This window comes from Vicia villosa, linkage group LG1, assembly GCF_029867415.1.
Source record: "Vicia villosa cultivar HV-30 ecotype Madison, WI linkage group LG1, Vvil1.0, whole genome shotgun sequence".
Taxonomy (NCBI): domain Eukaryota; kingdom Viridiplantae; phylum Streptophyta; class Magnoliopsida; order Fabales; family Fabaceae; genus Vicia; species Vicia villosa.
Window position 1 is genome coordinate 175307430 of NC_081180.1, and position 72089 is coordinate 175379518.

General features: G+C 37.2%; 3 protein-coding genes and 1 long non-coding RNA gene across 5 annotated transcripts; 2 read left to right on the forward strand and 2 right to left on the reverse strand.

The window, feature by feature from the left end:
• Positions 1–4513: 4513 nt before the first annotated feature.
• On the reverse strand, positions 4514–5701 carry LOC131659878 (F-box/kelch-repeat protein At3g23880-like). The gene has a single exon (XM_058929000.1). The coding sequence runs from the start codon at positions 5699–5701 to the stop codon at positions 4514–4516; it is 1188 nt and encodes a 395-aa protein (XP_058784983.1).
• A 1022-nt stretch (positions 5702–6723) lies between these two features.
• LOC131644682 (uncharacterized) lies at positions 6724–9835 on the forward strand. 2 transcript variants are annotated; one of them, XR_009296601.1, is made up of 3 exons: positions 6724–8934; positions 9068–9143; positions 9444–9835. It is a non-coding gene; the product is annotated as an uncharacterized LOC131644682 (long non-coding RNA). The 2 variants fall into 2 exon arrangements; XR_009296600.1 differs by having other exon boundaries at positions 9505–9835.
• A 2438-nt stretch (positions 9836–12273) lies between these two features.
• On the reverse strand, positions 12274–15729 carry LOC131659885 (protein FAR1-RELATED SEQUENCE 5-like). The gene is made up of 3 exons (XM_058929009.1): positions 15195–15729; positions 12717–13914; positions 12274–12277 (listed from the first exon to the last, which is right to left on the reverse strand). The coding sequence occupies exons 2-3, from the start codon at positions 13838–13840 to the stop codon at positions 12274–12276; spliced, it is 1128 nt and encodes a 375-aa protein (XP_058784992.1). The 5' UTR covers positions 13841–13914; positions 15195–15729.
• A 15902-nt stretch (positions 15730–31631) lies between these two features.
• Positions 31632–33092, forward strand: LOC131659895 (uncharacterized). The gene has a single exon (XM_058929018.1). The coding sequence runs from the start codon at positions 31632–31634 to the stop codon at positions 33090–33092; it is 1461 nt and encodes a 486-aa protein (XP_058785001.1).
• Positions 33093–72089: the final 38997 nt, after the last annotated feature.

Below are 72089 nucleotides of genomic sequence, written 5' to 3' on the forward strand. Positions count from 1 at the left end.
GGCACCGGAGACACGACGGACATATTCCAAGCTAACTCTAGTAGAGCTTATTTTTAAGTTCTCTGATAAATAATCTATATATAACAGAGGCTCTTTTGGTTGTGAATAACTTTAATTTTGGACTTTCTGTAATATATCTACAAACTATATTAAATGGAGATATTTATGGAATTCCTTTAAAGGGAGATTTGTTAATCAAGTAATTAGGTAATAGTAATTAGTTATGCTTAGTTAGAGAATATGCTTTATAATGCAATTTAAATAACATAGATATTATACCTTTCTATATAAATTATAGGTGAACACTCCAGTACCCTTGAGTTTAGATGGGTACCGGTACCCTCAACCAATCAAATGTTATAATTTTATGCCATGTCATTTATTTATTTTTATTTATTTTAAAATAAATTAATATTTAATAATAGTTTACACTAAAGGTACCAGTACCTAACTTGAATTCATGGGTACCAAAGAATTTACCTAAATTATAATGTACGTTGGCTCTAAATAATGAAGAACTTAGATTTTCTTGTATCATGGTATCATGAGCAATCTCATAGAGAGTTTTTTTTTTTCTTTCAATTTTTAAACTCACAGTTTTACTAATTTGATTGTTCTAGAATCTTCTTCATTTTTTCAACTCATTTTGATCCATATCCGCATCATCATCATCATCAATTACAATCAATTTTTTCTGCACTTGTTCTTTTTACTTTTAAATTTATTCATATTGACCTCATAATTTTTTTTGTCAACAATGGCGCCAAGAGCTGCTCAAATTCAAAATGTCTACCCACAAACCGATTTCATGTTCTACGTTCATCAAAGTGATGGTCCGAACTCTAAAATTGTCTCTCAAAATCTCAATGGAAATAATCATGCAACTTGGAGCAGGTCCATGCACATAACTCTTCAGTACACCAAAAAAAAGTCTTAATAACATTTTTAAAGCTTTTAAGAGCTATTAAAGCTCCTACTATTATAGTTTGACTATATTTAATTAGATGTGACAAATAGGCATGCTCGTTCCGTTTAGACGCGTCTCGCAAAAGTCCGCAAATAATTGGAGAGGGGCGGGACAAACATATTTGAAGGTGTGTGCCTAAAACCTAGGATTCTCCTGCAAAACGTGAGGGTGGGACTGGGTGGACCTGCAGACAATGCATAGTTTTATCCTAAAAATGTAAAAAAATTATGTTAATGCTCATAATGCATTTTTTATTGGGCTTTTTTATTAGTCTACCATCTTTTTTCTTTACACAAAGAAAAAGAAAATGACTCCATGTGCTCTGATATCTTATTTAGATCAAAATCTAAGAGCATTACCAAAAAATTTCAAAGAAGAAGGTTATCTTGACGTATAACTACTTTTGACCTGAATAAACTTAAGTTAAAGGAACTCTCTATCAACCTACTTTAATAAAAAAATATAAATATTGAAATTCTGGTTTTGAAATCTCAAATGTCCTAAGAGATGCGAGACACTGATCTCTGAATAAAACACAATGGCAAGGTAAAGACAGATAAACAATGATGAAAAATTAAAGAACACAAAGAATTGTTAACCCAGTTCTGTGTACAACAACACCTACTATGGGAGCTACCAAGTCAGGAACAAAATTAACTAAATAGTATCAATTTGTAGACCCACGACAAACTATCACCAGTTTACAATCTACTCATTTAATCCTTCTCAAATCCCTTTCAATCACTACACTGATGAAAACTCTCTTATTTAGAAAGATTCAGAAGTTATACTTCAAGAACACAGAATCACTCAATGCTTAAAAGCTTAAGAATGATTGACAACTCTTACAACTTAAAGAGAAAGTCTTACTCTTATATCAATATGATATTAGAGAGGCTCACAATTAACACTCACAAACCCTAACAAAAACACACGTAAAAACTAGGTTTGCAACAATCTATTTAAAGCATAAATCTGAATTGGATTGGTCTTCAAAAACGCAGCAAGGAGACTGCTGAAGAATTTGCAAGAAAATAAGTCTTCAATCTAGAGTTTCCTAAAATGTCTCAACATTTAGAAAACAAAATAAACCAACAAAGTCTTTGATTCATCAGTCTTAAACGCCACATAGGATCTATTAATATTTATAGAATATTCAATAATCTATAAATAAACAACTGCATCCAAACTGTAAACTCTAACAGACCAGATGTCCTATACTTCTGGTTAGGATATTGCATTCGACATGTTAAGTCTGCAAGTTGAAACATCTTTTTCAACTGTTGCTGCCAAGTTAGTTTTACCAAAATTCATGTCAATCATAATTTCAGAGAAATAACAAATATCAAATAGGAAATGAAACTTTTAATATAAATAAAAAATAAAAATATATATTGGCGGAGCTAGCGCCTGGAGAGGTAAGGCAATTGTCCAAGTTCCACCCCACCACGCTTCACCATCCAGCGTCGGAGATCTACCATGGCCATCCTCCGTCATACCATACCTCAAAACCGCGGCTTCACTCTTGTCGTTCCATTTTTTGTTCAATCAACTACCGCTGAGCCTCACCTTCCTTTATGTATTAGTTTCTTTTTCATTTTTTAGGTGTATTTGAGCCCCACTTCCCTTTGAGGCTCACCGATAAAATGCATCGGCCAATTCTTTCTTCTTTTTGTTTTTCTTTCAGTTCAATTCTCGCTACAACATTTTTCTTGTGTTGTTATTTATTGTTGTTGCAGGTTATGGTTGACGACCAAATGTTCGGTAAAAATTTTGAACTGAGATTCTTCTTCCTTAATTTTTTTTGTTTTGCTGGATTTTTTATAATTGACCCTTGATTTATCTTTTGTTTTAGAAGATTTTTAATACTCTATAGTTAGGTTCGTGTTTGTGTTGGTCTTCATCCAGTTGTTTATCGTTTGTCGATAGTGGATTTTGAAATTATGACATCTTAATGAGGCATTTTGGCAGGAAATGTCAGTATGATGTTATTTCAGATGGCACGTTCTTTATTTTATTTTATTTTTCCTCTTTTGAAAGAATTTATTTGCTTATATATTTGTATAGGCTCATTGAGTACTGCAAGTCATCCATTCAGAATTATTCAAGCATGTTTTCTCTTCTGGTTAGAATCTATGCATTCTGTGCATTGTCAATGCTTTAACCCGAAGTACTCTTGATTGTGGGAACATGTTCAAGATATAAAACCATTAGCAATTACCCTTAGCGTTTGAGCTGATTTAGTGCATGACAATGTGTAATCAGCCCCATCTGATTGCTCCAAAGCAAAGGAACAGAAGACTTATAGTGCAAAAAAACAAGTTACTAGTGGCGAGGAGGCCGTATCTTCTACTTCTAGGAAATATTCTGGGATGATGAAGACCTAAGGGGTTCTAATGAATGTTTTCTGGATCTCAGGTTTTTTTTCGAAGAATTCTCTTTATTTATCAATTTCTAATTGACCCTTCGTATATAAATCCATCTACTAATCAACCACTGTGTTCTTAAATGTCCATGGTTTAAAACATTCTTTTGTTGATTATCCGTTTTATTTTAGATGGAAATTTATCATGGTTGCTTTTCTCCATGATAATAACTTTGTTTTCATGGCAATAATTGGGCGGAGTTTAATGCTCTGATTTCCTTTTTATTGAAAAGTAAAACATTCATTATTGGTGAGATTGCTAATCCAATTAATGTAACATGGTTTTATGAACAACACTGTCTGTTTCCTCGTCATTTTACTGTAGTAAGTCCTCTGTCGTGAAAGCATTTCGGGTCACACATTTGTAGAATGGCCTCACTGTTCAAATAAGCAGCATTTGTCAAATGCAATCTCTACTGCCTGTTAATCATGGGATATATTGCAAATGTACTTGTGTGAAACAAAACCTCTGCTCTGCATAAGTAATCTCTGATCAAGTGGAAAGTAGTTGTTTTGTTGATTCAACCATTGTTTTCTCAAGGGGTGAGAGTGGTTATTTAGAGAGAGAACAAAATATTAACCATCTCTCTACTTTAAATCTTCACGCTCATCATTTACCATAAATATGTGAGAAATCAATATCATGACAATAAAAATAAGGTACATTTTAATATTAACCTTTTTTTAAATCATTTTTCTTATGTTATTTAACCTTGTGTTAAACATGATGTGGTAAATTTTTTTGCTAGAAACAATTGATTATTGAGAGTTCATACTATGGGATATTTCCAATGGTGTGGGACAAGTATCCTCCAAATAATAACCACATGCAAAGAGGGGGCACACAAGAGATTGTCTGGCAGTGTTGCAATTACTTTGCAGTAAAGATGCTCCGATATATCTCAAGAAGAACAGGAAATTCAGGTTAGTGTGTGTTGGTGTAATTGAGGTGGTTGTGATTAAAAATGAAAAATTAGACATAAGCCATCATAAAAAAAATCATCACACAGTGTATAATTATGAAATGGCAAGGATTTTAAAATAACATAAACTAACCAAAGTTAACAATAATAGACATTAACATGAATTTTAATACATAAATAATTGAAAAGGAACTTACTTTAATAAGGAGAAACCAAGCTTTCAACATAATTATAGGGAAAAATCCACTTTAAATTGCTCAATCTAGTTTTTTCTATTCTATTATCACTCAAGTTATATATAATCACTTCCAATCCACGACGACGATTTGATAGAATTAGTGCGATGCCACTCTCATAAACGCACAAAGGGGTCAAAAAATATCTATATTTAATACGAATATCCAAATCATGGTAGCTTATTTTAAGAAATTGAGTCCAAGCCTTTTCAATTCCTAATTCCTTCATCTTCCATATAATAAAATCGGTTTTTTGAGTATGGTGACAAAAACAAAGTGAGTCTTCCAACACAGAAATAGTTGGCAAATGAAGTCGAACTTCGACAAAATCTCTAGGAGGAAGCAACTCGTGATATGTCTCTGTTCCTAGATTCAACGAGATAATGACAATATGTTGAGCAATATCTCGGGCCAAGAAGTTAATAGTGTCATTCAAATACATATCTTGATTGTAAAACCGGCGTTTTTTGGGAGCAATATTCCAATGGTCTAAAGGAACCACATGAAAAAGTTGAATAAGTTTCCAAACATTACCCCCGTAACTAAATATTTCGAATTTGTTCGGACTCATATACAAAATCTTATAAGTATTCGTTGAATTATCATAACCAAATGAAAACTTAGAAAACCTGAGATAGTCATATATATGTGTATGAGAATTTGAATGTGGCCCAAAGTAGATAGAAAATGCTTTGGTGGCTGGGTTCCATAACTGAAACAAGGTGTTTTGAAAATCAGTAGGTGAAAAAACTTGGAAACATAGCAATCCATTGCAGGAACCAATGAATTGGTAGAGGAGATTGGAAACGAGGGGATTGGAACCGTGTGAGAAGAATATTTCGGTGTAATCTATCGTAGGAACGTCCATTGAAGGGGTGTTTAGTAAAGCATTGAGGGGATATGGTTGCATACAAGAATCCTTAAAGAAGCACAGGATTTGTGTAAGATTCCTCCTGTCTTTTGTGGAACGTTGAAGGTGCAGTTTGATGAATTTGGGATCGGAGATGATGGTGTTCCATGCTTTGTTCACGCATCTAAGTTGTGTCAAAGACTTAACCGGAAGGTATGATAGGACCTGTACGATGAGTTCTTCAGGTAAGAATATTAGATTGCCGTTGGATTTCCATAACTTGGCTGTAGAGGGATTCATCATTCATGAGAACTCGCGCAGTGTTGAAACTGAAACTGAAACTGAAATAGAAAGCTAAACCCTAATCAATATTAAAATCTATTTGTGTGTTTTAAATAGGTTTTTGTTTTTTTAAAATGTTTAGTAGTTTTTTTTACGTGTTTATTATATCCTAATCTTATGCCATCATGCAAACTCATCTTTTTTGGAATTTGTATAATTATTTTCGACGTGTTTGTTACGCATCAGTACTCATTTAAAAAAAAAATTTACTGTCTGTACCCGTCTTGAACTAACATGCAAACTTACTTTATGTGAGGGAGTTAGTTTCTTTTATTTTTTATTTTAATATTAAGATAATTAGTAAAATGGAAAAAAATAATTATTTACAATTTTTAGTCAAAAATTTAAGAAAACTAACCTAATGTGAAAGATGTTCATAATTGTTCTACGAAAACGCAAAATAAAAATCTGTAAGATAATTTGAGACGACGCATTGATATTTAAAAATGTTAACTCAGAATAGTTTTTTATGTATAGTAACAATACTGAAATAATTATTAGGTACGTAAAATAATTTTTTTTAGGTGCAAAGATGAGTTTTCTTCACCCGCTACCAAGTTTAGTCACATTGGTTATATATGAGTATGTTCATTAATAAAATTGATTAATTAATTAATTTGATTTGATTGAAAACAATCAAAGAGTTTAAATGTCCGTGATTTTATTTATATTATTCAAAATAATAATTTTGTAACTATCAATATGTGGATTTAAATGAAATAAATAAAAGATAATTTATTTGTCAAAAATAATTTTAAATTATAATGACAATTATTTGTCAAAAAAAAATTATATATACTAATTACTAATAATAATATTTAAAAGGCAAATTCTTAGGTACCCTGTTGTTTCAAATGGGTACTGGTACCCAATTGAGATGGACGAATAAAAAATGGCCATTTGTCTTACTTATATTTCATGATTATTTTAAACAAATTAAATAAAAAATTTATATAATTGCAGAGATAACCTCTGGTTTACTCTATTCTTATTTCCATCGAATCAATTTTGCATTTCAGAAAAATCAAATAGAGATAACCTAAACACCCATGATTGGACTGCTCCCAGCCACCGGCCAGCGTTTCCGGCCGGGAGTCCGACGCGATCTCCATCCATTCCGACGAAGCTCCGACTCTACCCTGCAGCCACCGCAATCGCTTCCGATTCCGACGCAGGCAGCCTAATACGCGGCCATCTCCCCCGATTCAACACCATGAACACCACGCCGTATCGAATCGCAAATAGCTCCGTCGCCGGAACCGCGAAATCAAATTCTAAGTCTATCCTGTAAGTTCTTTTTGCATCCACTTTACCGATTTTTAGTTTCAGAGAGTCTCCTACCAGACAAACTGAATGTAGTTCCACTTTACCTTCATTGCATAACAATCTCTCATCACAGCACAAATAAATACCCTTCAATTTTTGTCATTACTACTATTATTATTGATCTACAGTCATATTGATATTGAAGTAGAAGGAGAAAGCTTTCTAAAAAAAAACTATATACAGTTGTATTAGTAGTGTACCTTTTCTATACATTATGAAGTTCCATACACATTCTTATCTATTTTCCACTACATTTCTCCGTTTGAAAATATTTTTAGTTATTTTTTTGCAAAACAAAGGCTGTTTTGAAACTGCTGCCAAATGTTTCGATTACAGCGGTTTTTGTGTTTGGAGATTCATACATGTATACTGGAAATAACAACAATATGTCAACACCGTCTCGGTGCAATTACCTTCCTTATGGAAGAGATTTTAAAGGAGGAATTTCATATGGAAGATTTAGCTTCCGTCTGATTTTATAGGTAATATAAGTTTTGTATTACTCTCATTTTCTTTTAATTACGAATCGAAATGACAATAACTAAAATCTTAATATTGTATTGAGTGATTCGGTCACTTATAACACATGTCTATGTCTTATTATAAATTATTTCTATAAAAAAAAAGGTCAAATTATAAAATTTGTGATAAATCGTAGCCAAATAGAATGTCCTAATTAAATAGAATCTCACAAAATATTTGTTATTGTTAAATTGTAGTTAAATAGTGCATCTAATTAATTTGTCTTGGTTAAATTATAGATAAAAGTTTAATACGACTTTGACCATAGTTTGTGAAAATAAGCTGAAAATAGTTTATTAACATGTCATAAGAAGCTATTTTAAGCAGTGCTACTAATGCTTATATCTTATGATAAACCCAAAGTAAACAAAAGAAATACTAAATAATTTAATCTAAGATGTGAATTTTAATATAGTTGTTTTTTGTTTTTAATTTTAAATTGTACTATCAGTTTCAGAATTAGGAATAAAAGAGTATTTACCATCATATTTAGATCCAAATCTGCAGCCTAGTGAATTGCTTACAGGTGTGAACTTTGCATCTGGTGGTGCAGGATATGATCCTATGACATCAAAATTAGAGGCAAACATTTTTTTTCATCAGCCCCAAAAATATTACTAAAAAAAATTGGTATTTTCATTTATGAACTATTCTTCCTTACTCTGTTTAAGCAGGTAGCTATATCTATGTCTGGACAACTAGACTTGTTCAAAGATTACATTGTGAGACTTAAAATACTTGTTGGTGAAGATAGAACAAATTTCATCTTAGTCAATAGTCCCTCTTTTGTGGTATTAGGAAGCAATGGTATTTCTAACACATACTATTTGTCTCATATGAGACAAGTGGAATATGATTTTCCTACTTACTCTGATTTCTTAGTCAACTCAGCTTATAACTTCTACAAGGTAATTTTGAACTTTCATCCAAAATATTTCATCCACTTTTAATTTTTGCAACACATGTTATTAAGGCTGTTAAAAAAAACTATGAACTGAACTATACCGTCAAACCAAACTGTACTGAAGTTAAAATAACTGAACTGTTATTTTTGGTTAGTGAATCAAATCATAGTGTACAAACAATTTTAGAACCGAAGTAGATTGAATTCGTGGTCGGTTGGGTCAAAGTAACATTATGCAACTTTCAGATGTATGAGTATCTAGAAAATCGGGTATTAGGAAAGTTGAACTGCGATGTAACTAACAATGCAGGATGGATATGAGCTGGCATAAGAGCTACTACTAGAACGGGAAAGACTGCAACCTTTTGGTCAGATAGCATAAAATATTTTACTTCTCTACTATGCTTCATAAAGTACAAGATTAGAATGGTTTCTTCAGGTGCTATACTAAAGATCTATGTTCTGATTTGAACTTCTTTAAAGCATTTTTTTCTTTCTGCATTCATCTTTGATCTTTCAATGTTACTCCATGATGTGGTAATCAAATGGTGTATCTGCTGCTTTCTTTGCAGATGGGTGATGATCATCCTTATATTATTCCTCAGATGGTTCCTACTCTACATTTCAGGATTTGAATATATGCATAAGGTGATGAATTTTGATATTTGCTTGAAATTTGGATACAAAATTTATGCATAGATAATGACCTGAATATATGCATAGATAATGACCTGTATATATTCATATATATGTTGAAATGCGAAATTATGCATAGATACATTAATTTGTATGATATGAAAAATTGCAATTACGGGTTGAGTTGCCTAGACAATGACCGGTTATTGAAATAAATATAGTTTTACAATCCCCCACCTTACATTTATGACAGTAGATATATTTCCATTTATCATGCTAAATTTATCTTTTCTATTTTTATTGCAAGTGAAGTTTTTCGGTTCAAATCTGTCGTTTGTATTAGTCTGAGGCGTTTGCTTGGTGATCATTGCAGTATGGTGCCCTTCGGTTCAGGGCTGCGTTGGATCTTAGCTCCGCCGGTGTTCCGTTGTGCTGGTCTTTTTCTTGGTGGTAGCTCCATAATTTCAACTGTGTAACATCATTTGTTTTCGGTTTTAGGGTGATTTAGTATATTGTAGATGCTGAAGCAGGCATATGGTTTTTAGACTGGTTCTTGTTGTTTTAGCAGTAGTTTTTTGTATTTCTGTTATAAACTGGGTTGTTGTTTGGCCTCATGTGTGGCCTGGTGTGCTTTATCCTTGAAATTTGTTGCCACGGTAATTCTGAATGATATTTATTTCATTTACTAGTTTATTTTCATTCAATCACAGTCTATTGTCTTAACTTTTAGGTTAAGTTATAATGTCTTGCATCCATGGCTTTAAATGGACCAAATAAATGATACAATAAATTGAATAGTTATTTTCAGGTAATTAAAATTTAATGAATATTTTATTGAATCACTACCTTAATCTTATATATAATTGTTATGAATTGGAGCCAAAAATGTGAAATTATTTTGCAATTTTTTTCATATTTATATATTTATTATTTATTTAATTATTATTTAAAAACTAATGTTTCTTCTACTAACTATTATTATTTTTTTATTATTTTTAAAATTTTAAAATATGTAAACGATTATTTCACTAACAACTCTTTTTTTCTTCTTTTTTTTAATAACTTATTTTTGATAAAAGTTTGAGACTATTTAGTAATATTTCATATTCATTTATTTTCTACTAACATTCGTTTATTTTTATTTTTTATCTTATATTATATATAAAAGTTATTAAGTCTTTTGACAATCTTGTGCACCAATAATTGGTATTTTGAGATACGGTTCGATTCCCAGGGAAATACGAGTGTACGGGAGGCGTGTGTGATTAATTTTGTTTCTTGAATTCATGTTGAATTCACGATCGGAATCGTAACAAAATTATATTTCTTGATTTTGTAGGATTGGAAAACACAAGTGTTTGGTGAGATCTAAGTGAGTTTCATGCATAAGAACAAAGATGAACGGTAGAAATAACTTGAATACAAAGCTTCTCGTGTTTGATAGAAAAAATTAGAATAAGTGGATGATTCAGATGCGTGTGTTGTTTAGTCCTCAAGACGTTCTTGATCTTGTCACCGATGGTTGCGTTCCGTTTGCAGTAGATGCGACGAAGGAACAGAGAAACGTGCAAATATATATGAGGAAGAAAAATTAGAAGGCGTTGTTCTACACCCATCAGTGTGTGAATGCGAATGTATTTGAGAAAATCGCTAATTCAACGATGGCGAAGGCTGCGTGGGGCATACTGGCACGATGCTACAGCAGTAATGCAATTGATAATTCTAAAGATCTCAGCACCATGATAATTAAAGAGCTGCAGAGTTGACTAGAAGTACAAGAGCTGCATTTGACTAAGAGAACCTCTGAAAGAGAGGTAGAACAACCTCTAAAGACATCTTATGGTAAGAAGAGTCAGAAGAAGTCCTGGTCTGAAGCTAAGAAGGGACATGGTGGTGGTGTTCCGAAGTCAGAAGCCTCCAACTCTGATGAGAAGAAACATCAGAAGGGAAATGAGAAGCTTGACAAGAAAAAGGTCAGTGAATCTCTTCCATACAAGAGAGTTTCTTTGAAGTGGGCATGCAACTTACAGAACGCTCAAGATATTGTCAAGATATCAATCCACAACAAATTATGTACACCACCACTATATATCTTTCTTGTAAAAACATTTGCATGTGTTAAGCATATAGCTAGTGTTCCTTCTAAGCTAGGATCAAACTCTTTTTTTTAGTATGATTGGACCCTATAGTGGGAGAACACGGTGAGCCAAACTTACTATTTCATATCTTATCAATTTATGTCGAGCGTCTTTAAAACTTTTATGGACCTTGCTTCTCTTATTCTTTATTGATAGAATAGAACAATAGAAAGATAAGCATGTGCTCCTAAGTGACTTCTGTAGTATAGAGAGCCACTCCAATTGCATGATCAATATTCGCCTTTGTACTGATGCACTTCTTTTATGATTAATGGATTAGGGTTCACTTGCCTATTAATAAGACATCTCCACCCGAATGCCTTGATTTTGCAAGGTACTTTTGAACCCCAATTCAAAGCCAACACCTTATCGAATTCACCAACCGTACCAAAAGGAATGTAAACATAATCGTATCAATATTATTTGAAATTATTTTTATTAAACATATGGTATGAATAGTTATTTAATTAAAAATAATTATTTTGATTTAATTAGTGTTAATGGGGAGATTTTATTGAATAGTTACTGAAATTACCATTTTTTTAATAACCTCCCACAAATGATACGGTAAGTGATACCATAAATCAGATAACTGAACATGTCATTGGTTGTTAGTCACCGGCGGTTGCTCGTGCAAGGTTGTTAGTCACTAACCAACATTCAACTAATCCTTTTTAGAATTGTTCGATTGAATCTCTCAGCTAGACTATTTTGCTGAGGAGTACCTACAGTAGTCTCGAGCAAAATTGATTATACTTTTCAGAATTGATTCTACTTGAAACTAGAATTTGTAGTTTTTAATCAAACGTGATTTTTAAATGTGATTTTTATACTAGAAATTATTGTTCAACTCACTTTTGCAAAAATATAAATATACATTATAATTATTCTCTATAATTTTTCATGTTCTAAAAATATTAAATAATTTTTTATTTATTTTCAACATCAATAAAAATATCTCTCTTCAATGTAAATAACTAAACAATATAATAATTTAACTATCATCACCTATGTTATTTTGCATCCAATTTTGTTAATATTCATAGTAGAAAAGGTTTTTTCAATTGTTGCAGTTAATAATTATATTAGAGATAACTTTAAAATCAAATATGTCATTCGCACACTAATTTCAAACAAGCACTACAAACTCTAACAATACATTTTCTATTATTTTTTTTTAATAAACAATTTGGACCTAGCGGGTTTCGAACCTGACATCTTGAGAGGAGCACACTCTCAATCTCAAATTCAATAAGGTAACTATATCTTTTCTTTCTCATTACAACAATAAAAATAAATATATAAATTTATTAAGATTAAAATTTAAAAAAAAGAAATAGTTTTAAAAAAATCAATTATTAAGAAGAAAATATTAAGAGTGACGCTTTGCAATGAGAAAGAGTAAATATTTGTTTGTGCTTTGAAATAATAAGAGAGAATTAATGACTTAAACTCTTCTAGGAACTTTGAATTCTTGACATTCTCAATAGCATTTTGATGTAAATGCCATAAACAGAGGCGATGTGACGCATTTGGAAATTCAACTCTAATAGCTTCCCGCATCGCACCATCTCCGTCAGTAACAAATACATTTGGACATTTATGGAACATTGCTTCAGAAAAGGCATTTAAAACCCACTTATATGTCTCTGTCTTTTCGTCTGAAATTAAAGCACACCCAAATATTGTAGTTTCACCATGATGATTGTACCCACAAAAAATAACAAAGGGTTTGTTGTACCTGTTCTTTTTGTAGGTCGTGTCAAATGCAACCACATCACCAAAACATTCAAAGTCAAATCGGCTAGTTCCATCTGACCAAAATAAATTTTGTAGACGGCCATCCTCTGTTGTGGTAAACTTCGAAAAAAACATCGGATCATTGTCGGCTTTAGCTTGTAAATAAGACAAAGCAGCAAAAGCATCTCCATTTTCTCTTTTAGCCTTGGCTCCATTACTAAAATAATTATATAGGTCCTTCTTGATAAATCCCAAATCTTCATGACCACCTTTCTGACCCAACATAAAACCCAAAATATGACATGTTCTAACACCACATGTATGCAAGCCATCAACAAGCGCTTTATCAGCTTCACTCAGTCGACGATACTTAGGAATAAAATGAACAAACCGCTGTGGAGTTAACTTATGATTATGAGCGGATTCAAATGCAACAACTCTCCAACTTCTAGTCACTACATCATATGCCACACGTAACCGAGCAAGACAACCTGTTCGAGTGATTGGCCTTGGCCCCCTATGTCGATCCACCCTTAACATATGTTTCTTATGTCTTTTCCCCTCTCTATTACAAACTAATTGGCGCATAATAATATTTTTTTTGAAATCACAGTCAATCTCATCTCTTCTTACCGCAAACCCATGATATTCTGCATATGTTTCATAAAACTCACAAGCTTTTTTCTCTGATTCAAATTTCATATCTCTTATATCATCATCTGAGATTTCACCTATATCTTTGTAATCATCCAAATCCTCTTTTCCTTCTTCATTATCCACATAACTACCATTGTTCCTCCCGACATCATCAGCATCTTCACCATTATCCATGCTTGCTACACAATTTATAATCTTTATGAATTGAATGTCTACTTTACAATCGTTACTCCTACCGCATTTATTGTCTGCACCACATGAAAAAGTAATAACCTTAAGTGTTGGTATGCCAAAAGAAATCACAAAACCAAAACAAACAAAAAGCAAAGTGCATAGAATATAAAAACAAATAAGTAGCAGGTGTGGAGAAAAAACTAAATGACTCATTTGTTTTCAAGTTCTGACCTTGATAATTTGTTGCTTTCTTACGGTGTTTTAATGCAAAAGCACGAAGGGAATGAATATAAAGTAACACTAACAAACCTATCACCAAACCAACAACAACGCAATACATATATGAGACAACCATGGATATTTGGGATTTCGTTTTTTAAGATTTGATTCAGTTTAAGATTTAATCCCTTTTAAGAAGATACGGTTTGAGATTGATCACATGACAACAATTAAGCATAATTTAGGACCATAAGATTAAAACAAAATCAATAGTTGTGAATTGGAGTAACACTTTTAATTTACTCTTGGAGTACATATATATATATATATATATATATATATATATATATATATATATATATATATATATATATATATATATATATATATATATATATATATATATATATATATATATATATATATATATATATATATAGAATGAGCAAATACTCTCTTGTGGAGAAGACTAAGATTATTCACGCTACCATTGTTCCTCTCTTGTAAAAAGTAACAATTTATTTTTATTTATATCTTACAATTGATAAAATATGTTTTTTGTTAGCAAGATAACAAAGAAGTAGCAGAGACAAACTAGTGTTAGATACAAGAAGTCCCACTAATTGTAAAGGAAGATATGCTTTGAGCCAAAATTGCATTGCCATATAATATGCAAACAAGTGAACAACTAATCCTGAAACTCTTGCATTATGATGTTTCATGTCTTAAATATACAATAGTGCACTAAATCATCAAATGGTTTTTCTTCTTTTTTTAAATGAAAAAAAGACATGTTATTTTAGCATAAAAAATATAATATTTTTCTTGCTTGTATTGCGATCCTATTCCTATATTTCTCTCCACATCTATGCGTTGCTTGTTTTCGAGAATGACACTAGTAACTACTAACATGATAGGTTGAGTGCATGTTGGAATTTGGTTTGTTCTGTTTTTCTTTTCTGAACAAGTATTTGGTTTTGCCTTTGTACAACACTATTTCCTGACTGTCGACCGATACATGAAATTCTGTGGCTGATACGGAATATCATACTAAATTTTCAGTATGCTAAGTTTGTTAAGCCTGCCTTCGATGATTTTATTCTTCCATCCAAAAAGTATGCTGACATAATCATACCTCGTGGGGGAGATAATCGTGTAGCAATTGACTTGATCGTTCAACATATCCGCACTAAGCTTGGCCAACATAACCTCTGTAAGATATATCCAAATTTACATGTGATACAATCTACTTTCAATTTGATATATATGAGAGTGTATTGGACTGAACCCTCCCGAATTAGATCGGTCTTGTTATTAGAACTTCTGGCGGATCCATAACAGCCACCCTACCTAGAATCACCATAATGAACACCTTTCGCTAATAAGTTGTTCTATCATTTCCCTTTTTAGAAATACAGATTTACCTTTATGAAAAATCTAGTTACCAGATTTTGTTCCCATCTAGTATGACTATGAATAATGATTCATATATCACTTTCAAGTAGTTGTTTCATAAATAACGTTGAATAAAAGAAAGGTTCCAAACTTTCAATCTCGATTACGTGTGAAAATCGCAGAGAAGAAAATTATTGAAAGTGATAGATCATAGATGTAATTATAAAAGAAGAAAAGTTTCAATATATATTAGAAAATTTTGTCACTAGTGTTCAATGACACTGTTTCTCCGCGTCATTACATGGAAAGATAAAAAAAAAAAGACATCCTAATAATACATGTTCAAGAATAATTGTTAGACAGTTCCATTTCATTTGAGTTTCTTGTGTAAAATTACACACTCAACAATAATTCATAAAAAAATATGATTCCAAATATCCCAACTAACAGCTTCTTAAATCACCCTTTATTATGGAGATTTACAGGATTCATATCAAGTATAACTGGACTACTCTCTTACGCACTAAGCTCCTCTTTCAAACGTCTATTTGGAGACTGGAATTTACTGAAGATTTTTCTCTACGTAATTGTAAGTTTCATCACGTGTAGCTTTGTGTTACTCCCAAAGAAATTCCAACTATCAAGGAGTCTAATATTAAAAGCTCACATAGCGTTTTTGGTTCTGATGCTAACTTCTGTTTACTCATGTTTCTATGACAAAAAAGTGAATGGAAAATCAGATGTATTAGGTTTGATTTCATGTGTTGCTTTTGCTTTGATGTCGTTAAGTTTGTCAAGACAAATTGACATTGGATTTGAGGTTGATTTGCTTAATTTTTTTCTTGGATGTCTTATGGTGCAGCTTATGAATTTTAATTTTAATTTTAATTTGATGTTTGCTTTTATTGAAGTAAAGGTGGTGGATTGATGCAGGAGTTGAAGCTAATCGTGTAGAAGGTGTTCTGTACATAGTGTATTCGAATTATGATTCTGAGTCAGAGATTTTGCTCCATCTGAAAAAGGAAGAGGATCGTGAGAAGATTAAGAATTTGGAGGTGGGTTTTATGGCCGTCATTATGCTTTGGTTCCTGAAGGAGTTTGGTTGCGTGCTCTTAAACGGCGAGTGTCGACTCTCTGCCTCTATTTCTTTTCAATAGGTTATAGTTATGACTTTTAGGTACTGTTATATTGAAACTATGAAGCAAAAAATTGAGGTCTTAATTGTTTATTATGCATTTAGTTGTACATTTTTTATTTTGTTGATGCACCGGTCTTTATGGGTGTGTATCTGCGCTACATTTAAGTGATGTGCCTGGTGTGACTAGTGTGTTTATGCAAACAGATGATTTCTCTAACTTAGTTATGATATAATTATTTGTTTACAATTCTATATTAAGTGGTTCTAGTCTTACATGGCTGTGCATAGAAAGGTAATCAAGTGTAAAACTAGTCACGGAACAGTAGGATTCCCTGTTTGTTAGGACTTTAAGATTATACTGCTTGGTGTGTATGTCCGTCTTTAATGCCAGTTTAATACTAAATACATCCATCATCAGGTTTAGTCACCCATGGTGTTACATGTTGTGCATAGGAAGATGTTGAAAGTGAATGTTTTCTACGCACTTTAATTGCCTAGTTTATTATTCTAAGATATTTTAATTGGATAAGTGTTCGGGTAAAAAATCATTTATGTTATCTGCAAGAGAATTGTCAATGACATGGAGCAATGACCAATATACAGGAGCTGGATACCAACCAAAGTATCAAGGTAAACTAAACTATTTTGATTTCAAGTTTAATTGTTTAAGATGATCATGAGATTGAACCAAAGTATAACATATTGATCACGATGACTAATAAGAAGGGTAGAACTCTAACATACCCTGGCGTATCAGTTTGATGTGAATACTCTTTTAGGTGGCTAAGTATCATATGAGGCACGGTTGGTATATTAATGTTTAACATTGATCTTATTACTATTTGAATATATTCCCTATATAAAATAAGTTTTTATATGAGACACGTCTATATTAATGTATATAACTTTACGGTTTCGACTCAATTACGGGTTCTACTAAAGTTTGATTACTGGCTTACTATGCTACAACACTCGTTAGTATTATTACTGAGTCGACTCGTTGTTAACAAGAAATTTATATGGCTTGCAATTCTAGCTCACGTGTTCACACATAACAAAATTCACTCACAGAAATCTTTTGCAGTTTTACACACAAAAACACAAACATATGGTATACATTATAAAGATGGTGCTAGAAGGACACACAAAAACACAAACATATGGTATACATTTTAAAGATGGTGCTAGAAGGAAAACCTTGAGAACAAGGTGAAGTACGTCAGATATAGAGAGAAGGCTATTGACTTTGTTTGCTTGGGAATATGGACCAATGCTGCTTGTGCTTTTTTGGTTTCAACAGCTTCCTTAACTCCTATTCCTAAAATCAATCACAACCAACAAACACAAAACAAAACCATTAACACTGTTATAAATTTGTTTTATTTATCAAAAAAATTGCAACTTTCTAGGGTTTTGGAAGAAGCATTGAAGAGAAAATGATGAATACTTACTGGCATCAGAAGAAATGCTCAGACATGTAATCCACAAAGTGCAATTCGATAAAGAAGAGGTGTGGTGGAAGGTTGTGTCGCTGGTAACTGCGATAGATTCTCTTCTGACGTTCAATGAAGTGTGATTGCGGAGATGTGTCGCCGTAACTGCGAGAGATTCCCTTATGGTGTTCAGTGATGTGGGGTTGCGGAGAAATTTAGCAAAAGAGGAAGAAGAAAGCCAGTCGACGGCGGTTGTGGAGAATAGGAGAATAGTCTGCTTGAAAATAATCCAAATTAAGAAGAAGAAAAAATAAAGAAACCGAAATTGGTTGGGTAATATTATAATTTCATAAATTTAATAGTATAATATTTATTAATATAATAATTATTTATAATAAAAATAATATTAATAACATTAATTAAGTGGACCTATCAAAATTGGACATGTCAAGAGGGTACTGGTACCCAATAAAATTGGATGGGTACAGGAGTGCTCACCTATTTAAAATTGAAAGAAAATAAGAAAAGGAAATAGAGGAAAATTTTGACTCTTTCAAATCTATGCTGAGTCCAACAGACACGTGACAATGATAGTAATAATTAAAAAAAACTAAAATTGATACAAGATAGAAAGAGAAGAGAGACCACTAAAATCAGAAGGAACAACCCTGTTTCTTTCTCACGTTTACGTTTGCACCAACACCATGGCTTCTCTTTCTCTTTACTTTTTCTCTCAAAAATAAATCACAACACGATTAGTTTGATGAAGGTCTTTTTATGTTAATAGATGATTTTTCTTAATTGAGATGAGATTCTTTTGGATTAGCTTGAAAGCGTGTACAAATACTAACACTAAATATAATGTTAGGACGGCTTGCCGTCAAATATAGTAATGAACCAATCATATCTCTAGGGGTGAAAATGAGTCGAGTCGAGTCGAACTTGTCTCAATTCGGCTCGAATCGTTAAAAGTTTGTTCAGCTATAATATTAGTTTGAGTTCTTCATGAACTTTTTTTCAGCTCAAACTCAACTCGTTAGAAGTTCACGAATAACTCGATTCAACTTGTTAGGTTCAACTCGTTTACTTCACGGGCTTAAAAGTCATTTTTTTAAGTATATTCTTTTTATATATTTGACATTTTAAATTTGTATATTTTAGAAATATTTTGCTTACTTTAGAATATAAATTATCAATTAAAATCGTCAGATTAAAAGAAAATATAGAGCTAAGATTTGGAGCAAATCTTTAAACCTACACTTAAAAACAATATAATTCGTCTCATATTGTGAGATATTGGATGGAACTCTAGTATGGTCGAAGGGTAGCTTCTTTGTTTGACAAAATTAAGCATGAAGTCAAAGGTTTCACATGCTGGTGTCAAAGATGCTAGGGTTGTTAGCATGTTTAATTAGGTTTTAGTTTTTAAACCCTAATTTGTTAAGTTAGCTTGTTTATTAAGTTAGCTTGTGTAATGGGTTTTGTGGAAAATGTCAATTAGTTAGTATGTTAGGTTCTATTATAAATAGCATACTAGTTTCTCATCATTGCACGCTGTAAATCCTAATTTAGGGTGAGAGAGGTTATTTGTTATTCTTGTAAACTTGTAATCTTGTTTTCTAAGAGAAAGTAAAAGAATAGCAGTTATAACAAATTCTTGTGTTTTTCTTCTTCCTTGTTCTTTATTCTTTCCTTGTTTTATACTTCGTTATTTGCATTGAATTCACAACAAATTGGTGTGGTGAGCGTGGAGAAGATGCCTTTAACAAAGTATGAGATTGAAAAGTTTACCGGAGTGAATGATTTCGGTATGTGGCGCTTGAAGATGAAAGCCCTACTGGTTCAGCAGGGTTGTTTGGAAGCGTTGAAGGGAGCAGCGGCTATGGACGTTGCGTTAACAGAAAGAGAGAAGACAGCCATGATCGAGAAAGCACACAACGTAATTTTGTTGAGCCTTGGTGATAAGGTTCTTCGAAAGGTATCAAAGGAGACGACGGCATCAGGGTTATGGGTGAAACTTGAAAGTTTGTACATGACCAAATCGCTGGTAAATCGACTCTACTTGAAGCAAGCTTTGTATTCATTCAAGATGATTGAAGACAAAGTGTTGGCTGAGCAGTTGGATATGTTAAACAAGCTGATTCTTGATCTTGAAAATATTGATGTGAAGATCGATGATGAAGATCAAGCACTGTTACTATTATGCGCTTTGCCTCGAACATATGCCCACTTCAAAGTCCTGTACGGAAGGGAGTCCCTGACCTTTGAAGAAGTTCAATTAGCCCTGTATTCTAAGGACTTGAACGAACAAAAGGAGCATAAACCTTCGACTGTTGGTGAAGGTTTGTCCGTTAAGGGAAAATTCTTGCAAAAGGGTGGTAAGTTCGACAAGAAGAAAGGCAAAAGTCAGCAGAAGTCTTATAGTGACGAAGCATCTGGTATTCGATGTTATCATTGAAAGAAGGAGGGTCACACAAGAAAGGTGTGTCCTAAACGCCCGAAAGATCATGGAGGTAAGGATAATGGTAATGCAGCCATTGTTCAAGATGATTTCGAATCATCTGATGTCCTTGTGGTTTCAAGCACTGACTCTAGGAAGGAGTGAATTATGGATTCAGGTTACACTTGGCACATGACTCCAAACAAAGACTTGTTCGAGGAACTATGTGATCAAGATGGTGGATCAGTACTACTAGGAAACAACAAAGCTTGCAAGAGTGTAGGTGTTGGACCTGTGAGATTCAAACTCCATGATGAGTCAATAAGGTTGTTGACTGAAGTCAGGTATGTTCCTGATTTAAAGAGAAATCTGCTTTCTCTTGGTGAATTCGACAAGAAAGGATATGTTTTCCAAGGAGAGAAAAGTATCCTAAGAGTCATGAAGGGGTCGAAGGAAGTCTTGAGAGGCGTGAAGAAACAAGGCTTGTATACCCTTAAGGCTGAAGTTGTAACTGGTTCAACAAATGTTGCATCCACGAAACCTTTGTCGAAGACAGAAATCTGGCACATGAGATTGGGCCAAGTCGGAGAAAGGGGTCTGGTCGAATTAGGGAAACAAAATCTGCTTGGTGGAGACAAAGTCGAAAAGCTGAAGTTTTGTGAATCTTGTGTACTTGGAAAATCTTGCAGAGTGAAGTTCAACAAAGGCAAACAAAGAACACATGAATCCCTTGATTATATCCATGCTGATCTTTAGGGGCCTGCAAGGTGTCCATCACATTCAGGAGCAAGGTATTTTCTATCCATAGTTGATGATTATTCCAGAAAGTTATGGGTATTCATCCAGAAGACTAAGGATGAAACTTTTGAGATTTTCATAAGTTGGAAAACTCTGGTCGAAAATTAGTCTGGCAGGAAGGTCAAGAGGTTGAGAACCGATATGGCCTTGAATTTTGCAATGAGGCGTTGGACAGCTTTTGTGCTGCCTCTGGTATTGCAAGGCACATAATTACTGCAGGTACTCCACAGAAAAATGGTTTGGCTGAAAGGTTTAATCGAACTATTTTGGAGAGAGTCGGATTCATGTTGACTAGTGCTAGATTAAAGAAGGTGTTTTGGGCTGAGGCTATTTTGACAGCAACATATCTCATAAACAGATGTCCTTCGACGGCATTAGATATGAAGACACCTGAAGAAGTTTGGTCAGGACATCCACCAGATCTCGACAAACTGAGAGTATTTGGCTGTGTAGCCTATGCTCACATTAGGCAAGACAAGGTTGAACCTAGAGCTCTTAAATGAATGTTCATGGGATAGCCTAAAGGAGTCAAAGCTTATACGCTATGGTGCCTAGATCCATGTCACAGGAGGTGTATCACCAGTCGAGATGTAATTTCAATGAAGCAGAGATGGCTTTCAAGAAAACTGATGATGATGGTGGTCGAAGTGCAAAAGAGCTGGAACAGATAAAGATTTCGGTTGAGGTGGAGCAAGTTGATGTTGAATTGCATATCGCTGATGAAATCGAAGGAGAAGCATAAAATGCTAGGGAAGCTGAGGAAACTGTCGATGACTACCTATTGTCGAGAGATAGATCGAGAAGAGTCATCAAGCCACCTCAAAGACTTGGGTATGCAAATCTTATAGCTTATGCCTTAATCTCTACAAGTAAGGTTCTAGATGAAGAACCTAGAGACTATAAGGAAGTTATGAGGAGTCGAAATAAGACTGAATGACTGAAGGCCATAAATGTTAAGATGAAATCTTTTCATGATAATCACACTTGGGAACTAATCAAGAAACCTTCTAGGTTAAGGTTAGTCAATTGTAAATGGATTTTCAACGTTAAGGAAGGAATCGAAGGAGTGGCGTCGAAAAGATAAAAGGCAAGGTTGGTCGCAAGGGGTTTCACTCAGAAAGAAGGTGTCGACTTCAATGATGTGTTTTCACCTGTTGTGAAGTATAGGTCCATTCGAATGTTGCTTGCCATGGTGACACAGTTCGACCTTGAACTAGAACAGATGGATGTGAAGACTGCGTTCTTGTATGGTGATCTAGATGAAACGATCTTGATGAGGCAACCTGGAGGGTATGTCGAAAAAGGGAAGGAAGATTATGTGTGCAAGCTAAAGAGATCTTTATATGGGTTGAAACAATCTCCTCGACAGTGTAATAGGAGATTCGGCAAGTTCATGGCACGCATAAGTTTCATTAGAAGTCAGTTCGACCACTCCGTTTACTTCAGATTTTGACCTGGTAATTCATTTGTTATTTTGTTGTTTTATGTGGATGACATTCTCATAGCAAGCAACAATGTCGAAGATGTAATGATGGTGAAGGTTGAACTCAATAAGGAGTTCGATATGAAAGATCTGGGAGCTCCTTCCTAAATTCTTGGGATTGACATTCGAAGAGATAGAAGCAGTTGAAATTATGCTTATCTCAAGAGGCATACCTATGGAAGATTCTCGACAAGTTTGGTATGTTGAATTCGAAGCCAGTTGTAACTCCGACAAACCCTCAATTCAAGCTGAGTATTGATCAGTGTCCTAGTACTGATGTCGAAAGAGCCTATAAGAATAACATTTCATATGCTAATATAGTTGGTTCTTTGATGTATGCTATAGTCTGTACTAGACCCGCTATAGCATATGCAGTAAGTCTTGTAAGCAGGTACATGGCGAATACTGGAAAGGCTCATTGGCAAGTATTAAAGTGGATTTAAAGGTACATAAATGGGTCTCTGAAAAGGGTCCTAATTTATGGTGGAGCTTGGGTGAAGATAGTAAAGTAGTAATCGAAGGATATGTTGACTCTGATTATGCAGGTTCTATGGATTCTAGAAAATCTATTTCTTGATATATTTTCACTATGTTTGGCACTGCAATTAGTTGGAAAGCAACATTTTAGAAGATTGTTTCTCTATCAACCACTGAAGCGGAGTATATTTCCCTAACTGAAACTGTGAAAGAAGCATTGTGGCTTGAAGGTTTTGCGAAGGAGCAAAAACTTCAAGGTCGAGGTATCACTGTTAAATGTGATAGTCAAAGTGCAATACACCTGTCGAAGAACTCAGCATATCATGAGCGAACTAAGCACATCGATGTGAGGCTTCATTTCGTCAGAGAAGTAATCGAGCATGGAAAAGTCCAAATGCTGAAGGTTTTGACTGAGGACAATGCTGCTGATATGATCACCAAGACATTACCGAGTTGCAAGTTTTTCCACTGTATGCAGTTGATAAAGCTGCATGAAGAAAGCTAGTTTGTTCTCTTGATGTTGTAAAGTTAGGTCCAACATGGAGAATTGTCAGATATTGGATCGAACTCTAGTATGGTCGAAGGGTAGCTTCTTTGTTCGACAGGATTAAGCATGAAGTCGAAGTTTGTTCACATGCTGGTGTCGAAGATGCTAGGGTTGTTAGCATGTTAAATTAGGTTTTAGTTTTTAAACCCTAATTTGTTAAGTTAGCTTGTTTATTAAGTTATGTTGTGTAATGAGCCTTGTGGAAAAAGTCCATTAGTTAGTATGTTAGGTTTTATTATAAATAGCATATTAGTCTCTCATCATTGCACGCTGCAAATCCTAATTTAGGGTGAGAGAGGTTATTTGTTATTCTTGTAAACTTGTAATCTGGTTTTCTAAGAGAAAGTAAAAGAATAGCAGTTATAACCAATTCTTGTGTTCTTCGTCATCCTTGTTCTTTATTCTTTCCTTGTTTTATACTTCGTTATTGGCATTGAATTCACAACACATATATAATCGAGTAGACTCATGAACCTAACGAGTCGAACTATGTATAGTCCAAGTTCTGCTTATTTAGTTGACAAACTTAGTTTTTATAGAAGCTCAAAAGATTACAAAATGAATACTCACATTGGAGAAAGACTGGAACAATTGGTGAGTCATGTTAAGTCAAGAAAATTACAAAAAATATAATCTTTTGTATACTAACCCAAAATGGAAAGATTAAGAAAAATATAACAAAAGTGACTAAATTATAAAAGAATACATAATCATATCCATGTTTATACTGTCATCAATCCAACTCGCCTAGATATGACAACATTCCACAATAAGATGTTGTTATTCTGAGGAGAACCACTAGTTCATGTAGGTGGATCTTGTTGTAGCCTCTTAAATTCTCTCATGAGTTTCTTCCTAGAAAAACCAACAGCCACAAAAAAGTTCAAATTTATTCAACTTTCATACCCATAAGGTAAAATCAGATTTAACACTCAACTACAGCATAAAATTCCAAACTTTGAATTAAAATTAGAAACAAAACCAAATTAGCTAATCAATTTCAAGGAAAAAAGAAAGGCATTGTTGGATAAAAAACCCCAAAATTTATTATCAAAGTATCAAATCACAAACGTGTTTGATGTGGTTGTTTCATCTTCAATCATGATTGTACACCTTTCTCATCGTGTTTCCATGCCCATTTCTTTGTTTTTTGTGTTCTGATTTGAGCCCTAAACCAGCCTTCTAAAAATTTACCATTTTTTATCGTAAGTTGCAAAATCAAAAAAGAATTAAAAAAGGAAGAGAGCAAATCGAAAATCATAAAAAATAAAGAATGTTAGTGGAAGAGAGGAAGAAGAAGAAGAAGAAGAAGAAGAAGAAGAAGAAGAGGGAAGAGAAAAGATGAAGTGACAAAAGTAGAGAGAAGAAAGATAAGAGGTGGGAGCGGAGAGAGACAAGTGAAGAGAAAGATTTAGCATACTTTTCGTTGAGAGAAGGAAAGCATAAAGTTAAAATAATATTTAAATAACTCAACCAATGAAATGAAAACAAATGGAAGTATGGAAGTGGAAAAAGTCAAATATTTTAGCTGAATATGATATTTACTAAAATGGAAATTTGTTAGTGTAAAATGTAAATTAAGAAATGATATTATAGGATTAATGGTGGTAGTTAATTTTCTTAGGTAAGATAGTTATTTGATCTTTGAAGTATCACCATCGAGTTCCTCGAAAATAAACAATAGGTTTTATGTAGGCTTCAACCATGATTGAGGAACATGATACCTGAAACACTTTATATGAAATGTAATACAATGTATTAGACAAAACTAGCTAGCTAGCCGAATTTGAATCGTATTTTGGTAGCGATTGTAGAAGCTAAAAAGTAAGCGACACTTACCATCGTTGGGTCGGTTGGCCGCAACCGACCTGGCACTTTGACGTCTAAACTGCCCGACATAGTAACAATCATTATTGCAATTACCAACAACAAAGGAAGTCCAGTATCTTCCAATACTCTTGTAACACCCTCAAAACCTCTCGGCAAATATATCGCATAATCAGAGTAAAGGCATGCATATCAAAGAGGGCGTCACATGTATTACAAAATAATAACGAAACAAAACATTATAATGCATCTAGTCATGTTCATAACACACATTTGCATATCATGTTTCATATGCACATCACAGCGGAATAATAAAAATGATACCAATAACAATATCTCAATATAATGTCTCATGCATACAAGCATTGGGCTCTACGGCCACATATCACAAAATTTCAACATATCCGAAAGGTAAAGAGAGTAATACAATATCTCTCAAACATAAACATGAAATCAAACGTAAAACCCACAAGTGTTACATAACAAGAGCATGAGGTCTCTCTACCTAAGAAAATGATAAAACAAAAGAAAAGCTCCTCGGCTAAATCCTCTTAAGCAAACGAGCACCTCTACTCCTTAGTACCTGAACGATGTCGTACAAAACATCATTTCAACAGAAGGGTGAGAGTTCATATCTTTATGAAAATATATAATAATAAACAATGTATAGCAACATACAACAAACGAATTCCACACACTTCCAACATACATGTATTCAACACCTTACATCCACATAACATATATGTACCCGTACAACATGCCCCAAAAGATTCAAAATAATCAAGTAAATCATTCACAATTATCACCAAGTACCAATTCACACAATTAGAACATAAACACACCAACACAATTCACATCGATACATGTGACTCCAAATGCAAATCAATGCAAATGTATGTGGTACCAATGTTATCCTTAGTAGATTCCCCACGTCCATCTCTCAGTTAGATAATCACCAATAAGCACGTCCTCTAAGCTTCAAACCAATCCTCTAGGTTTGAGACAAGTCAATATCTCCCACGGAACTACCGAATATTGCCTCTTTCTCACTGAATGAATGCATGTTGTTGCACCCCAAAATTTGCCCTCTTTATTTGAGCTATAAGTTAATAATGACGTTTATTTCGTCATTAAAAATGGAAAAAAAATAATAAAGAGTTTTCATGGGTTTAAGAAGATAAGGTGTGAAAAATGGTTCAAATAGTGGAAATACGAGAAAATTCACAAGTCATATTTGGAAGGTGATATGAGCTAAGTTCCCCCGTGGCCTTGACCGTTTCGACGATATCTACAACTTCCGTGTTCGGCTCGGAAGCCAATTATTTGAGGAAGGTCGCCAGATTTGCAAATTATTTGGGATTTCACAGTGAAAAACAGTGCTGAATGTAGGGTTTCGGACCTCGGAAAATTCATATCTCCTAATCCGCTCGTCGGATTCGCTTGAAAATTTAACTGGAGATCCGTGCCATCATTACCAAGATTTCATTATGTTCGGACCGAAGGCCAATTCTGCATGGAAAATTCCCAGAATTTTAAGGATCATCGCGTTGTTTTGGTAAAAGGTGTGTTTTCGAGTATGTCGCGCCGAGTTCGAAAATTCATAACTCCTTCGATTTTTATCGTATGAAGTACATTCTGGCGGCATTTTCTCAGATAAATTTTGTCAGCTTCGATTCTTCGTCACACATGCCTGTTCAGATTTTGAGCCGAAGATGGGGTTTTATCGAGTTCTTTGAGCGGTACTCACAAAATTCTGCACAGTCGCACCAGATGAATCGACGTTTCTCGTCATTCAAACGCGCATAATTTCTTCATCGCTTATCGGATTGAGATGATTCTCGCGGCGACGAGTCAAGAATTTGGTCATCTTCGCAGGGGCATTGGTTTCGTTCCGAAATTCAGAGCCGAACCGAGTTTCCTTAAAAACGAGCCAAAATAAGACGCACCGAGGGCAATTTGGACATTTCACGTTGACAATATATAAACATTTTGCTCTTCACAAATCAAAAGGAGGACTCTCATAATTTTCAATTCACAAAAAGATCAAAAACACTTTCTCTCAATTCTCTCTCAATTCTCTTGGATCAAAACCACAAATCACATAGAACTTTCATCAATATTCATCAATTTTCTTCAAGAATCAAGAACAACATGGATTGAAGATCAAGGTTTCAAGTTCGAATCTCTCCTTCCTCTTCTTGATCTTGCGCGCCACTCTCTCTCTCCCTTCGGATTTTGTTTTCGAGTTCGTGTCGCGTTCGTGTCGTGTTCGCATCGAGTTCGTGTTCGCACTTCGGTTAGATCTTCATCCGGTAAGCTTCGAATCTTGAATTAAGTGCTTATTTGTTGATCATTATGTGAATTGAAATATAGATCCATATTTTTTTGTTGATTAATGTTGATTGATGATGATTGTTCGGTGAATTTGTATGTTGTTGATCGAATTGGTAGTGTTTATGTGAATTTTGGTCGGATCTAATAATTGTTGCATGTGATTAATGATCATTGTTGATGAATTGTGACATTCGCGCTTCGGATGCGTAATTTTGTTGATGATTGTGTGTGCTTAATTGTTAAAATTCATATAGATGACTTGTGTCGCACTTAAGGTGTTTGTACAAATGCATGTGATAACTTTTTGCTTGATAATTTGCCTTGCTTGATGCTATATGTTGTGTAGCTTGATCACTATCGCATGTGCAAATACTTGTTGCCTTTGTTGCATTCATGTAATTGTTGGTGATGATATTTGAATTGTGGTTTGGCTTGACGCGTCGCACTTTGCTCGATTTGTTGTTATTTGGCCTAATTGACTTGTGGATTCATGACTATCCTTCGCCAAGATGCTACGTTGTGCCTAATCATTGAGAGCGATACATGTTTGACTTGGGCTTACTCATTGAAATCGATATATGTTTGGCTTTGTTGCTTTGGTGCTTGATGATTGTTCGCTTATTGCTAATAGCATGCCTCACATTAATATTTGGTTTACATATTCTCATATGCCATTGATTGTTACCGTGATATCGTGCTTTGTTTCCATGGGTGTTTCATTGTGTTTTGAATGTGTTTTGATGGCTTTTCATGATGCTTACAAGTTGACATTGTTTCAAGTTGAGTGGAATTGATTCCCAAACATAAAAAATAGAAATAAAGTGATTTTCAAACAGTGGAACCCGGTTCCTAGCTTTGGGGAACCGGTTCCCATCCATCAGAGGCCAAAACGGGAGGCAGAATGCCCTGGAACCCGGGTTCCCAAATGGAGGAACCGGTTCCCCTGTGTGTTTTTTTCATCTAACTTCAATCTTTCGTATCTTTTTGCTCGTAACTCCGATTTGCGCGTTCTTTATATCGTTGGAAAGCTTGTGAAATGTGCTATCTCATGAGATGATTGATATTGATTGATTGTAGGTTATTCATGTTTAGTTTTCCCCTTTACATTTGTTGTCCATTTTATGTGTGCGTTAATTGTTCATTTTATCTTAGCTTATAATGCAATAACGCAATTCCGATTGCGATGTTTGTTATCTCTAACTTGTGTGCTAGTGTGTAAGGCATTTGGATGGTCACCGATCGATGTCTATTACTTGAGTGTTCCGCTTTATTTGCGGGACACGATTCCATCCACTCGTATCGTGTTCTCATCTTGGAGACACGTTCCTATTACTTTATACTTGCTTGTTTGGTTTGCTTGTTCCTCTTGCAGGTGTATTGTGATTATGCTCGACGCGCATGTCGACCTTTGTGTGCTTTCATGGCTAATCGGTGTGTTGACTATTTGCTTTTGCTTTGCTAGTTCGCTCGCGGGATCCTAGTTTACTCGCTCTCTTCGCTTTAGTTTACGGATCATCATCCGTTTGGTATTGATTCCGTTTCATTTTATTTCTCTCGCACTTTATCGCTTTCTCGCATCATCCTTTAACATGAGAAGTAGGACCTAGACATGCATCTGGCCAAGCCCTCGAAAGAGGCTCTGTTTTTGTTGGTGTGTTTATATTTGTGCTTTGCGGCAGGGAGTCACGGTGTAATAAGTCCTATATGGCACTCCGTTAAGTCCTCATGGAAGGCACGCGGAAAGGGTTAGCAATCAACCCCCGCCTAGTCTCATCGAGTCCGTTCAGTATGCGCACGCTACGCGTGGCTCGCTTTTGAACCTCCACAAGATCTTGTTATCGAGTATGTCAGGAAAAGGGTTCATGCAGCCGGACCCCCGCCTTTCTTATAGCTCGCGTTGCTCGACGTTGATGCTCGGTGTACGCGCGCACCGTTTCCCTTTACGATCCGTGACGGCTTGGTTTTTGAGAGGGGTCCGCCCTCTTGTCTATGGCCCGATCATTTTCGCGAGGTCTAATGCTTGGTTGACTTAGGTTGAGCTGCTCCCCTTGGCTATGGCGGGACCGTTTTTCTACCATTCGGTCAGTACCGTTGGTTTGTTTGCTTTACGAGCGGACGCTCGTTTGTGTGATATTATTGTTTGCTTCCCTTTTCCCTCGTAGGTTGTTAGTTTAGTTTAGACTTGTACCCTTTGTATGATAACATTAGGTAGCAAGCTTTCCCCTTTAGCTTAGGTCTTCCTCATGCATCTTTTAAAACACAAACCACACTCTTTGATTTTCTTTTCTTAAGAGCTTGTTATTTCCGCTCCATTCCCAAGCATAAGTCTCCAAAGGTCGAGCAGTGGAGTGCCAATGTAACTTGTTCACCTAAAAAACACAAAACAAACAAAAATTAGTTAGCCGAGCTACGGTAGCTCTGATTCTGCAAAACAGATACGTAGGCAGCGGGGTAGGGCCCGTGCGAGCACAATCCTTTCTTTTCCCTACATTCTGCATTCATTTTAGTCCAGATTAACGTAGATTTGTTTACACACCCATAGTTTTAGACACAGGCATGGATACCATCGAGTACGATGGGCGCGAGGGGTGCTAACACCTTCCCCTCGCGTAACCGACTCCCTTACCCTTTTTCTCTGGTCGCGAGACCGTTGTTTTGTTTTGTGGTTTGCTGGCATTCCCTTCCTTTTTAGGATAAATATGTTAGTGGCGACTCTGTGAATTTTCGCGGTAGCGACAGCTGGGGACGTCTCGACCTGTTGCTGGTCCGGACTCAGCGAGTCAATCCTAGCGCTTGTGTGTTTATCATTGGGTGTTTTACTGCTTTGCATATTTGACTGTTTGCATTGCATTCTATGTGCGCTTTTACTTTTCTGCATCATATTCTGGACTGGCTGGATCTCTGTCTGTTGGGTGGGTGTTACAAGAGGTAAAAGGCCCAATACCCAAGCTATGTGTGAACCATAGGAACCCTAGGATAGAGTGGGAGCATAGTTTGTCTCGAGGTGTACGTCTCGGGATGGATTATGTGACCACGAGCAGAGTAGTGGTTTCAAACGGAGGTATTATCGTCACCCGCATCCGCGCTGTGATGATGCTTACCTTCGGGCGGACCGTATACTGCGTTTCATGACCTTACCTTGGCCTAGATTTTACCCGTGAGTGGGGCGGGAATCAATGATCATATTAACAGGTACATTGTTGGTGACCGCTGTTCTCGTTCGTGGGTTACCGCTGTTCTTGTTCGTGGGTTACCGCTGTTCTCGATCGAGTGTACTATGGTCCTTGTTCGTGGGGTACTATGGTTCTTGTTCGAGTAGTAGTCTGTGTTGTATTCCAGTGTGTTATTGACTATGGGCTTTGGTTCCGTGGATTGACATTCCGTGTTCCGTGTGGTATACCATTTGGGGGCCGAACCTTTGGCTCTGTATTATGTGTGTTACCGGAAGTCCAGAATGCCTGGTGGGCGGCAACAAGTCCCACCACTTTGCATCATAGCATATTTATTTCCAAAAGAAACGCAAAAAAAAAAGATATGTATAATAAGCATTTGCATGTCATGTTTTTCAGGGACATTCAGGAGTTCACTCGAGCTAAAAATGGACACTCCCATTGATACCGTCAAGGAAGCAAAGAGACATACGCATACCTACAGCTTCTTCCGAGATCCGTTGACCGCATTAGAGGGTTTGAGTTAGTTAATGACTGCTTTTTGCTTGAAGAGTTTCACGGACAATTATGGGAATATCTTGACTTTGTTGGAAACCGTGGTTGATACTCCTGCTCTGCAAACTTTGATGCAATTCTATGATCCTGAGATGAGGTGCTTCACGTTCCAGGATTACCAGTTGGCTCCGACATTGGAAGAGTATTCTATTATTCTTAATCTCAAGGTAAAAAACGAAGTGCCATTCATCGACATTCCTAAAGAGGTGAATTTCAAGTTGATTGCTGCTGCTCTTTATTTGAGCATAAAAGAAGTATCTGATAATTGGAAGTCGAACGGAGGTGTCTCGGGGTTCTCTTTAAAGTTCTTAGTGAGAAAAGCTAAAGAAGAATTTGAGAAAAAGAATTGGAATGCGTATAATGCCTTGCTTGCTGTAGCCATTTATGGGATTGTCATGTTCCCATGTGTTCCTAATTTTGTAGACTCGGCCGCAGTGCACATCTTCATGGGAAAGAATCCTATTCCTACATTGTTGGCCGATACTTATTATGCCGTTCATTCCCGATATGAGAAAAGTGGTGGTGCCATCACTTGTTGCCTTCAGCTGTTGTTCATCTGGTTCCTCTCTTTGTTGCCCAGCAAAGGACCTTTTGTGAAGACAAGAGATACGCTCAAGTGGACACACAGGGTTATGTCACTTACTTCTTATGATATTCAGTGGCAAAGGTACCGAATTAATGTTTCTGAGGTGATAGTTGGGTGCAGTGAGTTTGAAAATGTTCCCTTGATTGGTACTAGAGATTGCATCAATTACAATCCCGTGGTATCCTTGCGTCAGTTGGGGTATACGTTGAAGGACAAACCGGCGGATCATTTGATAGCGGAGACGGTCTATTTTGAGAAGGGGTCGGATCCAGAGAAATTGGAGAGGATAATTGTGGCTTGGAAGAAGATCCGTAAGCATTATGGAGCCCATTTAGGAAAGAAAGAATCGCTTGCTCTGACACCGTATGTTAAGTGGATTGAAAAGCGAGTCGGAAGTTTGTTGTTGCCATATGATAGAGTTGCACCACTTCAAAAGCAACCTCCTTTGATTCTATCCGAATTTGTGCCGACAGAGCTTTACAAGAATGCTTTGGCTACTAACTACAGGTTGCATGAAAGAGAGCAAGAGACCAATTTGAAATTCTTTGAAGAGAGGGAGGCAAAGATGAGGTTGATGCACCAACTCAAGCAAGTCGAAGGCGCAAGTTCAAGTCAAGCCAGTACCCGGAGGCGTCCCTATGAGTTGCTAGAGGAAGATTTATATCATAAGCAGCAAGAGTGTCTACAGTTACAGAGATCTGAGAGTAGTCTCAAGAGGCAGAAGCGGGATTCAGATAAACAGCTAGCAGAAGAGAAGGCTAAGACTGCTCGACTTGAAGAAGAACTAAGAAGACTCCGAGCCCAACGGAGAGGAGATGGAGGAGCTCATTCTGTTGCCAGGCGATCCTAGCGTCGCTGTGGAGGGGATTTGTTTGATCCATGATGGTTGATTTGATGTTTATGCTTGATATTTGTCGCCCATGTCCAGGATTGTTGGATGGGGTCGCATTTTGATGTTCTAGATTTCTTTTGTATGCCTTATGAGCACATTGTGACACGGTTATGTGTTTTGGTTGTATGAACTCAAATTCTCAGTTATGTTGGAATGAAGTATGCTCAGTTTGCTGAATTATTCTTGCGTGTGGATTGTTGTTCAAATATATTCGGTATCAGGGTTTCTATGTCCTATCTGAAAGTGGGATGAACTCTTGGATACCTGAAAATTGACAAACATTTCATGCATATCATTCATATATCATACATGTCATATATTTGCAGATCTTGCAGGTCTTATATCTTATGTCTTGCTGTTTTGTTTTCAGAAGGAGTTCTAAGACGGCTAATCACCCGTATCCGACTAGGAGCAATCAGAGAAGGCAAATGGAACAGATTCAGGAACAAATGGCTTTGATGAGAGCTCAACTGACAGAGCAGATGAATGCGCAGATGGCGCAGTTTATGGAAGCATTGACTAATGTGACCAAGGGGCAGAACGACTTGCGAGTTCTTGTCGAGAACTCCAAAAGGAATGAGAATGGAGGACATCGAGGGCTGTTTGACGATGTGTCTGGCAGGATTGACGATCATCATGATCCGAATGAGTTTGATCACGTGGGAGGGCACTATAATCCTTTCAATCAGCATCACGGGTTTCCACCTCCACCTCCGTCTCGTCTGTTGGGAAGGAGAGATAATTAGAACCGTGGTAATTTGGATTTTAATGTTGAGAACTTTGATCAGGTATCAAGGCATAGTGCTGATGGTGCACAGGATGAAGTTGAAAGGTATCGTCTGATTGAGGAACGTCTCAGGGCTGTTGAAGGCAAAGGGGTGTTAGGCATGGATATCAATGACTTAGGGCTGGTTCCCGGTGTGAGGATTCCATCGAAATTCAAAGTTCCATCTTTTGACAAATACAATGGGGCGACTTGTCCCATGACTCATGTCAAGGCTTATTATCGCAAGATGTCAGTTTATTCAGAGGATGAAGGTTTCTTAATGCATTTCTTCCAGGATAGTCTTGCTGGGGCTTCGTTGGAGTGGTATGTTTAACTTGAGCGTACTCATATCCATTCTTGGAGAGATCTTGTGGAGGCTTTTATTAAGCACTATCAGTACAATGTTGATATGGCACCCAATAGGACCCAGTTGCAGAGTTTGGTTCAGGGGTCTAAAGAATCTTTCAAAGAGTACGCTCAGAAATGGCGTGAGTTAGCTGCGAGGGTTCTGCCACCTATGACTGAGCGCGAGATGATAGACATGTTCACCAGTACTTTGTCTGGACACTATTACTTGGCTTGCAGTGCTTCAGCTAACTTTTCTGAAATGGTGAGATATGGCGAACGTGTCGACATGGGTCTAAAGATGGGGAAAATTCAGTTGGGAGCTTCTTCTAATTCTGCTGGTGGTAAGAAACAAGCTGAGGGTTATGCCAGAAGGAAGGAAGGAAATGCAGATGCCATATATGGAAGAAGGGGCTCAGGGAGAAGCAATTCACAGGTTAATGCTGTTATGATCCCAGTGCCACAACAACAACAACAACAACAGCAGGGACAGCGTTCCAATAATGATCGCTATCCTCCCAGGACTAGGCCTCACAGAAAGATTGATCTGATTCCTATGACCTATGCTCAAGTGTTGCAACATTTGCTCAAGATTGAGAAGATTACTTTGAGAGATGCTCCGAATGCTCCGGACACACAATCTCCGAACTACAATGCAAACGCACGATGTGCTTTCCATTCAGGTGCCGCTGGGCATGATACAGAGAGGTGCATTGCGTTGAAGAATAAAGTCCAGGACTTGTTGGATCAAAAGATAATCCAATTCACTCCTACGCCCAATATTGTCAATAATCCGATGCCTACTCACGGAGGTTCGGGTGTGAATGCCATTGAGAGTGAAGAGATAAGGGTTGTATCTGATGTGAGCTGTTTGACATTCCCTCTTGTGTCTGTGAAGCAACATCTGGTCAATAGTGGCATTTCCCGGGCTGTGGTGTGGATTGTGAGAATTGCAAGAGTCAACCCGAAGGCTGTGCTGATTTGAAAAGTATGGTACAAAAGCTGATTGATGAGGGTCCTCTTCAGTTCTATCGAAGGTTGAGGGGTGCGAAGAGTAAGGATGGCGAAGTGTCTGTGATCTCAATTCCTTATGATCCAGTCGTTCCAATATGTATCCAAGTGCCTATTCAGATACCTGTCAGTATCCCGTATGAGGAACAACCAGCGGCGTTAATGATCACAGTGCCAGGGCCTATTCCGTATGAGAGTGAGAAGGCCATCCCTTGGCATTATGGTTCAGACGTATATTACTATGGCACGAAGGAAGAAGGCGAGCCATCTAAAGAGAAGCTTGTTGAGGCCTCAGTTGCAAACACTGATAACTTCGCCGGTACTGGTAGGATCACTCGTAGTGGTAGGGTGTTCTCCCCTTAGCTTGTTCAGAACAATGCAGATGCTTTGGCTAAGGCCAAAGGAAAACAAGTAGTGACTGATGTCCAGAATTCTCCGACCCATAATGGGGCACCTGATAGTGCTGTGTCTTCCAAGGATGTGGAAGAATTATTGAGAATCATCAGGAAGTCTGATTACAAGGTTGTTGAGCAGTTGGGCCAGACCCAATCAAAGATTTCTATCTTGCAACTGTTGATGTGTTCAGAAGGTCATAGAGATGCTCTCTTGAGAATCCTGAATGGTGCTTACGTCCCGCATGAAATATCTGTGAATCAGCTAGAAGCGGTAGCCAATAATATCTCCGCTGGGAACGGTTTGGGATTTACGGATCGTGATCTTCCTCCTGAAGGGAGAAACCATAACAAGGCTTTGCATATCTCGATTGAATGTAAGGGGACGACTTTGTCCCGTGTTTTGGTTGATACTGGGTCTTCTTTAAACGTGCTTCCCAAATCAGCTCTCATGCGAATTGACTATGCGGGTGTTGAGTTAAGGCCTAGTGAATTGGTGGTGCGCGGCTTTGACGGTTCAAGGAGGTCTGTGTTCGGAGAGGTAGATCTACCAATCCAAGTGGGTCCTCAGATCTTTACTACAACCTTTTATGTGATGGACATTCAACCTGCTTATTGTTGTTTATTGGGACGACCCTGGATTCACAAGGCTGGTGCCGTGACATCCACGCTTCATCAGAAGTTGAAGTATCCGGTTGACGGTAAAGTAGTGACGGTTTGTGGTGAAGAAGATTATATCGTGAGTCACTTGTCCTCTTTCCGATATGTGGAGATCGAAGGTGAAATACATGAGACGCCGTTCCAAGCTGTCGCGCGCTCGGTTTTTTGCCATACCTCTCGTGGAGAGATACGCGAACTGACTCTTTTTTGTTTCTGCTTTTGTATTTTTGAAAATCAGAGAGTCGCCACCGACCTTTTATTTTATCCAATTAAGGAAAGGTTTATAAAAGAAACAGAAAAAAGACCTTTAAGAAATTCTGGGTAAGGGGGTTGGTTATACAAAGGGAAGGTGTTAGCACCCTTTGTATCCATGGTTATCCATGGGCTCTTTAATTTGCTTAGCTCACTTGTTTTCAATTACTTTTTGATTGCCTTGAAATGCTCGTATGTGGTTCCAAATACCTTTGTAAATTGACTTTGTAATGATCCTTGTGCGGATGTATACAAAGTGCTTTTATCTTTCAAAAGATGTTTTTGAAAAAAGAACGTTAACTTCGTAATGATCCTTGTTTGGATATATACAAAGTATTGTCTTTTTGAAAGTTTTATTTTGAAAAACAATGATATATGAGAGATTTGTTTGTTTTGATTTGAGCAAGCAAATTAGGAGGTCTACCCTGAGTTATAAGGTCTTTATCCTATTTCCTTTAAAAATCTATCCTTTCACCGAATATAAACAAAAGTTCGATTTTGCGTTTGAAATAATAGGATTTGATTTTTGATTTTGAAAAGAATGAGAAAGAGATTACCCTAAGAGGTGCAAGTGTGATTGTGTTTGGATTCAGATATTTTATCTTTGAAGTTAGTGATCTAACGGTTCAATTTTATCTTTGGCATACACGCAGTTTATATGTACTGGAATTTAAAATGCGGAAATGTAAAATGCGGAAAGTAAATCTACGCTATTACATCGATTGTGCAGGAAATGTAAACTACGCTATTTACATGAATTTGACAACCTATACATTTATCTAGGATTTTAAATTGCAAGAAAATAAAAGAAATGTTTTTGGATTTTTTATGATTGATTTTAATTATAATTAATGCATGATAAATTAAATTAAAATGAGGAAAAAAGATGAAAATAAATTTCAAACCTAAAAATTAAGCTTAAAATATGTTCAAAATGCTTGTTAATTAATTTTAAAACAAAACTAATTTTTTTTGGGATTTTTGAAATTGATTTGAAATTTATTAAGTTAATTAATACATAATTATATAAATAATTACACAAATAATTAAAACTTAAAGAGAAAATTATTCTAAATATGTACAAAATTAGACTATGATATATAAACAATATTTAATATAAACAACAAATTTTTTATGATTTTTGATTGGTTGAAAATAATTAAAAGATAAATATATGCATATTATCTAATTAATTATACAAAATATTTAAATTATGAAGAAAAATAAAATATTTTTATATTAGAAAATAAAATATTATTTTAGAAACTTAAAAATATTTGTTGTGTATTTTTTGGATATTTAAAACTATTTTTAATTAATTTTAACAAAGAAATTAAAATAAAATAGAAAATAAAAAGATAGTAATCAGATGTGGAAATTAAATAAAGTCCCTGGTGAGGATGCGTGTTTTGGTGCGTTGGATTGAAGATTGGCTGCATCTAGTGGCTCAGATTAAAGAGTGCATGGCATAATGATAAGACTGCATGCACTGAATTCAAAAGGAATTCAAACTTCTGATGGGGTCCACACGCGCCAAAACTGGCCAATGGGGAAGCGAGATCCGGCCACGCGTGCAGTCAAACATTCAACTACACTATTCATCTTCTTCTTCCTTTTTCCTACGGATTTTGCTGCGGATTTAGCAGCCGAATTACCTGCGGATTTTGCTTCTTTTTTTTATGCTTTTTAAAACCTGCAAAAACAAGGAAATGAATTGTTGCAAATAACCCAGATAGCCTAATTAGGACCCCCTGAGTTCATTAGTGGCATTAGTTTTTGCTAAAAGTCCCTGGAAGGTGCAACTCGAAGCTTCTCAAGCTTAAACAACTAATAATGGTGGAAGGAGTTAGAGGAGTGAATCCTCGCATGAACTACATTGGATCCACTCTAAATGATGTCAAGAACTCAAATCAAAGATTAAATTAAGTTATTATACATGGAAACTTGGAAAATGAAAGTGATGAAGTTATGAATATGAAGATGATGGTACACGTATTTAAAGCATCATGGGACTTGTTTAGTGCATCAATCTTACTCTATGTGACATCAAAGGATGATTTGAATGATTATTTTTTATTGAAGTAAGCTACAAGTAGCAAAACGAAAATTACAAAGTGTTTGATATTTTGTGAGAATTTTGAGGTTTCTATGCTATGCATTGGCTATGATTTCGTGTGTGTCCTTGTCTTTTCTATTTGATGGAGTATGCAGCTTCATTTATAGGCCATGGAGTGCTTAAAATCTAAGCTAGAAGCATTGATTGCTTTTGTTGAATTTTTGACTTTCAAGCTTAAAATTCAAGCAACCATTGCTTGATTTTTCCACACCTCTTGCCCTAGGCCTTCCTTGTATCTTCTTTGCTGCAGAATGTAAGCTATTTTTGATGAGTCATGCTTAAGATATAAGCCATCCATTATCCTTCCATTTTCCATTTTCAATTTAATCTTAAAATAGGATAAAATTAAACCAAAAATGAATAAAAATGGTGTGGGCTTTGTCTTGGTCGTGGGAGGCCCATTATATCATGGTAAACATGTTTGAACTATGAAAACTTGGCCCCATTTGGAAAAAATACATTTTTGAGCAATGTTGGTTTTATGCATTTTCCCAAAATTTAGCCAACTTCAACAAGGTGTAAATCCCTCAATTTTTGTCATATGAAGGAGATCTTGCACTTTTTGGAAACCTCAAATAGTCCTCTAACCAATGTCTTTGGTCTCATGTCAAAATGATTTTTGATGCTCCTTGTGTATCCTTTTGAAAAACGTGTCTTTTTGTTGACTTTGAAAATGACCTGTAATGTCTTGGTTCATATTTTTCAAATGGTGAACCTAATGACCATGGGACCAATTGAATTTGAAATATAATTGAATTTCCTTTAAAATGAGCTTTGGTTTGAATTTTTTGGATGAAGGATGAGAGAGTTATGACCAGTCAAAGTTCAGTTGACTTTTTAGGAGAAAACCCTAATTTTGAATCTTAGGGTTTTGTTGATTTTTGATCTTTCCTTGATGAATTATGATCATCCAATGATCAAATGACGAATCCTTTGACAAAATATGGATGTTGACAAAAAATTTCATTTTTGACTGTCTGTTGACTTCTTTGGTCAAACGGGTCGTCTGTTGACTATTTGAGCTGCTGACGGTGCGTCTGAGTGAATTGAAGTTTGAAAATTTGTATGATGGTACTTTGAGATATATGGAGGTCCATGAAATCCATTTGAGGTCTCAAAAACTTGTTTCTCCTGAAAAAACAATAAACCCTAATCAGGGACTGCTTGTGTAGGAGACAGTTAAGCGTACCTGATTTTTGTGCAGTGCTGAGTCTCTGCTAATCATGTAATATTCAGAAGACTTCTAGGACAAAAATCTTGGAATTTTGAAATGCAAAAGTTTGATTTGATTGATGGTACAAAACACGGAGAATTGTACTGTCAGCAGTTTGACTGTCAACTGACTATTCAGGCATTAATGTAGCAGTTAGAGTGAAAAATCAACAGTCAACATATTATCTGAATAATTAAGCAACAGTATGACAAATAGTACAACATTTAATACTGACAGTACAAACATTACATACTATAATGAACAGTACGAGGAATAAACGGTACATTTAAGAAAATAAGAGATACAGCAAACTTTAAGAATGACGATTAATAACCCATGCTATGACCAACAGAAAATAGATGATCGGGAGTGTAACCATCGCAGGCCCACATTTTTCAGGACTATGTAGACAGAAGAAGGACATGATCACCGTAGCAATGGTGATGACCATAAGAAAACACGTTTTTATCCGCTTCGCCATTTTGCCGGGGAGGAAGAGAGAATGGATATGAATTAGAAATTTGAGAAATGATTTAGAATTTGATGTGAGATTTTATGAAAAAAATGAGAGGTATTTATAGAATGAAAAGAGGGATAGAGACGTTAGGGAATGAAGTGATTCCGTACAAAAGGAAAATTTGAGTGGAAGTAAGATTTGAAAGAGAGTGTATGATAGTGTTGGGAAAAAGAGAGATGTGTAGAATAAAGTTAAGATTTGATTTTTGAAAAAGAGATTTGAAAAGAGATTTTGAAAATAATGGAATATAGTACAAAAGTTAGTGTCGCTACCGCGAAAAATGGATCAGAGTCGCCACTAATATATTTATCCCAAAAGGGAAAGGAATATCAGAAAACCTAACTCAGAACAAGAACAAGGTCTTTCGACCAGAGAACAGGGCACGGGAGTCGGTTACACAAGGGGAAGGTGCTAGCACCCCTCATGCCCATCGTACTCGATGGTATCCACCTATGTTTGTTTCTATCTAAAGGGTGTCTAATGTCTAAAACCTAAATGCGAATGAATGCAAAAGAAAAACGGGGAAAAGAAGGAATTATTTACAAGTGTGCTCGCTTAGGCCCCGCGACCCAATGCCTACGTATCCTTTTCAAGAATCAGAGCGACCGTAGTTCGGCTCCATAGTTTCCATTTGTTTTGTGTTTTTTAGTTGAACAGAGGTTAAGGTCACAATCCACGATGCTCGACCTTTGGAGACTTATACGCCTAGTTTTGGAAAGGACTTAACTTGTTCTTAAGCGCCTAACAAGGCAAAAGAATGAACTTGGGTTTGTGTTTTTTATGTAACTACATGATGAACAAAACCCAATACAAGGTTTCGCACCACTTCGTCACTTTGTTTTAATTCGAGCCTTTATTAAGTGTTTTAAATGTTTTTGGTTGGGTATTTTTTAAGGGGATTTACTTTGCGATTAGAATCACATAGAAATGTATAATGATCGAGAAGCAGATTAGGGAATGAATCCCACTCACTTCTATCCCATTATATAATGTTCAAGAAACAGATTAGGGAATGACTCCCACTCATTTCTATTCCATTAATTAACGTTTGAGAAACAGATTAGGGAATGAATCCCACTCATTTCTCTCCCATTAAGTAGTGACCGAGAAACAGATTAGGGAATGAATCCCACTCATTTCTATGCCACTAAGTGATTGAGAAACAGATTAGGGAATGAATCCCACTCATTTCTCTATCACTTTCTTGAGGTGATTCGCATCTTTATTTATTAGTGTTTTAAAGTTGAAAAAGAAAAAAGAATGAACAAAGGGGAACTAACCTATTCTCTAATCTAAGTTATTATAATCTAAGTCTAATGGCCCTAAGGTCAAGGATAACTATCCTAACCTATCTCAATTCCTCTTAACAGAGAAGGAAGAGTCTAAGGGAACATGGCAAAAGAATGGAGTTACAACTCCAACAAGATGAGAAGAGAGCCCTAGGGCAGTAGCAAACCAAGGAAATAAGTGTCCTAAATCAAACACAAAAGAATCATGACATCACACGAAAACATTCGCAAGAAGTTACCAAAGTATCGCCTAAATCGTTACTTAACGATTAGCGAACAAACATCGAACAAACATCCATTAATCAAAACAAAAATGAAATGAAAACATGAACAAAGCTTAAAGTCAGTAGCTATTAGTTCATTTATAGGTCCAAGACCTTATACCAATCTATGTTAGTCAATTAACTTGAAACAAGCAAAGTTCTAACAAAACTATACAAAACTAGGTCAAAACTAGTTAATAGAGTTCAAATTAGGAGTGAAGTTAGAAAGATATATTTACATGGTAGAAGTCAGTAGCTAATGACCTCTAATAGGCGTCTAAACAATCATGGAATCAAGTCACATAGTTTCATACAAAATTATAGGTCATTCGGACAAGTTATGGTGCGATCGCTAACCAAAGGTGAGTTATTTACAAGTGAGAAAGAAAAATCAAGTAAAGTAAGAAAACATGACTTGAAAAATTCAACTCCAGGTCTTAGGACCCCTAAACATCCCTACTTATATGTACAAAAAGAAACTAAGTCAATTGCATAAAGGTAAAGCAAATTATAGGTCAAATTCACCTGGTTATCCGTTTGGGAACGTACATAAATCGGGTATAGAAAATCTAATGAAAACCTAACCAAAACATATAATTAGACTTTTATTTTTTTCACACAATATGGTATATGAGTCTACTGATGTCACACAAAATTTGGTGATAAAACTTTGATCCTAAGGTATTAAACAAAATTTATTTGCAAAATCTATCAAAACCAAAAAAAACATGAACATACCAAAGCAAATGATTTATTAAAAATAGTAAACTAAATTCTAAAAATCTATAAAAAAATACTACAATTATCTACACACATAAAACTATCCGAAATGTATTTTTGGGGATTTTTTATTTCAATGGAAACTGGATTATGAATCAGAAGTTATGGAGGAAACAAATTTCAAATAAAATGTAATCCTGTCAGCCAGGGGGTGTGTTAGTAAAATAGTTTGAATTAGAAACTAGTTATAAGCGCATGGGCCTAAGGAACAGGAGGTGTGGAAAGCAAATTGATAAGCCCATAATTCAAACACAAGAGCATGGCCCAGCTTTTACTATATTTCCTTTTATTATTCCATTTCTCTATGCTTCAGCATGTGATCATTTTATCATATGGTAAGAAAAAAGAACGTTAGATAGAAGTCAATTGGGCAAAGTCACTTAGGTGACTAAAAGACAAAACCAGAATCCTAGCCTATAGCGACGCGCCACCTCATCATCTAATGATTTGAATAAGACAAAAGCTGAGAAAATATGGGAGGAAGAACCAATACACTCATGCCACGTAAATCCTTCTTCATGCACACAAAAAAACAAACGGGAACACTGTTCCCTTTCTTCTCCGACGAACAGCTCGGAAGCCACGGCGGCGCTGGCGCGAAGGCGCTCGGAAAAAGAAAAAATCCACCGTCCCCACTCGGTTTTCCACGCTGAGTTCGAATCTGCCCCTAGATTTCCCTAATACTTGCTCTATATATCAAACCGAATCTCACACTCTAAACCCTAACTTCTGTTACCTCCATGAAAACACAAGATCATTACACTAAAACACTCCTCATTCCATGTAGAAATCATATATGCAACCAATACCTTCAAACAGCAAGCTTTTCGTTCCAAGAATCGTAGCAATATACAAAATGCAACACACATTTGAAAACATGGTGGTCTAATTCCTAACCCAATCCCTGATGACGGGTTCCAGGCCTATATGCTTCTAATGCAAGGGATCCGAATACTTACTTGAAAGGTCTTTGATCAAGGTTTGAAGAGAAACTCCGAAGGCTTTCCTTGTTCTTTGATGATGATGAATATGGAGAACTCAGATTTGATGAGGATCTTGGATCTTGACAACTTTATGTTGTTGAAGTTTGATGAAGATGCTGATGGACGAGATTGATGGTGAAGATTGTTGATGATTGAAGGAGAAGATGAAGATTGGTGTTGGAGGTTAGTTACATGGTGGTTAGAGAGATGAAGATGATGATTGTGTGAGAATGAAGATGAAGGTTGATGAGTTTGTTACAAAGTTGTAACAAACTTTGTAGAGAGAGAAAGAAGAGCGATGAGAGAAAAATGGGATCTTGGAGAGAGTGAAGAGAGAAATCGAAAGGTGAGTATGTGAAGATGATTTAGAAACTGAAAAAATGGAATAATGAATCCTCCCTCTGGATTTGTGAAGGGTTTGGTTTATATATGGTGAACATACATGGTTGGCTATGGTGTGGGTAGCAGTAGTGTAGCATTCCTTTAGCAAACTTAATAAGCAAGCATTGTACCATTTGAGTAAGTCTTAATGCATGCTTTTCACGTGCTGATACTGCATGGTCAAAAAGAGAATGGTTGGGTGCAAAAGTTTATAAATTACTCATCCAAGCACCATTCATGGTACCCACTTCGTGCATTAACAACTCCCCCTATAGGTCTTCAGATGGTCCAATATTGATATCAATTTGAAGAGGAGATGGAGTAGATCAACTTTGGTGTTGGAATTATTGAGAGATAATACCTGGAACTTTCTCAAAGTTGTTTGGAATATGAAGGTATTCATGGTCCAATATTCATACGCGCGTGCAGCAAGAACTGGCTCATGCCTCGCCTGGAGCCTTCATCACGACACCTCTCTCAAGGCCTGACTTTAAGGCTCGATATCTTGGTCCACACATGTTCAGAATTAATGATCTTGGGCTCACTAGATATAGGACATGGCAAAGCATTGTTTAGAATCAAGATTGATCCGCGTGGATACTCATAGAGCCTTAAAATTAACATTCAAAATGGCACGCCACGTGTCTGACAAAATGCTTTGCGCGTGCCCTGGGAAAGTGCCTTGCTACTTGACTTGCATAACTGTGATTTTGCCAACTTCTCCCATCAATAACTCTCAATCCATACGTCATATGAAAAAACTCCCAGCTACAATATTGTAGAGGGCCATGAGAGGAGTGTTTTTGATGTTGACCTTGTCTTGAATTGGAGCCTCTTTGTTTGTGAAAAGTGGACCTGAAGTAGGCTGTTCAGCCATGTTTAAAGCTTTCAAATATTTTTCTAAGTGTTAGAACTTGCCATTTTTAGAAATTTCCCATTTTAACCAACTTTCCCAAAATGGTAAACTCAATGATTTCTTGATTTTATTCATTTCTTTGACTTTTCTTTGACCGATTACCCACAAAAAGTCAATATTTGACTGTTGACTTTGACTTTGACCAAAAAGTCAACATTTTATGATTTTTCTAACTTCGGATGAATTTCCTGATTAATCCATTTCGGAACCAATTCTCAATCAACTTCCAACCAAATAAACTCCAGTGAATGATATTTCTTCAAGACAGCCATATTTCACGTCCACAGACACCTCCTGATTAAATCCTGACCAGGACGTCAACAGGGTTGAATTTGGTCAAAAACCTTAATCTGAAAGCCCTGATGAATATGAGATTTGTATCTTTTAACTTGAGCTTTGATTTGGAGAGAATAAAACCCTGATTTTAGGAGTATGCTGATGGAAATGATCCTCTATAATCAGACTTCAGATCCTTTCTTCTGAGCCAAGGGGTTTTCTTAATAAGAGCTCTTTTGTCACTTTTCTTGAACATTAACTGTGATATGGATGAATGTAATGGATGAATGACCTATTATATGAGATATGCACATGAATGTGATATGAAAGCCGATTGGGTATAAATAAGTGGGCAAATTTTGGGGTGCAACAGCTGCCCCTATTCAATCTTCTTGAACCTGAATGTACGAACGACACAAGTTCTGGACATGAGAGGTGTAAGTGGATTGAATACCCAAAAGTACCAAAAATTTGCGTTCAGGAGTAACAACTCTGAGGTGATATTTGTAATTTTGATTTTGAAAGAGGATATCAGTTACTACTGATTTCAACCAAGAGATACTATTAAATGCTTGATATAAACAAGAAGCGCCAGTCAACTACTGGACATTTGCCGATAACGACCGGACTTTGAAGGAAAGGACCAATAACAATCAGACCTAGCCAAAGGATGCCTGTAACAACAGGACTTTAAAGGAACAGACTAGTAACAACTAGAACTGACCAAGGGACGCCTGTAACAACAGGACTTTTGCTGGTAACAACCAGACTTGGAAGGAAAGGACCAATAACAATCAGACCTAGCCAAAGGATGCCTGTAACAACAGGACTTTAAAGGAACAGACTAGTAACAACTAGAACTGACCAAAGAATGCCTGTAACAACAGGACTTTAAAGGAACAGACTAGTAACAACTAGGACTCACCAAAGGACGCCTGTAACAACAGGACTTTTGCTGGTAACAACCAGACTTGGAAGGAAAGGACCAATAACAATCAGACCTAGCCAAAGGATGCCTGTAACAACAGGACTTTAAAGGAACAGACTAGTAACAACTAGAACTGACCAAAGAATACCTGTAACAACAGGACTTTAAAGGAACAGACTAGTAACAACTAGAACTGACCAAAGGATGCCTGTAACAACAGGACTTTTGCTGGTAACAACCAGACTTTAAAGTATGCCCATAACCATGGGACTTTTAAGGAAAAGTCTAGTAACCACTAGACTCAACCGAAGGATGCCTATAACCATAGGACTTTCGCTGGTAACAACCAGAATTTGAAGGATGCCTATAACCATGGGACTTCAAGGAAAGAGATGCCAATAATCATTGGGCTTGACTGAAGAGATACCAGTAAACACTGGGCTTTCAAGAAGCATTGATGCTTGCGAAGCATAAGAATTACATGAATCCCACAGGCCAACAGGCGGGGTGTAATTCTACAAGAGTGACAATCATTCGAATTGCCACACACCAAGTATGGGTTATCCAAACGATTGAACTCAACAAAAGGGAAATAACCACAGAAACAATGATCTTGACGAAGAAAGACTTTGTATTCAATCCACACTGGAGGGAGAAAGTGAGACTTCTTCTGGGGATATATTACCTTGTGCTTTTTGGAGCACATACCAACTTGGGTTATGTATCGATGCATGTTTGATTTTTTTCATGGCGTAATGCTCCATATTCATGGAAATGCTACGCATTTTTGTAGATGCAATGTAAATGCAATGCAAAGATAACGAGGGTCCTTTAGAGAATATTCCGTTGACTTGTCGATCGAACTTTGTCTCTGACCTCCAGAGAGGTAAACTCCAGGGAGAATCCCCTTAGTGTTAAGAACTCTGTGGGGGTGCCAATAGACATTGGACTTTTAACTTGCAGGATATACTTCTGATTGTTGACTTGAAGAATAATTTCTGACTTCTCACCATGCGCCATAGCTCGGAGAATTTTTAGCTTGAGGAGATTCCCTCAATTTACCATGTTAGGGATGAGAAACCTTGATGAGGAACTCTCTATGGGATGAGTGGAACAACTCCGAGGAGAAATAAACTCCTATACTTGGGGAGAGAATGAATTCTCAGGAGAAATAAACTCCTATGCTCGGGGAGTGACTTTTCCAGGAGAAATAAACTCCTATGCTTGAGGAATGGAATCAACTCTCAGGAGAAATAAACTCCTATGCTTGGGGAGAGAGTAACTTACTGGGGAAAAGCATTATGATACTTCTCCACTCTATGATGGCCAACTGCACTTTACAAGTGAATGATGGTTTCTTCAATACAAACCAAAAAGGTCATGCCCCAGGCCGCCTGACTCATGAAGATATCTGATTTACAAAGATATTTGCCTCGAAAGGATCCTTACACCACAATTACTTGAGATAATTCTGCCCCAGCATATTCAAGCGCTTGAAATAGTTCCTCATGATTAATGGATCCTCGAAGAGATTTGTCAAATCTCGACATAATTGCCCCAAATTGAGTGAGCTTGAGAGATTCCTCGACGTCGCTACTTCAGATTGATTGAACTCAGGAGAGAGATTCCTCGACTTGATTAACCCTGATTAATTGAATTTTGAGATGTTAAACCTCGATTTGATTGCCCCAGATATGATGAATTCACGAGAGTGATTCCTCGTCGTGACTGCCCCTGATTATGTACATCTTATCTGAATCCTCAAGTTTACTTCCCTTGAAGTCAACCAAACTATGGAAGCAACTTTATCATATTCAATGGAGTCTTCAAAATCTTCCCCTCAAGGATACTTAATCAAAATGCATCTACTCAACAGATTATTCAGACTTCTCCCCTCAGGGTAGCCAATCAAAGAAGGTATCAACTGATTTGCTCAATGGAGGATTCAACCCTTTCCCCTCAGGGTAACCAATCAAAAACATTATGAAACTGATCCGGCTCATTTGAGTCTTCAGGCACTTGTCCCTTAATGATCATGCAACGAGGGCATCAAACTGCACATGCTCAAGGAGTATTCAGACAACTTGCTTTGATCTCTGAAGTGATTTCTTTTTGCTCTACGGAGTTCTCAAGTCCTTTTTTACTTTGACATGATCAAGCTCTTCGTGGATTCTCATCATAGAAATTTCCTTGATGTTTAAGCAAATGTTTTGTATCCAAAAGAATGTTAATTCTAAGAATGATAATTCTAATGCAAAGCCTATGCTAGTCTTGAAGTTTAAAACTTTTTATGCAATGAGGTGGCCACCTCTTGTGAATGAAAGATAAAGTGAGCATACAATACCAACATAGACATATGTGTTACGCTTCATTGAGAGTCAGCTAAACGCTATCTCATTGGAGTGCGTCTTCGAAATAAACCCTACTTCAATTAGGACTTTTAAGGGTTGTAACTTGGCCGGGTTCACGGTTTTCAGAAACAAAGGATTTTTAGGCTCAAAATTATTTGGTGCCCACCCCCTTCGTGATGTTCTCCACTCCTAAGTTCAATTAACTCAACATGAGTGCTCATCCCTCACAAGGAATTTTGAAACGGTTGAGGAATCAATGAGGTTTTTGGACATGGCAGTCGCTCACCTTTTATTCTTTTGATTCATTATCACACGACCTTGTTCTTGCTTTACTTTCACCATCATTTTCTTTTTATTGCTATATATTTTTTCTTCTTTTTTTCATTTTTTTTTGCTTTTTTTTTTCTCTCTTTTTTTTGAACAAGTCGTGTGAACTCGCATTGTCTTTGATTCGTTGGAAGTGATTGCGACTGCCTCATTCCATGATTGATGAAGAATTACAATTGTGGTATCGTCATCTTCTGTCCTTTTGATAGGTGAAGGATAACCATCACGGTTTTGACTTTCCTCAACCTTTTGAAGGATAACCATTGTTGTATCCTTAGATACATACCCTTTATGAGTTTTGAACACTTGATCAAGTTAAATGAACACTACCCTGCCCCAGGGTTAAAAACAAGGGTTTTTTCTGATCAGAAAAGAAACTCCTACTTCAAGGCTCAAAGGGGTTAACGAGGGTCTATCTCCCTTATCTCTCCGGTGTTTGGGGATTTGAAACAATGCTTGTACATCATCAGCAGGGTTTTATTCAAAAACACACAATTAGGGATTTTGCATTTTTATTGTCATCATTCTCCCTCCGCTCGTTGCCTAAGCAAGAGATTAATAAAGTTGGTATCGTAATGCCAAAAACTTTTTTTTGAGTGAAAACGAATGGATTACTTCAAGACAAACATAAACAATGCATTATGATTTTCATTCAGAAATTAACAAATTTTTACATGCTAGAAATGCTTAAACAAACAATAAAACGTTACAAATGAGAATGCAATAAAGAACTAAATGAATGCCATTGTTGAGGAGACTTGACTCCGTATGGACTTATTGCTCTCGAATGCCTTTTGCAGTTTTGATACCCCATTGAGACTTCAAATTGTGCATAGGACCTCTTGGAGTGGATTGTGGTTATTTCGAAATCAACGAGGACTTGAATTCTGCCTTTGAATGTCCTACCACCTTCAGTTGAATGGCTAGGCGCCCCAGCATGGTAACCACTTAGCATTATCATATGTTCCTTCCACACACTTCAGATTACTTCCCAGAAGTATATTCCAACAAAGGCGTACAAGAATGGTGCATTTTTGCCTTACTTTAGGGATTCGAGCAATGCAAATGATGCAATACTCAAGATAAGAATACGTCTTGCTTATCCCTCGGTCGGGAGCCCCAAATATAGATGCTAGAACAGTAACCACCATCATGACTGAAAGAATATTGCATTATCATCGAACTCAAGAGAACTATCTGTGGTGAGGAAGACCCAAAACACCAACTGAAATGCCAACAATCAGGGATATAACTGAGCACAAGGTATTGAAATTACATCGGTTCATTTCTCATATTCTTTCTTTCTTTATTGACGACGAAAGGCCACTGAGAAGAAAATTCCGGGAAGAGATGACACATGATATGAAGCAAAAGCTTGAGAATGAGAAATGCCTCTACAAAACACTCTTGATTATCACATGGCAACATATTCTGACGAAGTCATAAGAATTTGTAGTGCTTTAAGGGATTCGAGCAATGCAAATGGTGCAGTGCTCAAGACCAGAATACGTCTTGCTTATCCCTCGGTCGGGAGCCCCAAATAATTTCCACATATGTATAAGTGATGATTACCACTTTGGCTTGCATGTCCAAACTATCCAGAGAGAGAATAAATGACCTTTGCAGCTCTTGACATCAAGCACTAGGCACAAACATACAATGTCTAACTCGAAGGAGTCGCGACCTTTTATGGTTTTCAAACTTTTCTCCAAGAGGTGGAACCTTTTTTCAGTTTCAATAATCGGAAACTTGAAGACTTCAATTTCCAAATTATTCTAAAGATGTGAATTCTCCTTAACAAGAATAGGAATCTCAACATTATTTCAAACATTCTGATTCATAAGACCTTCTCATGGGTGAGATTACCATTTGCGTCTAGACTATAAGGAACTCGTCTCAATCCTTGTCTTAGAGAAAAACCCGAATAACTTTCATACACTAATTCATGTTAATCCCCATTTATGTTCTCATCTCATTCAAGTCCTCACGGAGTTGTTCCATCATTAACTTTCGAGCACGTAGCGGTGAGAAGTCAATTTTGTTGCTGGAGTCAGTATCTGAGTAGAAAGGGCCCCCATAGGCTTCTGAGAGAACGATGGAATGCATGATGGTATGAATGCATGTTTCATTTCTAAGGGATCCTAAAGTCTTTTCATCAACTTTTGTTTCTCTTTTATTCTCTTTTTTTTTTGCATATAGTATCTTTTTTTTTTCTTTTTTTCCATCTTTTCTGTTTTTCTACTTTTTTTTGTTTCCTTTTTTTTTGAAATAGACTTTAGAATCCCCCACAAATGAAGTGGATAAAGTAATGATGTTATGCAATGCAAAAGCATGGGATCAAGGTCCAAATAATCTTAGTAACCACTGTACAATCCTCTGAATAACTGATGTAAAGCCTCGATAGGTCAATTGTCATGAGATCAAAGGTTCGACACCTTTTTGAATACCAGGAGAACCAATAGTCACCAACAGAATAGAATAGTCACCAACGGTACCTGTCATGTATATCCCACCCCACTTACAGGTGAATCTAGGTCAAGGTAGGTCAAAAGGTCTCCAGCGTTAACAACTCTCCTGAAACACCATCATTGTTGCAAATACATGCCAACAACGGTATCCCATTCGAGTCTCGGCTGGTCGTGGGTCTCATGATCGCAATCAACAGAACCTGACATTCTGTTGGCGTCATGACTATCCACTCTATCCTAGGTATCCTATGTGTCAACTCTGGCCTGGGTATTGGGCCCTTTACCTCATAAAACATCCCACCCAACCTGCAAAACAAAGCAGAAAATATGTGGTCCCCACGGGGACCCATAATATAGTCCAGATGCATGATATGCAAGCGGAAAATAAACATGATGCGCAAGCATATATACAACATGTAAACATATAAGCAAACAAACAAAAAAACACCCAATAAACAAACAAACAAAGGCTAGGATCGACTCGCTAAGAACGGACCAGCACAGGTCTAGCAACGTCCCCAGCAAAGTCGCCAGCTGTCGCTACCGCGAAAAATGGATCAGAGTCGCCACTAATATATTTATCCCAAAAGGGAAAGGAATATCAGAAAACCTAACTCAGAACAAGAACAAGGTCTTTCGACCAGAGAACAGGGCACGGGAGTCGGTTACGCAAGGGGAAGGTGCTAGCACCCCTCACGCCCATCGTACTCGATGGTATCCACCTATGTTTGTTTCTATCTAAAGGGTGTCTAATGTCTAAAACCTAAATGCGAATGAATGCAAAAGAAAAACGGGGAAAAGAAGGAATTATTTACAAGTGTGCTCGCTTAGGCCCCGCGACCCAATGCCTACGTATCCTTTTCAGGAATCAGAGCGACCGTAGTTCGGCTCCATAGTTTCCATTTGTTTTGTGTTTTTTAGTTGAACAGAGGTTAAGGTCACAATCCACGATGCTCGACCTTTGGAGACTTATACGCCTAGTTTTGGAAAGGACTTAACTTGTTCTTAAGCGCCTAACAAGGCAAAAGAATGAACTTGGGTTTGTGTTTTTTATGTAACTACATGATGAACAAAACCCAATACAAGGTTTCGCACCACTTCGTCACTTTGTTTTAATTCGAGCCTTTATTAAGTGTTTTAAATGTTTTTGGTTGGGTATTTTTTAAGGGGATTTACTTTGCGATTAGAATCACATAGAAATGTATAATGATCGAGAAGCAGATTAGGGAATGAATCCCACTCACTTCTATCCCATTATATAATGTTCAAGAAACAGATTAGGGAATGACTCCCACTCATTTCTATTCCATTAATTAACGTTTGAGAAACAGATTAGGGAATGAATCCCACTCATTTCTCTCCCATTAAGTAGTGACCGAGAAACAGATTAGGGAATGAATCCCACTCATTTCTATGCCACTAAGTGATTGAGAAACAGATTAGGGAATGAATCCCACTCATTTCTCTATCACTTTCTTGATGTGATTCGCATCTTTATTTATTAGTGTTTTAAAGTTGAAAAAGAAAAAAGAATGAACAAAGGGGAACTAACCTATTCTCTAATCTAAGTTATTATAATCTAAGTCTAATGGCCCTAAGGTCAAGGATAACTATCCTAACCTATCTCAATTCCTCTTAACAAAGAAGGAAGAGTCTAAGGGAACATGGCAAAAGAATGGAGTTACAACTCCAACAAGATGAGAAGAGAGCCCTAGGGCAGTAGCAAACCAAGGAAATAAGTGTCCTAAATCAAACACAAAAGCATCATGACATCAAACGAAAATATTCGCAAGAAGTTACCAAAGTATCGCCTAAATCGTTACTTAACGATTAGCGAACAAACATCGAACAAACATCCATTAATCAAAACAAAAATGAAATGAAAACATGAACAAAGCTTAAAGTCAGTAGCTATTAGTTCATTTATAGGTCCAAGACCTTATACCAATCTATGTTAGTCAATTAACTTGAAACAAGCAAAGTTCTAACAAAACTATACAAAACTAGGTCAAAACTAGTTAATAGAGTTCAAATTAGGAGTGAAGTTAGAAAGATATATTTACATGGTAGAATTCAGTAGCTAATGACCTCTAATAGGCGTCTAAACAATCATGGAATCAAGTCACAAAGTTTCATACAAAATTATAGGTCATTCAGACAAGTTATGGTGCGATCGCTAACCAAAGGTGAGTTATTTACAAGTGAGAAAGAAAAATCAAGTAAAGTAAGAAAACATGACTTGAAAAATTCAACTCCAGGTCTTAGGACCCCTAAACATCCCTACTTATATGTACAAAACAAAACTAAGTCAATTGCATAAAGGTAAAGCAAATTATAGGTCAAATTCACCTGGTTATCCGTTTGGGAACGTACATAAATCGGGTATAGAAAATCTAATGAAAACCTAACCAAAACATAGAATTAGACTTTTATTTTTTTCACACAATATGGTATATGAGTCTACTGATGTCACACAAAAGTTGGTGATAAAACTTTGATCCTAAGGTATTAAACAAAATTTATTTGCAAAATCTATCAAAACCAAAAAAAACATGAACATACCAAAGCAAATGATTTATTAAAAATAGTAAACTAAATTCTAAAAATCTATAAAAAAATACTACAATTATCTACACACATAAAACTATCCGAAATGTATTTTTGGGGATTTTTTATTTCAATGGAAACTGGATTATGAATCAGAAGTTATGGAGGAAACAAATTTCAAATAAAATGTAATCCTGTCAGCCAGGGGGTGTGTTAGTAAAATAGTTTGAATTAGAAACTAGTTATAAGCGCATGGGCCTAAGGAACAGGAGGTGTGGAAAGCAAATTGCTAAGCCCATAATTCAAACACAAGAGCATGGCCCAGCTTTTACTATATTTCCTTTTATTATTCCATTTCTCTATGCTTCAGCATGTGATCATTTTATCATATGGTAAGAAAAAAGAACGTTACATAGAAGTCAATTGGGCAAAGTCACTTAGGTGACTAAAAGACAAAACCAGAATCCTAGCCTATAGCGACGCGCCACCTCATCATCTAATGATTTGAATAAGACAAAAGCTGAGAAAATATGGGAGGAAGAACCAATACACTCATGCCACGTAAATCCTTCTTCATGCACACAAAAAAACAAACGGGAACACTGTTCCCTTTCTTCTCCGACGAACAGCTCGGAAGCCACGGCGGCGCTGGCGCGAAGGCGCTCGGAAAAAGAAAAAATCCACCGTCCCCACTCGGTTTTCCACGCTGAGTTCGAATCTGCCCCTAGATTTCCCTAATACTTGCTCTATATATCAAACCGAATCTCACACTCTTAACCCTAACTTCTGTTACCTCCATGAAAACACAAGATCATTACACTAAAACACTCCTCATTCCAAGTAGAAATCATATATGCAACCAATACCTTCAAACAGCAAGCTTTTCGTTCCAAGAATCGTAGCAATATACAAAATGCAACACACATTTGAAAACATGGTGGTCTAATTCCTAACCCAATCCCTGATGACGGGTTCCAGGCCTATATGCTTCTAATGCAAGGGATCCGAATACTTACTTGAAAGGTCTTTGATCAAGGTTTGAAGAGAAACTCCGAAGGCTTTCCTTGTTCTTTGATGATGATGAATATGGAGAACTCAGATTTGATGAGGATCTTGGATCTTGACAACTTTATGTTGTTGAAGTTTGATGAAGATGCTGATGGACGAGATTGATGGTGAAGATTGTTGATGATTGAAGGAGAAGATGAAGATTGGTGTTGGAGGTTAGTTACATGGTGGTTAGAGAGATGAAGATGATGATTGTGTGAGAATGAAGATGAAGGTTGATGAGTTTGTTACAAAGTTGTAACAAACTTTGTAGAGAGAGAAAGAAGAGCGATGAGAGAAAAATGGGATCTTGGAGAGAGTGAAGAGAGAAATCGAAAGGTGAGTATGTGAAGATGATTTAGAAACTGAAAAAATGGAATAATGAATCCTCCCTCTGGATTTGTGAAGGGTTTGGTTTATATATGGTGAACGTACATGGTTGGCTATGGTGTGGGTAGCAGTAGTGTAGCATTCCTTTAGCAAACTTAATAAGCAAGCATTGTACCATTTGAGTAAGTCTTAATGCATGCTTTTCACGTGCTGATACTGCATGGTCAAAAAGAGAATGGTTGGGTGCAAAAGTTTATAAATTACTCATCCAAGCACCATTCATGGTACCCACTTCGTGCATTAACAACTCCCCCTATAGGTCTTCAGATGGTCCAATATTGATATCAATTTGAAGAGGAGATGGAGTAGATCAACTTTGGTGTTGGAATTATTGAGAGATAATACCTGGAACTTTCTCAAAGTTGTTTGGAATATGAAGGTATTCATGGTCCAATATTCATACGCGCGTGCAGCAAGAACTGGCTCATGCCTCGCCTGGAGCCTTCATCACGACACCTCTCTCAAGGCCTGACTTTAAGGCTCGATATCTTGGTCCACACATGTTCAGAATTAATGATCTTGGGCTCACTAGATATAGGACATGGCAAAGCATTGTTTAGAATCAAGATTGATCCGCGTGGATACTCATAGAGCCTTAAAATTAACATTCAAAATGGCACGCCACGTGTCTGACAAAATGCTTTGCGCGTGCCCTGGGAAAGTGCCTTGCTACTTGACTTGCATAACTGTGATTTTGCCAACTTCTCCCTTCAATAACTCTCAATCCATACGTCATATGAAAAAACTCCCAACTACAATATTGTAGAGGGCCATGAGAGGAGTGTTTTTGATGTTGACCTTGTCTTGAATTGGAGCCTCTTTGTTTGTGAAAAGTGGACCTGAAGTAGGCTGTTCAGCCATGTTTAAAGCTTTCAAATATTTTTCTAAGTGTTAGAACTTGCCATTTTTAGAAATTTCCCATTTTAACCAACTTTCCCAAAATGGTAAACTCAATGATTTCTTGATTTTATTCATTTCTTTGACTTTTCTTTGACCGATTACCCACAAAAAGTCAATATTTGACTGTTGACTTTGACTTTGACCAAAAAGTCAACATTTTATGATTTTTCTAACTTCGGATGAATTTCCTGATTAATCCATTTCGGAACCAATTCTCAATCAACTTCCAACCAAATAAACTCCAGTGAATGATATTTCTTCAAGACAGCCATATTTCACGTCCACAGACACCTCCTGATTAAATCCTGACCAGGACGTCAACAGGGTTGAATTTGGTCAAAAACCTTAATCTGAAAGCCCTGATGAATATGAGATTTGTATCTTTTAACTTGAGCTTTGATTTGGAGAGAATAAAACCCTGATTTTAGGAGTATGCTGATGGAAATGATCCTCTATAATCAGACTTCAGATCCTTTCTTCTGAGCCAAGGGGTTTTCTTAATAAGAGCTCTTTTGTCACTTTTCTTGAACATTAACTGTGATATGGATGAATGTAATGGATGAATGACCTATTATATGAGATATGCACATGAATGTGATATGAAAGCCAATTGGGTATAAATAAGTGGGCAAATTTTGGGGTGCAACAGTTAGTGGGAAACAAAAATTAATAATAATTTACTTGTTACCAGTACAGTCTGAATCCCGGACTCTGCGCCTGCAAAAGATTTAACTCTGTACCAATTGCGTCAGTACTACTTATCTGTAAATAAATATCAAATAAATAGCGTGTGTGAGGTAATAAACAGTAACTGGCGTTTGCGTAAGAATAAATTCAACAGCAGGCCAAAATACTGTATAAGAAAAAATTCTAAAAAATCAAGTATTCATAAATCAGGATGTGAAAATCCAAGATTATATGAAACTCTTAATTTTTAGATTGAAGTTTTCTTGAAAAAAGATGCGGGCAAATTTTGGGGTATAACAGTTGCCCCTATTCAATCTTCTTAAACCTGAAGAGATTGTCTGAAATCTGAAGGTGGAAGATGATTGAATATTTTAGATGCCCTGAAAATTTGCACTTACCTCCATCGGGAGTGATGTTGGAATTTGTCTTTGAATGTTGTCTAAGAAATGTGTTTGGAAGATTGAAACATTACCTGAGATGGGCTTTCAAATGCCATCTGGCAATTGTGTTGATGGTTTGTTCACCAGAATGAATCCATTGATTATATCTTGATGAAGGATTTGAGAACCTCTGCGTCGACCGTTTCGGAACCGTCCAAGGTTACTGTTTTAAGTCTAGGAGGATGATCGTTACGGAACTGTCCAAAGTTTTTCCGCTTTAGATTTTGACAGTTGATCATTGTGGAACCGTCTGAGGTATCAGCTTTAGATCTTCGATGGTAGATCGTTCTGGAACCGTCTGAGGTATCAGCTTTAGATCTTCGATGGTAGATCGTTCTGGAACCGTCTGAGGTATCAGCTTTAGATCTTCGATGGTAGATCGTTCTGGAACCGTTTGAGGTATCAGCTTTAGATCTTCGATGGTAGATCGTTTTGGAACCGTCTGAGGTATCAGCTTTAGATCTTCGATGGTAGATCGTTCTGGAACCGTCTGAGGTATCAGCTTTAGATCTTTGTTGCTTGTTTTTGAGTTGATAAGTGATTTGAAAGGAGTGATCTCTTCAGAATGAATCCTTGGCTTGATTATATCTGAGAGGACTGCTTATTTGAATAGAGTTCAAGGGGAACACTGTATGTGATTGAGAACATCTTTGTTGAAGACATCCGTCTGCCTGAAAAATCAAGTTAGTGATATGCAATGGCGTGATGTATGTAAATGCATGAGATTCTCTAACTAAAGGAGAAATATGCATGTTATGTATGCGTTTGTCATGAAACATTATATGTTGTGTATGAATATGCGTATGACGTATGATGTATGATGTATGATGTATGATGTATGATGTATGATATATGATGTATGATGTATGATATATGATGTATGATGTATGATGTATGATTGGGAAAATAAATCCCAGCTAGTCAGTCATCTGGAGATGAAGGTATTGTGATTGTTGATGATCTTTTGAGTGGGAATGAGGAAGATGCATAATCCTCCGATGCACTATTTGACCAAGTCCTGGTGTGGAGACCACACCTTCTGGAGATAGTAATCTGGAACAGCCCTGCTGGGGGATAAGATTTCTCGAATCACTTCGTTTGGAGAGAAAAATCTTATCGAGGAATTTGCTGAGAAATGCATTTCTCTTGGGGATTTTCTTCTGATGCTGGTTTCGGGATGATGTCTTTGAGGGACATTACCTGAATGTTGTTCCTGTTTTTCCTAGTAAACATCAATCATATTCAAATGCACATGTTCATTCAAAATTATCATTCGGACGTTTACGTATTCAAAACAGAAAAAAGTGAAAATGTTGATTTTGAGCCTAAGTTGCACTGATTTTTGAAAAAGAGCCATGATAGGCGGATTAGTACAGGGAGACAACAATCCTAGTAGTAGGAAATTGTCATAAAGCTTTGAAAAATATTTATAAAGCGAAATAGCTATGTGAAAAGAATCCAGTCAAGTTTCAATTCTGCTATTGCCAATCTGTCTTCGAGCATCTCATCCCTCACTTGTTGGAAGAAAGTAATTGGACTGATCGATGTCTTTGATGTGTTGAATCTTGAAGGTGAATAGGCAGCTATACAGAACATAGTTGTACGCTTTATTCCCTAACTTTTGCCTAGGCTGCCTTTTCAGGTTTTCAGCCTACCGGGATAGTATTATTTAGTCTCTAATTTTTTCCTGGACCTCCCTTTCGGGTTTTCAATCCACCGAGACGCTCATTTTTTGCCTAAGTTGCCCTTTCAGGTTTTCAAATTAGCGAGCTTTTCTTTTCAAGTGAAGTATTTTTTGACTATGTCCGCATTCACAGGGTGTGGGAAATCCTCGCCATCCATGGTGGTAAACAACATGGCACCGCCGGAGAATATTTTCTTGATTACAAATGGTCCCTCATAAGTGGGAGTCCACTTGCCTCTAGGATCACCTTGTGGTAAGATGATGCGTTTGACAACCAAGCCGCCGGTTTGGTATGCCTGACTTTTGACTTTCTTGTTAAAGGCTTTGATCATACGCTTTTGGTACAATTGACCATGACAAATAGCTGCGAGCCTCTTCTCATCAATCAAGTTTATCTGGTCCAACCGGGTCTGAATCCAATCGTCTTCGTCTAGATCGGCTTCTTTCATAATCCTTAGGGAAGGAATCTGAATTTCAATTGGAAGAATTGCTTCCATACCATAGACTAAGGAGAATGGAGTTGCCCCTGTTGAAGTACGCGCAGATGTGCGATAACCAGCGTTGAAACAACTTTGTCAGATTCTGTATGTGATCTTCTTCATTTTCTGATTTGGCAATCATGTCGTCCACATAGACTTCCACTTCTTTATGCATCATGTCGTGGAAAAGCGTAGTCATGGCCCTTTGATAAGTTGCCCCTGCGTTCTTTAGTCCAAAAGGCATAACACGGTAGCAGAACGTGCCCCAGGGGGTGATGAAAGCTGTTTTTTCCATGTCTTCAGGCGCCATTTTGATTTGGTTGTATCCTGAAAATCCGTCCAGGAATGAGAACACTTTGGATTTTGCTGTACTGTCTACCAACATATCAATATGTGGTAAAGGAAAATCATCCTTAGGGCTAGCTTTGTTCAAATCTCTGTAGTCGACGCACATGCGGACTTTTCCGTCTTTCTTAGGAACGGGAACAATGTTAGCTAACCACTGAGGGTATTCTGAAGTGACGAGGAAACCTGCGTTGATCTGCTTTTGAACTTCCTCTTTGATTTTCATGGCCATCTCCGGATGAGTTCTTCTTAATTTTTGCTTGACCGGAGGGCATTCGGCTTTTAATGGCAAGTGATGCTCCACTATACTGGTATCCAACCCTGGCATATCTTGATAAGACCAAGCGAAGACATCTGAGAATTCTTTGAGCAGTTGTATCAAACTCTCTCTGATCTCTGAACTGAGCGAAGCTCCAATCTTAACCTCCTTTCTGTTTCCATCGGAACCAAGGTTAATGATCTCTAGAGGCTTATTGTATGGCTGAATGGCCTCTTCCTTTTGTTGAAGTAACCGTGAAATTTCCTTTGATATTTCTTCGTCTTCTTCTTCCTCTGCCTCGAATACAGGAAACTCAAAGCTTGGAGAAGTCATACGGTCGCACGTTTCAACGGGGTATTTTATGATTAATCTGCATATGTGTGATAAGTTTTATTTAGACAACGAGGGAAGACTCGGTGTATGCAGTTAATGATTTTTTGATGTTTTTTAAGGGTGTTTTTTAGGATTACCAATTTCCGAAAAAAGAAAAGGGAAAACTAAACAAAGGAACAGAATGACATTTTTATTTATGGACAGTCATTTCTTGAAACAAAGACCCTATAAAACAAAACTCTATTGCTTTGGGCGAAGCAAAGAGGGACATTTTCCTAAGAAATAGTAAAATGCAAAGCCCTATGAAACATCTCTTCACCCTGGGCTATGGTGAGAGGACAAAATAACGGTGAAAGTTCCTACTTAGGAGTGCGAACAACAGTTGAAACTTCAGCAGCTGTCCAGTAGTGGCGAACCCTATTGTGCACTAAGTAATCTGGAACCTTAGGCTTAAGCTGGCCTGTGGTAGGTCTTGATTTACCAACCACTGTCTTTGCAACACTCAGACGATCTTCTTCTACTTCAGCAGACTGAGCGGTGTGAGCATACCCATTTCCAAGTGGAGTATGTCGGTTTTTCTTTTGAGGAAACTTCCGATCTTCTGAATGGAGAGACTCGTTGTCGGAGACACTTTCGAGATCGTCCTCTTCTGTATTTTGGTCTTGCTCTTCTCCCAAGATGGCATTGACTAGATATGTGAACTCTATATCCGTAGCCTCGGAAGGTGACTTGGGGATATAATCCTCAATGATGATTTCACCAGTAGATGATGATGAATAGCAAGGGTTATACATCTCTTTTGGCTGAGAGAGGTACTCATAATCAATGTTCCATCCAGTTGGAACAATATCTTCAAGAGAGATTCTTGAACTTTCAGGAGCGGAGTATTTCACCATGTAGTCGAATTTTCCGCTTGGTTCTCCTAATGTATCCCAAGTCTCTTCGGGGATAGGAGGAACTTCTTTTGATGAACCATGACTTCTGGTGGTGAAGCTGTCAGTAACTTCATCACTGCTTGGTTGAGTCTTACTTTCAGATCCTTTAGTCGGATAACAGCAAGGTGGATCAGACTCTGGTAGGGAGATATATCCTGCTTTGTTAAGATAGGATAACCATTCCTCTTCATCGGTGTTTTCCGTACCGATGGTATTGACTGCTTGTTGAACAGGTTGAAGAAAACCTCCACTGCAGAAAGTTTCTTGAATGGGAAGAACTACCTCAATCCCTGGAATAGCTCTTGATGATGTTGGAAAGAATCCAATTCCTGTTCTGTTCTTGTTGTTGGTAGGAATATTAATGTGCCCCCAACCACTGGTAGTACCATCCTTTATAACTTGGATTGCATCTTTATATTAAGAGATAGACGCTGCTTTCTCCTTTCCTTTGTCTAAGGAAAGTGCTTGGAATTTAGTTCCAAAAACTTCTTTTGGTTCTATGTCGGAGAATGATGACAAGTTGCTGACGATCAGAGCTCGTTCTCCACATACTGTTACCAATTTGTCATTTCTTATAAACTTCAGTTTCTGATGAAGTGTTGAAGTAATTGCCCCAGCCTCATGAATCCATGGGCGACCTAGCAAACAACTGTATTGTGCTGGAATGTCCATAACTTGGAAAGTGATTTTGAACGTCTGAGGTCCAATAGTTATGGGAAGATCTACTTCTCCGAAAACTGACTTCCTTGATCCATCAAATGCCTTGACGACGACATGACTTTTTCTTAGAGGGTAATCTTCAAAATATAATCTTGATAATGTTGATTTAGGCATGACGTTGAGAGAGGATCCATTGTCTATTAGGACTCCTGTGAGTGTATCACCCATGCAGCCAACTGAGATGTGAAGTGGAAGATTGTGGTCCACTCCTTCTTCAGGAAGATCTTCGTCACAGAAACTTAGGCCAGTTCCCGCGGAGATGTTGGCAATGATATTGTTGAATTGACTTATAGTAACACTTGGTTCTACGAAAGCTTGTTCCAAAACTTTCTGTAGAGCTTCCCTATGAGCCTCAGAACTCAATAGTAGGGAAAGAACAGAAATCCTAGACGGAGTATGTAGTAATTGATCTACAATGTTGTATTCACTCCTCTGGATTAACTTCAAGATCTCATCACTTTCTTTTGCTTGAACAGCATTGGTCGGATGATTATCTTGCCTATGTGGTACTTCCTCCGAAGTTTTCTCCACACTTTCTGTTGTTCTGTTGAAGACTCGTCCACTTCTGGTGACTCGACTAACATCAGCAATGTTGACAACAGACGGTAATGGTATTTCCTTACCATTTTCAATGAATGTAGCGTTGTACTTGTATGGTATAGCCTTGCTGGACTCATACGGTACAGGACCTGGTAAGTAGATGACTAGTGGTGCAACTGCTGTCTTCCTGCTGTCATACTTGACTTGCATAGGTTCATCTTGATTAATTTGAGGAGATACGGTAAAGACTTCGTCATCTTCTCTGTTGGCAAGAACAGTAATGGTATTGTCATCCATCAGCTTTTGAATGTCGTTGCGAACACGCAAACATCCTCGTGAATTTCTTCGACAGATTTCGCATCTACTGTAAGCGTGGAAATCTGTTCCAAAGTAGGCAAGTCCATTTAAAGTTTTGTGGAACCTGACTACCGATCCTTCAAGGTCTTCAACTTTGTAGATTTTGTATTCTCCTGGACATCCTTGAACCATGTTGATGTCATGTTCAGTTCTGACTCGGATATGTTGAATCCATCCCAAGTCCATTTGTTCTTGTAATGCAGCTTGAACTACGGCACATCCTTGATTATTCTTTGGACAAATTTCACATGTGAAGTAGTTGTGAGGTGGTACATGACCGTACCCAGCTTGTTTAGCGTGCATCTTGACAAGATTTTCCCCTATCTGACGAATGTCATAGATTTGAATGACATTGGGGGTGTTGGTCTATCAGATTTACTGAAGCTTCTTTGTGCTGCGGCAAAGGATTTGCTTGGACGTTTGGATTAGTATCTTTGAAGGATAGCATTCCGCTTTTCACTAATCGCTGGACGTCAATCTTGAAAGAGAAACAGTTCTCAATATTGTGACCTGGTGCCCCCTGATGATAGGGACAAGATTGGTCAGCTTTATACCATGGTGAGGAACTGTTTGTAGGATTTGGAGGACTCCTTGTCTGAATGAGTCCTTTTGCCAGTAATGTTGGAAACAATTCTGCATACGGCATTGGTACGGGGTCAAAGGCAGGATACCTTGGAGCCCGATTGTTGTAATTTGGAGGTCGAACCTGCTGCTGAGGTTGCTGCGACCTTTGTTGAGTTTGTTGTTGCGAGACCTGAGGTTGATAAGCTGGCGCTGAGTTAACAACCGGAGTTATTGTTGCAACTTGGGGTTGGAATTTCTTCTTGATTTTGTGCAAGACATTGCTGACATCTTGATCCTTTTTCTTCTGGAAAGAACTTCCATACTTCCTTGGACCAACAGAAGATTCTGGTTCTTTGTTCAAGCGTCCTTCTCGAACTGCTTCTTCTAAACGCACACCCATGTTTACCATCTCGGTAAAGTCACTTGGTGCACTTGCAACCATTCGTCCGTAGTAAAATGGACTCCAAGTTTTGAGATAGATTTTTGTCATTTCTTTCTCTTCAAGTGGTGGACAAATTTGAGCAGCAACTTCACGCCATCTCTGAGCGTATTCCTTGAAGCTTTCTCTATCCTTTTGAGTCATGGCCCGGAGTTGATCTCTGTTGGGAGCCATATCCAGATTGTACTTATACTGTTTGACGAAAGCCTCTCCGAGGTCTCGAAAAGTACGAATCTCTGAACTGTCCAAGTTCATGTACCATTTGAGTGCAGCACCAGTCAGGCTGTCTTGAAAATAATGAATGAGCAATTGTTGATTATCAGTCTGAGTTGACATTCTTCGAGCGTACATCACAAGATGACTTTGTGGGCATGAATTCCCTTTGTACTTCTCGAACTCTGGTACTTTGAATTTGTGAGGAATCTTAACATTTGGAACCAGACAGAGGTCTGCAGCATTCTTTCCAAACAGATCTTGTCCTCGGAGAGTCTTGAGTTCCTTCTGCATTTGCAGAAACTGTTCCTGGAACTCGTCCAATCTTTCATACACGCCAGCGTCCTCACTGGGAGCGTGATGATATACTTGTCCGCCCTGTGGGGGAAAAGTATGCATAATCGGCTATGGAGAAGCCATGACAGCAGATCTTGGAATCTCAACATTCTGTTGTGCGAAACCCATTGTCGTTGCTCTTGGAACTTCAATTTCCAGAGGTTTGTAACCCTCCGGTGGACGCATATCCATGGTGACTTTTGGAGCTTCAGAAGCTGGAGGTATGTACCCTTCTGGAGTAAAGTTATACGGCATGCCCCAAGGTTGATCAGGCGGCATGGTATACTGAGGAATAGGAGTAGAAACAATCTCGGAAACCACAGTCCTTTGCGGTTCTTCTGGCGTTGGTCGATTCTGCGCAACTACCAGGGCTTCTACCATACTATTGAGTCTTTCAACAGTTCCTTTCAGAGTATTAATCTCTTCCCTGAGTTCTTCATTCTCTTGCTCAAAGTCTTCCATTCTTTTCTTGCGACTTGAACGAGTGTTGTATGGATGAGACAGCTTGAAAGTCTTGGTTCACCTCCTTCTCCTCCTCTCTTTCTAGAGAAAGGAAAGTGACTATTAGATCCGCGACAATTCTCGTGTCAGTGCGTACGACTAAAGCGATGTATGATATGCAATTAAGTTATTTATTTTTCAAGGAAACACCATAATTACGTTATGAAACATCAAACTTTTATTAATTAAGCGAAAACGCCGTTTTTACACACTTTGAAAATGGAAATACAGAGAAACTGAGAGAAAGGACTCTAAAACTTTGACGAAGAGCCGACTTCACGTTCTAACATCTTCTTCTGTTTCTTGAGCTGAGCGTTCTCTGACGTGAGCTGATCGATGATCCAGGAAGCAGGAGGGATATGATGAGAAAGTGACGTTTGTGTCACTTGTCGATCGAGCACTTCAAGTAACTCATCCTTCCTTCTTAGGATGTTTTGAATTTCAACATTTTCCGTGTTGACAATTCGATACTTGTTCCTCCAAGCATTCCTTTCTTGGCATACCTTGTTTAATGCCGCTTGTAATTTTTCAACATCGGTGGAGAAAAGGTAAATTGGTTCCCTTAGGGGAATAGGTTCTTGATGTTGATATGGCATCCTGAGCTTGAATGCTCTGACGCGTACCCATTGAAGGTAAGGATCCAGGGAGATACAAAGATGTTTTCCTAACAATCTTCTCCCTTTGCTGTGTACAAGACGCCAGGCTTGGACAATTTCCTTCTTTAGCATGTTGCCATGATCGTCGATGTTCTTGAAGAACATACCCTCCAATTGGATGTTACTTGGTATATTTTTCATGGGATAGCCGTATTGACGACGGGCTAAAGCTGGATTGTAACTGATTCCTCCCTTAGTTCCAATAAGGGGTACGTTGGGAAAACTTCCACAACTGAAGATGATCTTGGTTTCGTCGTTGTCAGGACTACACCAATCAATGTCTGTATGAGTGAGAGACATGATTTTCTGTGACCAGTAAAGGCCATCCCTCATGTTCCAGAAAGTGCTAGACTTTGGCAGGTGCGAAACGAACCATTCGTATAACAACGGTACGCAGCATGTGATTAATCCTCCTCGCTGCAGGTTTTTTGAATGCACAGAGTGATAAGCATCCGCAAGCAAGGTTGGAACTGGATTTCCAATTAAGAAGATCTTAATTGCGTTGATGTCGACGAAATCGTTAATGTTAGGAAACAAAAACAATCTGTAGATAAGCAAAGCCAAGATTTCCTCAAAAGCGCTCATATCTTGGATGCTGACGAAGTACCGAGCTTGATCAAACAGAAATTTGGAGGGCAATCCTTGAATTCCTCCTCTACTCACCATATGAGTTCTGATGTCAACTACGTTCAAAGGAGTAGTTGCAGCAATGATAATGTCGTCAGGATTCTTTTCCAAACCGGAGTACGAATCTTGCGCGTACATGGGTATTCCAATCAGACGAGAGTACTCCTCCAACGTAGGCATGAGCTGATAATCTGGAAAGGTGAAGCAGTGATACGTTGGATCGTAAAACTGCACCGAGGTGGGAAGGATTCCATCCACAATGTTGGTATTGAGCAAAGGCAGAAGTTTTCCATACTTCTCCTTGAAAGCCTGGGGGTTGACCACCAGTTTTCCGAGCTTTCCCAGTTCCTCGACCTGGGGAATCTTGAAGGTGTATTTCCTAGCTCTCTTTCTTCCGTAATCCATAATATAGATCCTTAAGTCCTTTCTCCGTTTCTCTCTTTCTATGAAGTTCAAAACGTTCGTTATTTAGTTTCCTTGAAAAACGACTCGAAAAAGACTCTTTTTTTTTTAGTTGTTTACTAATGAATGATGCATGAATGCATGAGTGCACACACAAGAGTTTTAAACAAACATGGCGTTGAAGGGTATAGTGGTCATGAAGTCCAAACGCAATCCCCGCCCCAATGGTAAACTAAGGATAAGGATTTTTGTACCTGTAGAACGGGTTCTAGGGGTCTCAGAGTTTTTGCTCAACCTTAAAGATACGTTGGTTGGTATCTATAAGAGAGTTTTCTCTGAGTGTAGTATCTGCGTGACAATTACTTCCGTAATCACCGCTCTACGTCCTAAAAAAGGCTTTAAGTGGGGTTAATGTGTTTCTAGGTCCTCCTGGTACAAATCAGTCTCGGAATGCAGTGGCGCAGTTAATCACGACCAGCCAGGCAAATCCCAAGAGTAGACTTGGAAACCAAGATTAGAGGGCCTTCACCGGGAAGACATCCTCCATCCTATCTTATGTTGCACTCAAATCCGGGTATAGGATTTCTCACCACAAGAGGGAATCAAGCCCTTTCCCGATACAGAATAAACAAAATAAACAAATATATATGCAACAAACACATGAAATGACACAGAGGTTAGGCAGGACCTCTCTTGTTTGAGGGGGAATTTGGCATCCCTAATTCCTCATTGGGGCTGGACCAGCAACAGGTCAACCATTGGTTTGGATGAAAAACCAAGGTTTTTAACACTTATATCCCCAGCAGAGTCGCCATTTTTCTGTGGTGTCGTTTTCTTTTACCTCCCCGTTTCACTTGGGAGGACGGCACGCTAAACCCTTCACGCGAAATTTGGAAGGAGAATGCGCCCGTGGTGGGATGAATTTTATTTCAGTTCTTCCTACGATATCACACGAACTTTCTTATTTGTCCTACGAGTAGGAAAGGGGAAAAAAGATCTCAACTAAACCCTAGGAGTTTGCTAAGTGTGGGGATTTCACCTAGACTAGAAATTCTGGAGTCCGGGGGGTCGGTTATACATAGGGAAGTGTTTAAACACCCTACATATTTGTAGTACTCTAAAGGAACCTTCTCTGTGTCATTTGTGATTGTGTTTATTGCTAATGATTGGGAAAGTTTCTCCTTTGTGTTAGGAGAAGGAATTGATTTGATTTGAAAAGACAGACAGACAGATAAACTGACTATTTTTGGTATTTTATTAGCTCGCTGAGATTCCTTGTGAACCTCATGCCTACATATCCCTAGTGGAAGTCAGAGCTTAATGTAGTTCGGGGAACTAACTAGGGAAATTAATTGTTTTTGGTGCCTTGCTTGAAGCTCAAGGTTGAAGCTTGGAATTAAATCTCTGTTTACAGTAAAGAGACATGAAATCATCTCTACAGAGAGGTATTTGTACTATTCTACCACAAACATTTTGAAAGAGTGACAGAATAACTGGATTCATTTCATTCAAGAGGGGAGTCTACTTGGTTGATCAAGTATGACAGCCATCGTGCCTCTAGAATGAAAGAAAGATGCTCATCCAAATTAGGGAAAGTGTACAAGTCTGGGGATGTGCCAGAGCATGTCTTTCAGAGTCCTAAATGGGAGACTTTGATTGAAATTGAAATTGAAATGTTTGTTTGTTTGAATGTGGTAGAGTAGTAAAAATATCTCTCTATAGAGATAAGCTATGTCTATCTACTGTATGAAAGATTTGACTTTAGCTGGCTTGTATGAGGCCCAAGCTTGAGGCTTTTTGATTGATTAATTAATTATTATTGACTCTGGGATATGACTTTACTGGGGATTAATTACAGGGTATTTTAGTGTTCTGTACAAAGCCCAGAATTGAGGCTGACTCTATTTAGGGAGACTCTATTTATGTGTCCTGTACAAAGCCCAAGGTTGTGGCTAACTCTAGCTAGGGAAAACATTATTTTCTGCCTTGTACAAAGCCCAAGGTTGTGGCGGACTCTTAAATAAACTGAGTATGGATGACTATATGGGGAAAGATCCTAAGTGTTAGGAATCTTTGACACATGAAAAATATGGTTTATCTGCCTTGTACAAAGCCCAAGGTTGTGGCTACTGAATGATGAAGAACTCACTGGGGAGACTCTATTATCTGCATTGTACAATGCCCAAGGTTGAGGCTGACTCTTGACAGGGGAGTTTTATTGTTTGGTGCCTTGTATGAAGCCCAAGGTTGAGGCTAACTGTTTTTTGTTGGTTTTGACTCAACTGAGGAGATTTTATTTATTGAAAAACTGTTTTTCTTTGGAAGCTAACCCTTTCCAGGGATTTTGACTCAGCTGGAGAAATTGTTAAAAGACTGACTTTATCATGTTTTTTGGAGGCTGACCCTTTCCAGGGGTTTTGACTCTTTTGGGGAAATTATCTCCTAAGAGAAATGAATCTTTATTTATTAATTGACTTTGGAGGCTAACCCTTTCCAGGGGTTTTTATTGAAATGAAAGAATGTGTGGAAGCTAACCCTTTCCAGGGGTTTTGTGAAAAGGAGGTTGATTTTAATTGACTTTGGAGGCTAACCCTTTCCAGGGGTTTTGTTGAAAATGAATGGCAGAAAGATTATCTAATGGAGACTTCTTGTTTAAAGCCCAAGATGAAGGCTGACTCAATGCTGAGGATGACCCAAAGCATGGATCCTAGACTCTGCTAAGGAAGATTGATGAAGATAAGGGTGACAGAGACTGTCCATGTCTCTCATTCCAAAAATGTACTCAATGTAGAATTGAGACAAACTTAGCTTGTTTAAAGTCTGGTTTAAATTGGAAGAAACTCACCAGGGTAGGCTAAAAGGTGACTAAAGACCTGCTCCTATGTTTATAAGAAACCTGATGGGTCCTTGTATACAAGCTCAAGAGGAAGCTGGAAATGCTTTTAAGAAGCCTGTGGGTCCTTGTACAAAGCCCAAGAGGAGGCTAATCGAGGGTCCTTGTTATAGCACAAGAGAAAGCTTATGTGGTTTTGAACTTATTTTGGCTCTAAGCAAATGGGTAAGAGGTTTCACCGGGAATAATTCCTCTTTGGGTGGATGTGTCCTATATTTTTGGATTCTAAGGTTTTTGCCAAGATGTTTCACCGGGAATAATTCATCTTGGGGGTTTGAACTACAGATCTCTAATTAGGAAAGAGCCTTCACCGGGAAGACATTCTCAATCCTAGGCCATATTCCTATAATATATATATATATATATATATATATATATATATATATATATATATATATATATATATATATATATATAGTTTAACTGTCCTAAGGTTTATACTCAATCGTAGTTCTAAACTAATATATGCACAGTTTATATTTGACAGTAATCTAAATAAAGACTGTAAATTGAAAGCTTGTAAAGCCTAACCTGGATGGAGTGGAGGCCATTGAAGAAGTATGTACAGAGCCCCAACAGTAATTTTTGTTGTTTTGTTGATAACAGTTGAATATATATGATAAACAGTTAATGGTTTTTGAAAACAGAAGAAGTGAAGATGGACAAAGGTCACATAGGTATCTGAAGAGTTTCACCGGGAATAATGCCCTTCAAATACCAGAAGAATGTTTTGAAAACAGAAAGAAGATTTTGAAAATACAGTTTTGAAAACAAGCTAAGAAGAGAAGGTTTTTGGGACTTACACTCTATTAGAGGCCCAGTACTTTACAGTACTGGTGTAAAAGTAATTTGAAACAAAATGATTTGGAATGATGCAAGGTTTTGTTGTTTGAAAACCCTAATCATCCGTTTAATCAGAAATTGAAAACAATTTTGAATATTGACAAAAGTCAACTTAATTAAGGCAAAGATGAAATCTATACCCAATTAAGACCTAAATAATTAGGGTTTTATCATAAAATTCTTCACAAAGTAATTAGGTTTGAACAAAATGAATATATATATTTTAAAGTATTTAAGAAAACATTTAAAATATACTATCTTAAACCTAATTAAAATACATGAAATAAATAATATTTTTTATGATTTTTTTGATTATTCACAAAGTAGGTATATTAAATAGCAAGTGTGTGAAAAATGAAGTGAAAATGATTTAATTTGATAAGTTTATTAATTGTGTGAAGTTTGTATAAAAAAAAGGAATGAAAATGGATGCTAAAAAATTGGTTTGGCCCTAGAGAGGTTCGAACCCACGCCCTTCATGATCACATTTCAAAACTTAACCAACTGAGCTGCGCGCGCAGCTTGTTAACTATATACCCTCAATATATTATATTTTCAGATAAGCCAGGAAATTCAAATTTTACGCGCGCCATGTTCATCTTCTTCCTCGAGCTTCAGATTTTCAAATTCCTAACTCTCTGGTTTCTCAACTAAATGACATGATGTAAACATCAATCTCACTCGTTTTTGGACAAGGAACATGACTATGGGCTCAGAATTCATTTATTCTAAGTGTAACTAACGAATTTCATTATGAACACGAAGAACACATAAACCCTAATTTTAAAATTAAATGATGCACAAGATGAATAAATGAATGATGATAGAGGGTTTTCAATCCTCTGATGATGCTGAACAAGATAGAATCGAGCTTTACCACTAAGAGTACTTAAATTAAAGAGGTGGAGTTCAGAAACTTACCTCTGAAAATAGAGGTCGTGAGGATGATGGAGAGCACCTGGGCTTGAATGAATGATCTCAATAGCTTCCCTGAGACTCAATGATGCTAACTGAATGCTTATTACAGCCTGAATCCTTCTGAATTGTTCTATGGACCTCCCTCGATTTCAGCTTCAAGTGAACATGGAGGGTGTTGATTCTTGAGTTACAGATGAGCTGCAGCCATCTGGTTAGCTTCACTATGACCTGAGGAGTGTGCCTGGATGATTGGCTTGGCTCAGAACCTCCTGAATTACTCCATGGACCTCCAACTGCAAATGCTCCAAAGTGAGAGCAACAATGGTGTTCCTCCACTTACAGAAGTGATCCAGGTGCTTGGATCACCTCAAATGACCTCCCTTGAGATGTTAGAATGTTCACTTCCCAAAGATGAGCTCTGGTTTGAAGAAATCGATTCTTCTTGCCAAAGAACTTTGAAAAACAATGAACATGAGAAGAGAAAGAGAAAGCAAGGAATATGGTTGCTTTGGTGTGTTTTTGAATGAGGAATGCATCTGTATTTATAGGCAAATGGATCAGTATAGCTGCAGAGGAGTGAGCTTCCTTAGTGAAGTTGATTTGCTTTCTTAGCCATGAAGGAAGTTTGCAAGTATCTCTTATGCAATGATGAGAAATTTGATTCCA

Excerpts from the sequence above, each read along its gene's own strand:
- LOC131659878 (XM_058929000.1), bottom strand. The coding sequence starts at position 5,701 with ATGAATCCCTCTACAGCCAAGTTATGGAAATCCAACGGCAATCTAATA.
- LOC131659885 (XM_058929009.1), bottom strand. The coding sequence starts at position 13,840 with ATGGATAATGGTGAAGATGCTGATGATGTCGGGAGGAACAATGGTAGT.
- LOC131659895 (XM_058929018.1), top strand. The coding sequence starts at position 31,632 with ATGACTGCTTTTTGCTTGAAGAGTTTCACGGACAATTATGGGAATATC.